We start from the raw sequence: 72,089 nt of genomic DNA, 5'->3' as shown, positions 1-72,089 counted from the left end.
CATGCTCAAAGTCACTAATCATCTGAGAGATGCAAATCAAAACAACAACAACAATGAGGTACCATCTCACACCTGTCAGAATGGCTATCATCAACAAATCAACAACCGACAAGTGCTGGAGAGGATGTGGAGAAAAAGGAACCCTCCTGCACTGCTGGTGGGAATGCAGACTAGTGCAGCCACTATGGAAGACAGTATGGAGTTCCCTCAAAAAGTTAAAAATGGAACTCCCATTTGACCCAGTGATCCCACTTTTAGGAATATATCCCAAGAAACCAGAAACACCAATCAGAAAGGATATATGCATCCCTATGTTCATAGCAGCACAATTTACCATAGCTAGGATTTGGAAACAGCCTAAATGCCCATTAACAGATGAATGGATTAGAAAACTGTGGTACATCTACACAATGGAATACTAAGCTGCTATAAACAGGACAGAACTCCTACCATTTGCCACAGCATGGATGGAACTGGAGAGCATTATGCTAAGTGAAATAAGTCAGTCAATGAAAGAAAAATACCCCATGATCTCACTCATTTATGGATAATAAAGACCATTATAAACTGATGAACAAAAATAGATACAGAGGCAGAGCAGCATTTAACAGACTGACAAACTACAGTAGGAAGGCCGGGGAGGGTTTGGGCGGGGGGCATAAGAGATCAACTGAAGGACTTGTATGCATGCATATAAGCATAACCAATGCTTACATAGTTTTTTTAATGTCATAAAAGCACCCTCCCTCAAAGAAAAAGACTATGCTAGATTGAAGAAAACTAAAAACAAATGCCAATTAAATGCAAGTCATTATCTTTGATTGGAAAAATGCTCACAAGACACTGGCAGGTAGGGGAGGCTGGGGGAAGGTCAAAGGGGGAAAAAAGGAGACATATGTAATACTCTTTGTAAAACTTTAAGCAATAAAACAAAATTTAAAAGAAAGAAAATAAAACTTGTATTTATCTAACAACAACAACACACACATAAACAATGGTACATCTACACAATGGAATACTATGCTGCTGTAAAAAAGAAATAACTCTTACCATTTTCAACAGCATAGAAGGACCTGGAAAACATTAGACTAAGTGAAATCCAGTTAGAGAAGGCTTATTTCTCACATGATCTCACTCATTTGTGAAATATAATGAACAATATAATGAACAATATTTTGATGAACAAAAATAGATCCAGAGACATAGAAACATCGAATAGACCTTCAAACCTCAGAGGGAAAGTAGGGAAGGGTGGGGGAGGGATAAGAGATCAACCAAAGGACTTGTATGGATGTATATAAGCATAACCAATGGACACAGACAATAGGAGGGTGAGGGCATGTACTGGGTGGTGGGAGTGGCCTAGGAGAGGTCAATGGGGGGGAAAAGGAGACATATGTAATACTTTCGACAATAAAGAATTTAAATTTAAATAAACCACAGCAATAAATGATCTTTAATGATAGTTGGGAAGATTTGAAATATACAGGATACTTGATAATTGTAAAGAACCTCATTTATATTTTCTAAATGTAATTACTGTATTGTAGTTATTCAGGAGAATTCCTGATCCTAGAAGATACATAAAAAAAGCATTAATATGACTGCAACTAACTCTCAAACGGGTCAGGGAAAAAAATGTCTATATATAGAGAAAGATAAAGCAAATGACCAAATAAATACATTTGTTTGGTTTAATAAAACAAACAAACAAGGACAACTAGCAAGCGAGAACATTAGGTTTTCCAGCTTGGGCCATTTGGCAGAGTACCCAACATAATATGACACGGGTATCATGAGCAAGTCACTCTCTCCATGGCACATCTAAGAAAAGCCTATAAAAATCTGTTTTCTCTGATTTTTAGTTACCTCAAATTAAGTAAATCGATAGCTAACCACCTCTATGGCTGAACAGCAATATCTTATGCTATATGCTCACAGCCTTCTTTGTTTGATGAAAGAAAAGTAGGGCACAGCTGGAAATTCCTTCTGAGACTAAAAATCAAAATCATGAATCTGCATCCAACTTGTGATTTACTTCCTTGTCTCATTTTCTCAAGGTCTTCCAGTTTCAGCTCCAACATGTAAAAAGCTTGTATGTCATCCCTGCCATCCTTTCCACAGCAAGGAAAGCTGAGCAAACTGAAAATCAACAACTTTCCTTGGACTCAGCAGAGAACTGAAGTTGCAGAACAAATCACCACCCCAAAATCTGGACAGGTGAATACAGAGAATTGCAGCCGGGGTTCTGCTTCCCTAGAGCAGAAGGCCCTGGAGCCACAAACTGGTGGAGGCTGAATGTGCACTAAGGTAAGAGTGAGAACCCCCTGAGGGCTGCACTCTTGGATGGGTGTTAACTTCAGGTACCCACCAGGTTCTCACTGTGAAGAGCCAAAAGAAAAGAGTCACCTCATGGCTCTGGCCAGAGGAGGGAAAGGTAAACACTTTGAAATACACTGGGGAGTATCTTTATAACAATGATCTACTCTCCAGTAGAAAAAGGCTTTATCAGAACCATAACTCACCTAGGCAGAAGGTGGCAATTACCCAACTCTAGCCTTCTTCAGCCTTGTTCTCTCATCTAAGGAGGTGGGGAGGTAAAGCTAAGAAACATATGGAAGGTCAAAGCCCAGGGAGTCAGCCTCCTAAAAGACTGAGACCAATCACAAGTGAATGGTTAAAGTCAGTGGTGTGTGGGCAGGCTAAATAGCAATATCAGATTGCCATACAGATTCCGACCTGAGTTTCCAGCCTGCCTGTCATGCCCTGCACATTTCAGACTCAAGACTGCAACATCAATTCTTTCCTGAATTTCCAGCTTACAGATTTTGGAGTAGCCAGCCCCACAATTTTGTCTGTCAGTCTCTCTCTCTCTCTCTCTCTCTCTCTCTCTCCCTCCCTCCCTCCCTCCCTCCCCCCCTCCCTCACCAATGCATTCTCTCAATTCCAAATAATGATTAAAGTTTTAAAATTTAAAACACACTATCATATTTTATTAAAATAAAATCTATATAAATATAGCAAAATATGTACAGGATCTATATGCAGAGAACTATAAAACTTTGCTAAGAGAAATAAAAAGAAGATCAAAATATGGAAAAGACAGTTTGTGTTTATTAATAGAAAGGCTGGATATTTTTAAGATATCAATTCTTCCCAAGATCTAAAGATTCAAAGCCATATTGATCAAAATCCAGGCAAGCTATTTTATAGATATCAACAAACTCGTCCTAAAGTTTATATGGAAAGGCAAAAGACTCAGGATAACCAACATAGTACTAAAGAAAAACAAAGTTGGAGGGCTCATACTACATGGCTTCAAGACTTTCTATAAAACGACAGTAATCAACACAATATGGTATTGGTGGGGAAAAAGACATAGATGAAAGGAACAGAACAGAGAACCCTGAAATAGACCCATACAATTATAGTCAACTATCCTATGGATCAAAAGCAATTCAATGGAGAAAAGCCAGTCATTTCAACAAATGGTACTAGAACAATAGGATATACAAATGGAAAATAAAAGCTTCTAGACACAACCTTGCACCATTCACAAAAATTAACTCAAAATAGATTGTAGATCTAAATGTAAAATGCAAAACTATAAAACTTCAAGAAGAAAATACAGGAGAAAAATTTAGGTGACCTTGAGTTTGATGATGAGCTTTCAGATGTAACACAGAAAGCACAATCTATGAAAGAAAATAAATTGATAAGTTGGACTTTATTAAAATCAAAACCTCCTGCTCTGTGAAAAACAGTTAAAAGAATGAAAAGACAGTGACAGGTTGTGAGTAAGCATTTGCAAAACACTTGTCTGATAAAGGACATGTATCTAAAATGCAAATACTCTCAAAGCTTAACCAACAATAGAAAAACAAACAACTCAATTTAAAAGTGGGTAAAATATCTCAACATCAAAGAAGTTAAACTGATGAAAAATAACCATATTCTAAGATTCTCAATATTGTTTATCATTAGGGAATTTCAAATGGAAACAACAATGAGATACCACCACACTTATTTAAATGGCTAAAATAAAAACAACCACCAAAAAAAACAACCAACTCCAAAACCCAATGACACCAAATGTTGGCAAAGAACAAAGCAATAAGAACTCTCATTCATTGCTGGTGGAAATAAAACATAGTACTGTCACTTTGGAAAACAGTTTGGCAGGTTTTTATTTTTTTCTTACAAAACTAAACATATTCTTACCATACAATCCAGGAAACATGCTCCTTATTATTTACCCAACTTATTTGAAAACATATATCCACAGGCCTGCAAGTAAACATGTATGGCAACTTTATTAATAATGGACAAAAATGGAAAGCGAGCAAGATGTCATTCAGGGGGTGAATGGATGAACAAACAGTGGCTTGTTCAGAGGGGAATATTCTTCACTGATAAAAGGACATGAACTATCAAGCCATGAAAATATATAGATGAACCTTAAATGCATATTGCTAAATGAAAGAAGCCAGCTTATAAAGGCTACATACTATATGTTTCCAATTATGTAACACTAGTAGCCCATCACATGATACGGCCTGCAGTAGGCCGCCCGGCGCTTCTGCAGGAGCTGGTGGTAACTGCAGTGCGCCATTGGGAGCCGCGCTGCTTCCACGGGGGCTGGGAGGGAGCCGTACTGCTTCTGTGGGAGGCAGGAGGGAGCTGTGCTGCTTCCACAGCTGTAGAGGCTGTGGGCCAGCCCCCCTGGCCCTGTCCGTGGCCACTCCGGCTCCGGGGATCCGGCCTGAGCCGGGGCTTGGTGGCACGCCGGCCCTGTCTCTGTCTCTGTCTCCAGGCCTTACCTGCCCACACAACCTCCTCCTGTCTGGTCGTAACCCATTATGGCATCCTGGCCTAATTTTATACATATATATTAGAGGCCTGTTGCACGAAAAGATTCATGCAATAGGCCTTCCCTTCCCCTGGCTGCCGGTACCGGTTTTCCTCTCGGCACCCAGGACCCAGGCCTTCGCTCCAGGCAGAGCAGCCTTCAAGCCTTCACTGCCCTGCCCAGCCACCCCAGGTCGGGTCGCACATGGGACGCCCGGGTGGGCCGGCCGATCGCTACTGCCCCGCCCGGCCGCCCTGGGTCTGGTCACACACGGGATGCCCGCCGCCCTGGGTCACAGATAGCAGGCCCAGATGGCAGCAGGGCAGGCGGGATGGCGCTGTCTTGCCCTGTCTGCAGTATGCAAATTAGCCGCCATCTTTGTTGGTGGTTAATTTGCATATCACGCTGATTAGCCAATGGGAGGCGTAGCGAAGGTATGGTCAGTTACCATGTTTGTCTATTATTAGATAGGATATGTAACTAGAGTCCCGGTGCATGAAAATCCGTGCACTCTGGGGGAACCCTCAACCCGGCCTGCACTAACTTGCAGTCCAGGACCCCTTGGGGAATGTCCACCTGCCAGCTTAGGCCTGCTCCTCAGGGAATCAGGCCTAAGTTGGCAGTCAGACATCCCTCTGGCAGCCTGGGAACCCTTGGGGGATGTCCAACTGACAGCTTAGTCCAGCTCCCTGCAGTCAGACATCCTTAGCGCTGCTGAGGAGGTGGGAGAGGCTCCCGGTACCACCACTGTGCTCGCAGCTGTCAGCCCAGCTTGTGGCTGAGTGGAGTTCCCCCTATGGGAGCGCACTGACCACCAGGGGAAACTCCTGTGTTGAGCGTCTGCCCCCTGGTGGTCAGTGTGCATCATAGTGACTGGTCATTCCTGCTTGTTCTGCCATTAGGTTCAATTTGCATATTACCCTTTTATTATATAGGATTCTGAAAAAGGCAAAACTATGGAGACAGTAAACAGACCAGTGGTTGCCTGGGTTTCAATCAAGGGGAGGGACAGAGGGTTAAATCAGGGAAGCACAGGGACTCTTTAGAGCAGTGTACCTGTTCTGTACGACACTGTAATGGTGAATACATGACATTAGTTTCAAAAACCCATAAAATTTGACAGCACAAAGAGTGCCTCTTAATGTAAACAAATTAAAAATATATATTAAACGGTCAAGGGATCTCAGGAGAATCACATTGTATCACAAATATATGAAGCTACCTCACTGAGGGGGTCAAATGGAAAGGCGGTGAGCTGTGTAACTTTGGAGTCTGCAAATAGAGTCTGTCAGATTGAAGGCAAAAGGAACTGTACTAAGCACTGTACTCTAGTTGATAAAATTATTTCCTATGGGGTTCAGAGGAACAATTCAGATACTGGAATTAATGATTAAGTAATTGGATGGTGACCATGGGGAGCCAGGTTTCTCACTGTTGGAGTGGGAATTACAGGCAAGCAAGGGGAGAGGCTGGAGTAATCCATGTGGTAACAGATTAAAGCTGAAGACATCAGTATTAATACTCATGCAAATGGCTACATATAGAAACACTTATGGATAGATGTATATAACGGTTTAGAATATATGCATATCTTCATTGTTCTATCAGCTGAGGTGTCCTAGAAGGAGCAATGAACACACCTAGCACCCAGATCTTGGTCTGTAATACCACTCTCCTTAAAAGGAACCAGGACTCCTTGGACAAATGGCTGATTCTAGTATTGGGACAGTAAATATACAAGATGAGCCTAGAGCATCTTGTGCCAAAAAGAAAAGAAATGCTCAAAAAAACAAACAAACAAAACCAATATTATGTCAAAAGCACACAGGAGTCAACTTAAAGGGTCCCATTGGCCAAATCAGAATAATTTGAGCAACAAAATATATAAAGTAGTATTATATAATAACACAAAGTATAAAATAAATGTCAGTGAGTCCATGCTGACATAAATGATTGAATAAATAAATAATTTATGAAGAGGAGACAAATTTCCCTTGCAGAAGACTTTCAAATTGATTATGCAGATATTCCATTTCCAAGGGGGAGAGTATAACCCCCCATGCATTCCAGTAGTACAACAAGGAAAAGGGGGGAGAGAGTAACTGTACAGTGAAAAACCTGACAAACACTACCCTGGTCAGGTGATCAAGGTCAACATCAACAGTGATAACTATGTTGATCATGGGTACCCTTGATGTGATGGGATGAAAAAGGCACTTTATCTCTGTGGTTTTCCTCCTCCAAACTCCTACCCTTATTATGATAAAAATATAAGACAAATCCCATTTGAAGGGCATACTGTGAAATATGTGACCAGTACTGCTCAAAACTGGAAAGGTCATCCAAAGCAAAGAAAACATGAGAAACTCTTTTACCTAACTTACTTGAAAACATATGTCCATAGACCTGCAAATAAACACTTACGGCAACTTTATTAATAATTGATAGGAGCCTAAAGAGATGTGATGCACAAATACAATGTGGTATCCTGGATGGGATCCTGGAATGGTATCAGGTAAAACTGAGAAAATTTAAATAATGTATGGACTTTTAATTAGTAATACTGTATCAATATTATCTCATTAATTATAGCAAATGTGGCATGGGAAAATGCTGGGAGAGTGGCATAGAGGACTGATGGTACAAAGCAAAAACCTACAGTAGATTCACAAAAGATAAATGTACTAATATAAACTATTAAAATAATAGGAGAAAATGAGTGTGGGGTTTATGGGAACTCTCTATGCTACCTTAATTCTATGGTACAGCTAAAGCTGTTCTTAAAAATAAAGTCTATTTTAAAAAATTGTTAAAGCTCTATTGGTTCTGATTCCTTTTATGTAGAACATTTGAATCAGGAAAAAGAACTCAGCTCCTCACTCTTTGACCTAGTTCCATTTTTTCTTTTTTGTCCCAGATGGTTCTTGCTGTGTTGTCTCATCTTGTTCTGCTTCTGCCAGCCCTGATTCAATCACTGGGAAGTTCTAATAACTTGAAAATTCTATCATTGTGCTTACTTCTTTATGGCTTCTGCCATCCTAGAACAACAGAATGAATTTGCTTCCACAAAGTGGTTTTTCAGTCATTCAAAGCCACTTTCCTGAAGCCTTCCTTCCAGAATTAAAATTAGGCTAAATACCCTCCGCCATTCCTCACACAATGCAGTTTCTAAAATACTTCATCACCCTGGACACTTTCCCATGAATATTTATGTGTGCTAAGAAGAGAAACCAGATATATATATATATGCATTTTTCCTATTGTATTCTGATCAGAATTGAGCAGGATATTTTTTCTTGGATTGTATTTGCTTTTATCTACTGCTTAAAAATATATTTATCATGTCACTCTGGTTTTAGATCTCCATTTCAAGAAAGTGAGATAAATAAAATTCAGGCTCCTTTGTACATCCTCCCACTCCTTATTAAAACCATTGCATTGATGAATTTCAAACAATCCATTTAAATTCCATACTTCATCCAGATGCTCTCACTGTTTGAAACCAACAACTGCTTTGACTGTTTTTCTAACTGAACTGACAGGTTATGTCAGCAACATGACTGAATAAGACATCCCTCATTGTGTCCCTCCCTCAAGAACAATAATCTGGCATGCACCCACAGAAAAAAATGCCATTGTAAGATCTGTGGGATCAAGCACCATATGCCCAGGGACCCAGGAGGAGTCTCAGCCACCTGTGCATTGGTTAATAGGCATACAGGCCTGAGTCCGGGCAGCAGACCCTGCAGGGGCCCATGAGACAACTCCACACACTCTCAGGTATGGTTTAGAGACCCTAGAAAGTGCTGCTTAGGGCAAGCACCCACGGACAGGAGAGACTTTGTGGAAATCCAGGTGTCCAGTGAAGTTCCAGCACACCGCTGCAGGAAAAAAGCACAAGTTTGGGCACACTGGAGAGACTAAGAGAAACAGTTTGACTTTTTTCTGCATCACACCTCCCCAAAGGTAGCACAGCTGAGGCAAGAGAGATTTTCTCAGCCTGTGGTTTCCCACTCGGGGAATGTAAGATCAAGTAAGTGAGCACCCAGCCTCCCCAGCAGTGCAGGAGGCTGCCCCATCCAAAATACTGAATGGCCAGCTGCATGACTCAGGAATGGGAAAATGCTGGGAGAGTGGCAGATTGGATTCATGGTAGCCACAAGGCAAAACCTACCATAGATTCACAAAAGATAAAGAGAAGAGAATAACTACAGAAAAGCATACTGCTACAGAAGTAATTAATTCACTAAGAAAAGAAGAGAGGGGAAAAGGAAGCAAGGTAACTACAAAATAGTCGTGAAGCAATAGATGGCATAGGAAGTCCAACCAATGTAAATAAATTAAATTCTCCAATTAAAAGGCACAGAGTAGATGTATGGACTTTTAATTAGTAATACTATATCAATGGCATGGAGGGATTAAAAAATAAATAAATAAAACACCAGGACCCAACTATATGCTGCCTACAAGAGAGTCACTTCAGCTATGTGTTTAAAGGCACACAAGACTCAAAGTTAAGGGATAGAAAAGATATTGCATACAAGTGGAAACCAAAAGAGACTAGAGGTAGCTATATTATATAAAACAAAATAGACCTTAAGCCAAAAACTATTAACAAAAGACAAAGGTAATTCTATAATGACAAAGGGATCAATTCATCATATTTAGGTTATATCAGCAGCATGACTGAATAAGACATCCCTTATTGTGTCCTTCCCTCAACAACAATAATCTGGCATGCACCCACAGAAAAAAGTGCTATTGTAAGATCTGTGGGATCAAGCACCATATGCCCAGGGGCCCAGGAGGAGCCTCAGTCACCTGTGCATATATGCACCCAACCTAAATATACTGAACATACACTAACATATCTAAAGGGTGAAATAGATAATAATATAACAACAGTATGGGGACTTCAATACCCTACTTTCAATGATAGCTACATTAGCTAAACAGAAAATCAATAAGAAAACATTGGACTTATACTATGCTTTACACAGAATGGACCTAAGTGATATATACAGAACATTCCATCCGACAGCAGCAGAACACATATTCTTCTCAAGTGCACATTGAACACTTTCCAGGATAGATCATATGATAAATCACAAAACAAACCTTAGCAAATTTAAGAAGAATCAAATCATACTAAGTATCTTTCTACCACAAGGGTAGAAAACATATATATTCAATGAATATATTCAATGGAATATTATTCAGCCATAAGAAAAAAATAAAATCCTGCCATTTGCATCAACATGTATGGATCTTGAAGGTATTATGTTAAGTGAAATAAGTCAGACATAGAAAGATAGAAACTATATGATCTCGCTTATATGTGGAATTTTGTAAAAGGCAAAATCATAGAAACAGAGAGTAGAATGCTGGTTGCCAAGGGCTAGGGGTTGGCATGTTGCTCAAAGGATACAAGCTTCCAGCTCTAAGATACCTAAATTCTGGAGATCTACTGCACAAATTGAGCACTACAGTTAACACTACCAGACTGTATGCTTGAAAGTTTCTAAAACCGTAGATTAAATGTTCTCACCACACAAAGAAAGGTAATTATGTGGGGTGATGGAGATGTTAACTCTAACTTTACTGTGATAACTATTTTATAACATATAAATGTACCAAGTCAAGATGTTTTATACCTTAAACCTACATAGTATTTTATGTCAATTATATTTCAATAAATATGGAAAATACATTGAAAGTTAATATTTTAATAAACAAATGAACAAACAGATAATTTCCTTGTTGTATAAAGAGCCTTTCACTCACCCAAAGAGGAATATATTTCAATAGTACTTTCCCAACGGAGTTAGCTGAGGTATAAAATATATTAAATTAGCATCATAGCATTTGGTGGCTCAAAGTTAGGTTTTATGCCATGCATAAAACTGAAATAGTAATAAAATAAAATGAAGGTGGAATAACTCCCAGGGGGATATAGAAATTATAGTTCTATAATTTCTCAGATATGAGAACTGGAATTAGTTGCTATCTTTTTGTGTCCTAGAGTAAACCTTTCTGAATATTGCAGAGAAGTTACTTAGGAATACTGGTGTTTAGAAAAATTTCTTGCCTGTATTAATGATCATTCTTTCAAGACTTGTCCATTTGACCCATCCCTGACTATCTCCTGGGGAAGATTGCTCTAGGTATAAGCAGTACAGTGTCAACTAAGATTCTCAGTGAATCTATCTATACATATATCTACTGGGTGACTTTCTCAACAGTTCAACTTTTTTTTCCTTTTCACTCTCAGCATTCATCTTAAGTTTCCCACTTCTGAGCTTGAAGCCTTAGATGACAATATTGTTATACTGCATGCCATTGTACTTATTATTATGTACTGTATAGTTAATATGTACTGTATTGTCAACTATGTCTTATTGATTCTTCTTCACTATCCAAACCCTTCTGTTTGGTTGTTTGATGTTATTCACTATTTCTGTGTATTAGACTCTTCCATTAAAAAAATCTTTATTGTTGAAAGTATTAGATATATCTCCCTTCTTCCCCCATTGACCCCTTCTAGCCTGCTCCCACCCTGCCCCAGGCTAGAATCTTCCATGTATTTGCCTCTACTGATGTCATATAGATAAAATAAAATGTAATTTAGTTATGTGGCAATGACTTTGAGGACTGGAGTGGTATCCATGATTTCCTTCTTATCCCCTTTAACCCCAGGACTTAAGGGAAACTCAATTAAAGGAGCACATATGGTCTTTCTGAGTCTACCAAACAGATACAACCTAAGTGCTGAACTAGGCCAAGTCCACATAACTCCAAAATAATAAGGATGATTCATTCAGATGCATAATCAATCTCATTTGATTACAGTCATGTATGGGAGGGTCCCAAAACCTGCTGTTCTTGAAAGGAATGACCAAACATTGGATCTGGCTCCGTTAATGGCAAATCAATGTCATCATTCACCTCTATGTGTGTGTTGAGGAGAGAAAAATGTGTCTGTTCTTTTATAAAAACAATTGAGGGGAAAATGAAGGTGACTGCTCATGCTGCTGGGAATCTTGCTCGGTTCAGGGATACAGGATTAATTTTGTGCTGTCTGACAACTTATCCATCTCTGTCTAAGCTTGCTGAGCTGAAGCGGCCCAGTTTTTAAGTTGTCTTTCTTAACAGCTTCCAGCCATCCTTCTTTGCAGACCCAGAGGCAGCTCGGATGGTTTAAAGGAACAAATAATTTCTTGGTGAAGTTCTGCTGTTCCTCCCTGAGCTGTAGTGTCTGTGAGAAGCAAGCTCAGTGCCGTATCATTTCCCCTCTTCTGGTTGGAGCGCCTGCTGTGTGACCTTTACTGCCTCCTGTGGCCAAGCTCCAAGGGAGTGTGATTGGCTGCCATCCTGGGAAGGTATTCCCGGCAATGAGGCTTGCAGCCAAACGAATCCCACGCAAATACATGCGAGACTTCAGAAATGTTGATTGCTGCTGAAATTTGTTTTTTTGCCTTGCTCAAAGAAATTGGGGGTGTAAATTGATTTAATATTCTGTGTTAATTCAGATCAATCTGAATTGACAGAGATTGCACTGGAGATCTGTGTGGAGTCTCAGGCCATGTTTAAACTCAGTGGGGAAAAGAGCTCTATTAGAGATGTCTGCAGTAGTAGGAATGGCCCAGGGAGGCACTGTGTCTGAGTGCCACAGAGGTGCCACCATGTGGAAAGGCATCTTTGGGCCAGTGCTTATGGAGCATACTAATCATAGTTCTGTCCCAACTGCACGGAGGACTTCTGAGTGCCCACAGAATGCAACATGCTACCATTAACCAGGTTTCTTTGATGGGATTGACTATCATCCTTCCCTAATCCATACACACAGACATATTTAATAACACAAGTATTTCGAGTAGATGTTCCACACTTGGCAAGTCCTACACTATCTGAAAATGTTCTAAACTGGTGTTTCTCATACCAATCACTAGGGAACAGATTCTGTTTCAGTAGGTGTGGGTTGGGCCTGAGTCCTGCCTTTCTAGCATCTTCCTCAAGGAGGCCCATGCTGCTGATCCAGGAACCACACTGCGTAGCAAACTACTCAGCTCTCAGATGGCTTCACAATTCTCTTTCGCCAAAGACAAAACCTGGCATGGCTGACAAGGTCCTGCATGCACCGGATGCCGCCTAACTCAACAGCCTCATCTTCTCTCCATGTCTTGCCTTGCTCTTTCCCAAGCACGGGCATTGGGCTCCGTTCTGTACGTTCTATTAGACAAGCTGAGCCCATCGCAGGGCCTGAGTGCATGCTGTCCATTCTGTCTGGAATGCTCTTCTCACCCTTATTTACCAGGATCCTTCAGATATCAGCTCAACCATCCCTTCTCTAGGACAACCTTCCTGAACTCCCTTAGCTAGAGTAATTCTCTTTATTGCCCACTCTCATGTAAAGAACATTTTCACCTTCCATTTGGTGACAAATAATTGATGTCTGTCTCTCCTGGTAGAACAGAACCTCCATTAGGGTAAGCATTTTTTCCGTTTTTATCCACCAGTATATTCCCAGCACTTAGCACATGGTTTCTTGTTTTAATGCTTAGACTACCATTTTCTTGGAAATGGCAATCCTCATAGTAGGTTATTCAGGAAAATGAAGGCTCTTATCCTTCAAACGACCCTGTTTGGGCACCATGGTGATGGCAGGAGGTGAGAAGACGTTTGGAGTAGCCACTAAAGGAGAGAAATGTGTCCCCTGGCTGTGAGGAAAGACATGGGTTTGTGTTTCTTCAGAATGGTAGTGATTTATCCATCAACCTTTTAACCTTCAAAGGACTGAGAACACGAGTCTGTTCTGTCTTGCATCAGTTTCTTGTAGGCCTGTGAGAATTCCCTCAACTCACCACCTTGTTGCTGGACTAGAAGTTCTTTCTGGACAGAAATGAGTCTTTCCTTGTGTCTGCCACTGTGAATATTAATTTAATAACAAGGGAGGCTAAATTAAATCTGGGAACATGTACAAAAAATATTTGGACCTGTGGGATTGTATAGCCTGGCCCACTAGTAGCTTGCCCAAGATTGCCAGAAGAAACTTGTGGTAAATTTCCCTGTGGCTATGTGTCACATAAAATGTCATGTTTTCCTTTTTTGCATTGGATGTTGAAAAGCTTAGCATCAAATTCTGTGCAAGTGTATCATGGTTTATGACAAGAATTTGTTAAGCCATCTCAATTTCTTTTCAGATCAAGGCAGGATAAAGATATAAATAACAAATCCTTGGTGACATGAATGTTAGTGATTATGATGTCCTAAGTGCTCAACAGATGTCAACACTAATTCATTTATTTAAAAAAGTAAATTGTATTATCCTCATTTTAATATGAGAAAATAGAGCAATTATATAACTTATCTAACATCATAGACCAGTGATGACGAACCTTTTGAGCTTGGCGTGTCAGCATTTTGAAAAACCCTAACTTAACTCTGGTGCTGTGCCACATATAGAAATTTTTTGATATTTGCAACCATAGTAAAACAAAGACTTATATTTTTGATATTTATTTTATATGTTTAAATGCCATTTAACAAAGAAAAATCAACCAAAAAATGAGTTTGTGTGTCACCTCTGACACGCATGTCATAGGTCCGCCATCACTGTCATAGACCTAAACTCAGGTCTACACTAAGAAACTGAAGCTCAGAGAGGATAAACAACTAATTCAAGTTTACTCAGCTGATCAGTGACTGTATTAGAGTCCTAGGGCTGCTGTAACAAATTACCAACCTTGGTGGCTAAAACAACAGAAATTTATTCTCTCACATTTCTGGACACTGGAAGCCCCTACACAAGGTGTTGGCAGGGCCATGCTCACTCTGGAGGCTCTAGGGATGAGTCCTTCCTTGCCTCTTCCAGCTTCTGCTAGTTCCTTGGTTTGTAGGAGCATCGCTCCAATCTCTGCCTCTGTCCTCACATGGCCTTCTTCCTTCTGTATGTCTCTGTGCACCTCCCTTTTTCTTATAAGAATACCAGTCATTAGTAGTATAATCTAATATGACCTCATCTTAATTTAACTAAATTACATCTGCAAAACCCTAGGTCACATTTAGTGGTTCTGGATAAACATAAATTTGAGAGGCACACTGTTTGACCCATTGCAATGACTGAGCTAGTACTAAAAGTTAGATCTAATTTGAGGCAATATTTTTTTATTCTACACCTAACTAGCTATCTCTGAAATTCCTTTACCTTAGTCATATTTTCCATAATGCCTCTCACAGACAGATCCTCTCTATGGGGAAGATGACTCTGGAAGACTCAAGTTAATCTGTCTCTTAAAAGTGGACAGGTGGTTGATTTGTATGGAAGAATTGCTAAACAGTCAAGTTGGAGAATGTGTAATTAGTGAATTTAGGTTTAAAAAGAATTTTGTCTTGAAAAGCTAAGATTCAGGGAATAGGACTGACGAGATAAGGTTGGGCTTAGTCAACATGAAATTTCTAGACTCGCAGCAACAGCCCCTTCTTCTGTAATCATTCACCTTCTACCCAGCATCCAAGCCCCACTGGCGAGAAGAGTGCTTACTTCGCAAATTACTTCCTCACTTGTAGGGCCAGAGCAATGCTGCCTCTAAATTGCTTGTTTGATGTTAACATTATTCTGAAAATTACATCTCGTCCAACATGATATTTTAATGAGCTTTTGTCTGTTCTAGTTAAGTCATTTGGAGCTGAGCTAACAAAACACAGGAATGGGGAGAGATGGTCCTCAGTGATCCTCACTATTTTTGTAATTTCATGGTTGGAACAGCAGTTCCCTTCACCTCTCTGTTCACCCACACAGTGAGAAGTTGTAAATTATGAGATTACCTCCAGGAATGTTCTTTTCTAGCTGTGATTTCACCACCCACTTTCTTGTGGTGAGGAAGGGGGTGGCTGGGAGGTAGGGTGTCGGTGAAGACTCCTTGCCCAGGGCCTGGATAAATCAGGGGGTCTAGAGGATGGGAAGAACCAGGCTGGGCAGGATGTGCACCAGGAATCTGGGTCAGCTAAAGAAGAGAAGACAACCTGCCATGTCCTGGGCTGGGCTGGGCTGTAAGAGGCAGCCTAGGGAGAAGGAAGAGTATTGCCAGCTGGTAGTTTAAAAGTCAACTAAGAAGGTTTATGTACTTAATCTACTAACTATCTCCTCCCCCACATTCCATCCTTGGTAGAAAAGCTTCCTTTCTCTTGGCCTTGATGACACCCTCAGGTCGTCTTGGTGACCGATTCCTTTCCTTAGTGACCTAATCTTCATTTTGATCCAATTTCTATGGTGGTTTTTGGCCTCTGGATGCTATTTTTTATGGACAATTCTTGGCACCTCCTTTATGAGATTCACCAACCATTTCTGCTTTACTGTGAATGTTAAAGCTCTGAAAAGAGTTCTGATGAGCGGATCTGGAAATTACAAAAGGAAAAGAGATAGTGGACTTTGTCCCCAAATAGGAAACCTTATGGCACAGGGAAGCAAATATTGGTTTCAAAAATATTATTGGGGTCAGAGAGAGCTTCTATTGAGATATAGAGGAAAATAAAAAAAGGAATGAGAAGAAGGAAGAGAAGAAGAGAAAGAGAAAAGGCAGGACAAGAGAAGGAGGGAGGAAGCATAGCACTCCAGAACATCACAAATGCCCTTTAAGTTTATAGGAACACCTGGGCCATCCGAATAACATTGACGGCATCTAAACATGGTAACCAAGAGGTAACTTGGTAACATGGCAAGTTCTTGTAGAGCACACACACTGCAAGAGATAATGAGCATAATGATTTAAACTCTGGGTTCTAGGGTCACAGAGACCTTGGTTTATATCTAGGCTTTTCTCCTTATCCACAAGTATGTAAATTGGGGATGTTTTTAACTTTGCAGAGCTTTGCCTCTTCAATAGAAAACTAGGGATAATCATAACCTTTCTAAGAGGTTTTTGGAGAAGATTAAATGAAAGTCTAGTGCGTGGGAAGAGTGCCCAGTATAGCAGCAGGGGAAGTGCCGAGTCCAGGGTGTTTTCACTATTTGTACAAAGCGGTGAGCAGCAGATATAGAGGGTGTGGGCTAACCCTTAGAAGGACCCAGCATAGGCTCAAAGCACAGGCCTACAGGCTGGTACTGAGTTCCTTGCATGTCCTATTCGCTCCCATTTCTGAAGCCTGCTTCCTTCACCCCAAGGGTTTACAGGTTCTGTTCAGCACCTTCAGTTCCTTCCTCTCGGTCCTTTCAACCTCCACATGCCAGCAATCACCTGTGCATGGGCAGGAAGCTGGCAGGAGAATGAGATTCCTGATGCTCTTGAACTTCTGGCCCAGCTTCAGTGCTCCTGGCAATTGCAGAGTGTCTCTCCCCCTTGACTTGCTGGCTTCTTCTCGGCTTGTCATTCTAGTCTTTTGTAGTCTTGCCTTCTGTCTCCAGTGTTACTTCTCAAAGGCGAAATGCTGCAGTGGGGATTTGAGATGCCAGGCCAAGCGAAGCTGAGGGGATCACGTCTGATTGAGCTCACACTGCGCTTGCAGGTCAGTTACTCAGAGGGTGCCTGAAGTATTAGTTTGAAAAGTGGCAGCCTTTCTCTTTTTCTAAAATGACTTGCATTTCTTAAGCCAGGTCTCAGAGGGCCTGGAAACACTCTTCTTTACAGACCCCATCAGCGATTCATGAGAGCACTTGTCCTAGATTTACTTGGCTCCACAGCTGAAAATGTAGAGGGCAGAAAGCTAACTTTGGAACAGTTAGAGGGTTTAACCCCTGACACCAGAATACATTATCTTTCCTAGCCATGGGCCAATTATATAAAGGACTATATGGAAAAACTTTACTGGAAAAGAATAAAGTATGTCCAAGTCAGATTCAGCCTGCCGAGAGGGGCCTGGTGCAGTGGGCCTGACCTGAGCATGGCTAAAAGGAGGAGCGGGCTCGAGGAAACGGGAATGTCACTGGCTTGGCATTGCAGGACACCTGAGGCCCAGTCTGGCTCTGTCTCAAAACTTTTGACCCCGGGCAAGTAGGTCATTTGACCCCCTTGGGCCTCAGTTTCTTCATCTGTAAAAGAGAGGATGGTGCCTAACAGCCCAAGTCCCAATGGTGACAATATGCTATAATACAAAGACAACAATGCAACTGGCCACAGAAAGAAAGACTGGTAGCTAGACTTTTTAGGGCAGGAGATAGATGTGGGAACAGGTATACATACCCACACACACACACACACAAACACCCCACACCAATAAGTATTCACAGAAATATCTTTTATCAAGCAAAAATGTCTAAGACATACAATGGCAAAAAGACACATGAAAAATGCTCAATGTCACTAATCATCAGAGAGATGCAAATGACAATGAGGTATTACCTCACACCAGCCAGAATGGCTACTATCAATAAATCAACAAAGGACAAGTGCTGGCAAGGATGTGGAGAAAAAGGAACACTAGTACACTGCTGGTGGGAATACAGACTGGTGCAGCCACTATGAGAAATAGTGTGGAGTTTCCTCAAAAAATTAAAAATGGAACTGCCATTTGACCCAGTGATCCTACTTCTAGGGTTATATTCTAAGAACCCAGAAACACCATTCAAAAAGAATATATGCACCCTCATATTCATAACATTACTATTTACAATAGCTAAGATCTGGAAACAGCCCAAATGCCCATCAGTAGATGAGTGAATTAGAAAAACTGTGGTATATTTACACAATGGAATACTATACAGCTGTGAAAAAGAAGGATCTATTACCCTTTGAGACAGCATGGATAGACCTGGAGAGTATTATGCTAAGTGAAATAAACCAGAGAAAGACAAGTATCACATGATGTCACTTATATGTGGGATCTAATGAACAAAATAAACTGACGTAGATCCAGAGACATGGAAGCCTGGAACAGACTGATGAATCTCAGAGGGAGTGGGGGAGAGGAGTGGGAAGAGATTAACCAAAGAACTTATACGCATATATGCATAACCCATGGACACACACAATAAGCAGGGGGAGGGGTCAATGAGGAAGAAGGGGACATCTGTAATACTTTTAACAATAAAGATAAAAAAATATCTCAAAGATTACTGATAGCAACTTAGAGATATCCACTTAAATTAGGACCCCTTCAAGGGCATTCATCATACAGAGGCAGTCTCCCGTCTCCCTGTCTGGTCACTGCGTATAGCCATGAAGCCTGTGTGTTTGAATTGCTGTGTTTTTTCTTCTTGTCTCTCACTTCCCACAATCTCTCACCCAGCTCCTCTCCGACAGCCTGGCTGCCTCTGCTTGCCCTTTCAACAGGCTATGGCAGGGATAAAGGGAATTCCCAGGGAATAGGGCTGTGGGTAGAACCAAAGAATCCAAGAAAGCATATTGAGATGTTTCTATCTCTCTCTCCCTGTCCATTCCTCTTTGAAATCAAAAAATATATATCTAAAAAAAAAGAGAGAGGGAGAGTCAAACTTTTCCCTTTTTCCCCCCCTATCTTCCAAAGCCACTTAGCACTTTCAAAGAGCCATTTCCTTCCTTCCATGTGAAAAAAAATCATCTAATATTATCAATTGGATGAACTTTTTTGATTGCCAACTACATCCCCGCAATTCCGGGCACAATGAACCTATTTCCAGGGACTGGTGAGACCGGTATGCAGTGTGCCCTCGAGCAGTGATGATGGTGTCACACACTGGCATTGGTTTCTCCTCATCCCTCTCACAGGACTTCCACAAAGCCCACGGATGCACTGTCTGCTGAGATTATATTCAGACATGACCAGAGACAGGTTTGAAGATTAAGACAAAGACAAGAGGGTTCATTTTCCCCAGTTTTCCCCACATAGCATTCTTCCTGCCAACACCCGTGTACAGCTTTTTCTCTGCCTGAAAACTTGCCCATGATGATAACTTATCTAGTACAGACTTATACGTTATAACAAATATAGTTTCACTGGAATGGATTACCTCTCAGATCCACTCTGCCCTGAGATACCAGGTTTCTCTTGTCTTAATCCATTATCTGTGTTTACAGAAAAGCTGTATTTCTTCCACCATTATTTATTTTTGAAACCCAAACTCTACATTATCTTTGCTTACCACATTTTTCTTTTTTTTAAAATACAAATTGAGGTGCCAGTATTCACCTCGATAAACTGTTAAAAACAACAACAACAACAACACCAGGCCATCTTTTCTCCCTTGAGGTTTTGCATATCAGAAGCACGGAAGAGTGCCAGGTGAAGTCTGTGCTCATGTCCATGACAGGAAGGACAAGCAGCTGACCTCCTCTCAGTTTGCCTTCAAGAAAACACAATGCATATAATACATTTTCCCTCTTTTCTGGGGAGGACATCATTACTTCAGGAACACTTCACTTTACTCTTCTAGGTTCATGGTCACCCTGCTGGCTAAAATGTAGTGCCAGGGCCACCTGAGCTGCAAAGGAAGCTGGGAAATGCAGTCTTTATCCTAGACCATGGTTGGCAAACTGCAGCTTGCAAGCCACATGTGGCTTTTTGGCCCCTTGAGTGTGGCTCCTCCTAAGCCTTAGGAGTACCCTAATCCTATCTAATAAAAGAGAAACATGGTAATTGGCGTACAACTGCTACCCTTCCCATTAGCTAATCAGCGAGATATGCAAATTAACTGCCAGCCAAGATGGCGGCTGGCAGCCAGGCAGCTTGAAACTTACATGAGGCTTGCTTGCTTCAGTGACGGAGGACTCCAACGTTCCCCGCCTGCCGCTGCAGGCCTCTGAGCTGCAACTCTAAGCAACTATGTAACAAATATAGAAGCTAAACAAAACCCCAGAAACCTGCTTTAGTCGCTGGGCTTCAGCCAGCAGGATCGCAACATTGTAAGCAAAGGCCAGAAACCTACTTTCAGCAGCGGAGGCCTAAGAGCTGGAGCCAAGCCTCAAAGCTAAAGCTGGCCCAGAATAAAAAAGAAAAAAAGGAGCAGTTGGGAGATTCAGTCAACCCCAGCCTGAAAACAGCCCTCAGCCCCTCACCCAGACTGGCCAGGCACCTCAGTGGGGACCCCCACCCTGAAGGGGTGTGACCAGCTGCAAACAGCCATCATCCCCTCACCCAGGCTGGCCAGGCACCCCAGTGGGGACCCCCATCCTGAAGGGGGTGTGACCAGCTGCAAACAGCCATCATCCCCTCACCCAGGCTGGCCAGGCACCCCAGTGGGGACCCCCACCCTGATCCAGGACACCCTTCAGGGCAAACCAGCCGGCCCCCACCTGTGCACCAGGCCTCTACCCTATATAGTAAAAGGGTAATATGCCTCCCGGCACCGGGATCAGCGTGACAGTGGGCAGCGCCCAAACCCGCCGATCACCCTGCGGCTCTGTGTGTGACAGGGGGCGGGGCCACAACCTCCCTATCCACCCTGCTCTGATCATGACAGGGGAAGGCGCCCCAACCTCTTGATCAGCCCTGCTCTGTGCCTGATGGGGGGGAGATCCCCAAACCCCTGATCGGCCCTGCTCTGTGTGTGACAGGGTAGAGCCATAACCTCCCCATCGGCCCTGCCCTGAGTGTGAGAGTGGCGGCGCCCCAACCCTCTGATCGGCCCTGCTCTGTGGGTGATAGAGGGCGGCGCCCCAACCCCCTGATGGGCCCTGCTCTGTGCGTGACAGGGGGCAGCGCTCCAACCCTGATTGGCCCTGCTCTGTGCGTGACAGGGTACAGAGCCCCAACCCCCCTGATGGGCCCTGCTCTGTGAGTGACAGGGGGCAGTGCCCCAAACCCCTGATTGGTCCTGCTCTGTGCGTGACAGGGGGTGGCGCCGCAACCTCCCCATTGACCCTGCCTTGAGTGTGACAGGGGACGGTGCCCCAACCCCCCAATCGGCCCTACCCTGAGCGTGACTGAGGGTGGCATCGCAACCTCCCGATCGCCCTGCTCTGTGCAGGACAGGGGGCGGCGCCCCAACTCCCCAATCAGCCCTGCTCTGAGCCCGACCAGGGGCTGCACCTAGGAATTGGGCCTGCCCTCTGCCACCCGGGAGCAGGCCTAAGCCAGCAGGTCGTTATCTCCCGAAGGGTCCCAGACTGTGAGAGGGCACAGGCCGGGCTGTGGGACCACCCTCCCCCATGAGTGCACAAATTTTTGTGCACCAGGCCTCTAGTTAAGTTAATAACAACGTACCCACCTATATAGTTTAAGTTTAAAAAATTTGGCTCTCAAAAGAAATTTCAATCGTTGTACTGTTGATATTTGGCTCTGTTGACTAATGAGTTTGCTGACCACTATCTAGAAGATCATGAGTTCAGTTAAAAATTTGGGGTTTTATCTCTAAAGAAGAAGAAGAGAATAGGAACTGGAAAATAAACAGCACTCTTGGCCACATTCCCTATTGAAGTGCCTGCAGGAGGGTTACTGCATGAAGTACAGCGACACATTATAAAGAACCTTTTGTTTTGATCTCCACAACTGTCCCAGCCTCAATAAGAGACTCACCGTTATCCTTAACCCAAGTAGCTGAGAGATTAATTCTTGTAGACTTTGGACTCATTCCTATTTAATCAACACTGGTCTACAATGGAATATCTAGTTCACACTTTTTTTGTGTGTTTTTTATTTTATTAACATGCTTTATTTATGCCAGCATATTCAAACAATTCAACATGAGAATGACATAAAAATGATGGAGACATTTTACATTAATGTGTTTTCAAAATCCATCATGTATTTTAAACTTAGAGCACATCTCAGCTCACATTTGCCACATTTTAAGTGTTCGATAGTTATACATGGCAAGGGCCTTCTGCCGGGGTCCAACCCCAGCAGGTCCAGGGGTTCCCAAAGGCATAGACGGAGTCGGCGAAGAAGGAATGACACGGAGATAGCGTTCAGTTGATCAGCAGCCTAGCCAGGATCTCTAGCCCGGATCTCCAGCCAAGTTCTGGTCTGGATCTCCAGAGAGGTTCTGCTGTTTATTGTCTTGTTACATCCGTATTTATCCCAGTTGATTTTAATCCTGTCAATTTCTATTACAAAGGTTAGGGCGTTTCTTATCTCCATTCCAGGGAGTAAAGATTATGTAGATTAAGCATGATTGTTTGTAGTGATTAACTACCCCCGCCTGGCACTTAGTTAAGGAGTTTCATCCCCTCCCTGACTTCAGGGAAAAATTCCTACCTGGGGAAACAACCTTTCTAGGAGAGGCATCCCCTCCCTGACTTCAGGGAAAAATTCCTACCTGGGGAAACAACCTTTCTCGGAGAGGTGACCTTGGTTAAAACACACAGCGCTAAGGGGAGCAAACATGTTAAGAACAGTATGCTATATACGCCAGGTCCCTTGAAACATATGCTGTGCAGATGTTTCTTTCCTGCAGTGACTGTGTCAAGCAGCAAGGATGGACCGGCTTCCGGCAGCCTTCCACATTGGAAAACACAGACACAGAACCTTAAATGGCTCCGAGCCTCTTCCTGAGCTACAAGGGTGCCCTACCCATGAATTTAAAGGGGAAGACCTGCAGCCTCCTGTGTCTAACTCAGGGTAGTGAGAGAGCAGAGGGGCCCACTTCTGTTTCCATCATTCCACCAAAAGCTGCAGTGGCCACTTCTTTCTGGGGTGGGGGTCCTTTTATCAGTCCTTTTTAGGCCTGGAAAGTGTCACAGGATGTCCCACAAGAATTCTTTTCTAGTTCGCACTTTAGAGCCTTGTTATTAAGCTCAGAAAAGTCCTTTTAAAATATTCTGTTTTTAAAAAATTATAAGGCAATCTGAATTAATTATAGATATTTTGAAAAATATGAAGAAAAGAACCCAATCACAATCTATCATCAAAGATAACTTCTATGAACATTTGGAAGCATATTTTTAGTAATGTTTTACTAAACATTATAAAAGTAATACATAGTATATATTCTTCACGTAAAGGACTCAAGCGATGCATAAATATACAGAGAAAACATGCACATGTCCTCCACTTTGACTCATTCATGTATCCACTTATTTCTGTATTTGGAATGCAACACCCCCAAGTTTTAACTATGGTGCTAAACCCTGGGACTGTAGCAGTAATTAAGATAGACATGTACCTGTTCCTGTGGAGCTTACAGTCTGTAGGTGGACACAGGCAATGTATGAGAAGAGCCCACAGGTCAAACAGAGGGCCTACTTCAGGTATGGGCAGTGGTGATGCTTTTGGAAACAACAGAAAGCCAAGGCACTCCAACCAAAACACCCAGAGGCACAGATTCACCCAGTGGTTCCAGTGACATCACCAAGGCACTGGATTCTCTCTCCACTTTCTGGCTTAGCTGCCTCAGCACTGGCTCCATTCACACAGACCCAATACATCTTCCACACCTCTTGGAACCTTAACTTCTCTTAATCCTAGCCATTATTTCAACAACACTGCAAAATATACCCAGGAATTAAATTTTATTGACCTGCTTGGGCCAACTTGGCCCATTCCTACACTAATTGCTCTGGCTGTCATGACTCACTCCAGGAACTGGACACAGGATTCATCCTACCAAAACCATATACAGGGAGTAAAACTGAGGTCCACTCAGGAAGAGGAGCAGGAAGTTATTGGTAGGGTGAGGGTGGACTGGTGACTAATAACCACTGTGACTACAATTTGGCACTTCATGGATTAGAAGGAGGAAGGTTTATGAAGTCAGAGGAAGAGCACTTTAGGAAAGTAAAAAGGTCCTTAATTGATAGAGAGGTTCGCATATTCAAAAAGATCAGGAGGCCAGAATTGCTGAGAGACACACAAAGAGAGACAAAGAGAAAGAAGACATTGTGATGGCCATCTGGTTATATTTCCATGCAAAATAAATTTTTGTTTTCCCTTCACATAATGGGAATATTATTCTACAAATTGTTTTCTGACTGGTCTTTCTCACTGACAAAGAAAAATACCTTGGAAAGACTTTTCTGCCAATGCGTGTGTGTCTGTATATATACTATATTCTTTCTAATGACCATAGTTTATGTATATCAATCACTTAGTTAAGTATTCCTCTAATGATGGGTATTTGCCCCAATATCTTTCATGAATCTTCAAGAAAATATGTCTTTCATTAGAATAAATTCTAAGATAGAGAATTTTTAGAGTAAGGGGTGCATATAATTTAAATTGTTGATAATATTGCCAAGTTGTCCTCCCAAACAAGAATGGATGAGAGTGTCTGTTTCCTTAACAACACAGAATATGATCAATATGTTCAATTATTTCCAATCTAATGGATGAGAAGTGTTGGATAATTGTTGATTTAATTTTCATTTTCCTGGTTACCAGTCAAGTTGAACAACTTTTCCTGTATTTATAGTCTGTTGGCATTTCTTCTTATCCTAACTGCCTATTTCTATTCTTTGTCAATTTTTCATTTTTGGCATTTATAGGTGGTTTTATATATTCTGAATATTAGTCCTGAATATAATTTGTGTGATAATATTCTCTCTCAGTATGCTGCTCTCCCTCCAACATTTTATTATGAAGATTTTCAAACATTCAGCAAGGTAAGAATATTGCTTATTTTAACTTCCCTTATAATGTCTTTCATATATACAGACTTTAAACTTATCTCACACATCTATTAACAATTTCTTAAAATTTTTGGCATTTTTTATCCTATCTACAAGACCTAACTTACTCTAAAGTTATCAAAATGGTACCATCCATTTCATCTTCTATCATGGTCTTGAATACAGATCTTCAGCACATCTCAATTACACTTTGGTGCTGGGGAACGTTTCCCTTTATTAAATCAACTAGTGGCCCGGTGCATGAAATTCATGCACATTAAAAGGGGATTAATTAGAGGAAATATTTTAATATTGCTATTTGCCCCTTCTCTATAATAGAAGTGTCAGAGATGAAAGAAAATTAGCAAAAATGTATATGAAAATCTTCCTCCTGTCAGAGTCTGGGGTGCACCATGAGACCCAGAGTCAAGTCCCCGCCCACCCATGTGTGCCTCAAAATTGCGCGAGACCCAGACCCAGCTGGCCCCCGCCCATTGGGCTGGATCCAGACCCAGCCAGTCCCATCTTTGCCAAGCCCCGCCAAGTGGGGGTGCAGCCTTAGGTCCCCTGGCCCGGTGCTGGGGAAGAGGAGTGTACCTTGAGGTCTCCTGTCAAGCCCCACTGGGCGGGGGGCACAGCCTCAGGTCTTCTGGCCTGGCCCCAAGTGGGGGGCACAGTCTAAGGTCCTCCGACCTGGCACCGAGAGTGGGGCACAGCCTCAGGTCCCTGCTGATTGCTCGTTAAGGCTCGTTGCAGCCATCCTGTGTTACGGAAACCCCCTCACTTCCACTGTGGGCACCGCCATCTTTGTGGTGGAGTGATGGCCAATTTGCATATTCCCTCTTTATTATATAGGATGATGTTGGGACAACAACTCTCCATCTGAGGGAAAAAATAGTCCATTCTTTTTCTACCCATGTGAAATTCCATCTTTCCCATAAAGTAAATTCTTACATAAGCATGAAACCATTTCTGCATCCTCTTTTTTATTCCAACAATCTATTCATTACGCTGTTTTAATAACTCTACCTTTATTATATATTTTGATATATGTTTGGTCAACTACAGCTCTCCGTGTTCTCTTTCAATTGTTTCTTCTTTCTTTTCTCTTAAACAAAACTGTTTCTCTTCCATCAGTTTGACAGCTTCTATGAAATATGCTGCCAGGACTCTGATTTGGAATCCACTGAACTTTAGACGAAGTCAGTGAGTGCTGCCATCTTAACAAGACCAGGTCTTCCCAACTAAGGACACTGTGCTCTTTATCCTTGAGCAAGTCTGGCAGTGCTGGCTCTCTAAGGGGAGTATGCTGGGCCTGTGCCTCAGGTGACTGCCCTTCTCCTGGTCTGCCAGAAATCACCCTCCAACCCACAGAAAGAGACAGCAAAGAGGTGCCCCATTAGATAGAAACTGAGGTGCCAGGACAGCCTCTGTGCAGATCTCCAGAACTCATCTAAGGCAACGGGGCTGCTGGAGATGTCACAATTTATTTTATTTTTTATCCTCATCTGAGAATATATTTTATTGATTTGAGAGAGGAAGAGAGAAATAGAGATAAAGAGAAACATGTGAGAGAAAAACATCGATGGAACCTGCAGCCTAGGTTTGTGCCCTGACTGGGTATTGAACCCGTAGCCTTTTGGTGTACAGACAAGGTTCCAACCAGCTGAGCCACCTGGCCAGGGCAGAGACCTTGCACTTTAATCTCTCCATATCCAGTAACTTGTGAGGGTTGCCGCTACTTCACACGGTCACAAAGGAGAGTGCTACCTTGTTAATGCTGAATTTAATTCATAGTAAAATTCTTGCACTCCCTTCCCCATTTGCTAACTTGCTCTTGGCGGAGTTCTGTTGTCATTCCTCATTCATTCATTCCTGAGGAAGGGGTATGTAGGAATTAGTAAGAACTTGTTCTTTCCCATAATCTGTTCTCCAGCCCCTTCTGAGGTGCTCAGATAATTTCTGTCATCATCCTACTCTCTTCTCAGATTTCATACACCCTTCAGCTTTGGGATATATCTACGTCTACATCTACATCTACATCTACATCTACATCTACATCTACATCTACATCTACATCTACATCTACATCTACACCTGTATCTATGTCTATGTCTATCTGTGTCTATATCTATATATCTCACTTTACTTCTGCACATATCAACTTGTGTGTGTGTATCATACATATTTTAAGGGTTTACATTTCAGAAGGGTGTGGAGAATAATATTACTAAAAAACAGTTTTACAATGTTTTTTTAAGTAAAGCAGTGCCACCTAGTTGGACAACTTCAAAAACCCGAGGCATAACTTCTACCCTATGTGTGGAATAAAGAAGATAAAACAACACAGCCAGAGGGAGAGGAATCCTGGTCTCCTGGCGATGTTCCTATCCAGATTCCTTGGGTGGCTGGACTGAGTCATGTAAGAGTCCATGCAAAGATTCCAGAAAAAGTTCCATAAAAGGGTCAATGAAGTTTAAACAGTCTAACAGTGAGTGTGAATTGTCTCCAGACCATCCCAAGTGTATTTGCTGGAGTAACAAAATCACACAAACCAGGCAAAGGAACCAAACCTCACAGAGGAAGACATGGCTTTAGACTGAAGCCCCTGAAACTGGGTGAGCATCAGGTTCTGCACAGCCTTACACTAAAGCAGCCTATGGATCCAGACAGTACCCGCCATGCTCACCACGAGGAGAAATGGGACCAAGTGCCATGTACTAGTAGCAGGAACAAGGACCCTGGGACAAACGCCTGGGTTCTGATCTGGCCCCGCCCTTTACCAGCTGAGAGACTTGGGGAAAGTTCCTTAAACTCCCAGGTCTCAGTTTCCTCATCTTCAAAATGGAATTAATAACTGCATCTACCTTACAGAGGTTTTGTGAGGCTTAAGTAACATTACACATGTTGAATGCTTCGAACAGTACCTTATTCACAGCAAGGACTCAAGTTAGGTTAGTGGTTATTATCCCATACTTAATGTTAGTCAGTCTTCCATTATTGTCACTTCTGGACAGGTCACGAGATGAGTGGGGCTCACAGAATGCAATGGAGCTGATGCTGACACACTATGCCTGCCAGGGCTATATTTGGGATCCAGGCTGCTGTTAGGATCTCGTTAAATGTTCCTGCACAGTAAACACTGCAAACGGCCCACTCACACACAGCAGGTGGTGACTGGCTCAGAGCAGGATAGCTGATTAAGTCTGAGAATGCACCCTGCAAACATCACATCCACATCAGCTCGCTTGGAGTGGTGGGGGGCCTGAGATGACAGGGAAAGGAGGCTGCTCAATTTTCTAAGGCAGTGGGAGCCTTTGGCTCAGTTGAATTAGGAAATGGCCTATTACTGTGTTGCCAGAATCTTCTACAGGCTGGCCACCTCAGTCAGAGTATCACTGTTCCTAAAATCCCCTTGACACGTTTTCCATTCTAATAGTGAAATGCCAATTTCTCAGCTCTCTCAGGCTGAAGTCCTGCATAATTTTATCATTCTCTAATTGCTCTTCCCATCTGACCCTGTGAAACGGTAGGGATGTTGTCACTGTGCTACTGGATTTGAGCAGTGAGGCAGGATCCCCTGGGTGTATAGTTCATTCCAGTTCATCTGGGGGAGGTGGCTGCCGACTTGGGTGAGTAGCAGCATTCCCTTGGCTGGAACCTGAGAGTCTGAATTACCACAGTGCTGAGATCTTTCCAACTCAAGGGCTGCCTCGATTTCTGGTCACAGGGAAGCATGCAGAGACCGCCACTCAGATCCCAGTCCCGTGTGCCTGTGTCTCCCCAAGTTTGCTTGTGCTTGTGGCTGTACTTGAGTGCCTTTAGCCCCACTGTCTTTCTGTTTTCTCATTTCCTCCTTCACCCTTTTATATCTTTCCCTAATGTCACCTGAGGAATAAGCCTTGTTATCTTTTTTGAGGTCTTACTGTAAACACCACATGGACATAAGCTCAGTGGTGCGGGGAAACATGATTTTTGTCTGCTTTTATCCACTGGTGTATCCTGGCACTTAGAACAGGACCTGGCACACTGCAAGGGATCCAGACACACACACACACACACACACACACACACACACACACACACACACACTTCTGAATTGTGAATGAACAAATGAATGAATGATGCTAAGTTTTTAAATAGATTATCTATCTCACTGAATCCTACAAGAACCCTAAAGATACTATTATCATCTGTGTTATATAAGGAAACCAACACATAGAAAAATTAACCTATCCATGACCATACAGCTGGCAAGTGAACCAACGGCCCTCAAACCAAGCTTTCTGATTCCAGAGCCTAAGCTCTGAGCCGCGTTAACAACCCAAACTACCACATTCTTGACCACTGCCACACTGTCTGTATTCTACTCACATTTGTGCTGACCCTTTGTCGCACAAGATTTATCAGGCTGGATTTTAACTGATTGATCAGGTGGGTAACTTGAATCATAGTGACGTGTTCCCCTGGCTTTTCTGGCTGGAAATGGCCCCTTCCACCTGCTCCCTGGCTGATGCCTGCAAGTCCTCCTGGGCCCCTCACAGGGCTCATGTCTGAACATAGGGCTGTCTGTGCCTCTTACCCCTGCTTCCACCACCACTCAGCATCAGGGGACTCTCCACCTCAGTCTTGTCTACCTGCCCACGAGGAGGGACCAGCCCTTCCTTTTACTGCCTGCAGGAGGGTTACAGGCCAGGCTGCTCTTTGAAACTCTATCAAAGTCTCAAGAATGGTGTGAAAGAAGTTGAATGCAGAGGGAGAGCATTCAACTGCTGGATAGGCAAGCCCCATCCTTGGGCTTTCGCATGCCATGGCCCCTTCTGCATAGCTGTGCAGCCTCCTTTTGGCAGAGTAAACTCCCTTCCATTTACCCTCCCGGAATTCGGGACCCTTCCATGCCTCAGAGTTGGGGTCAGAAGGACCCTGGGAGGTGGAAAGGTTTGCCTGACTCCAATCTGAAACCTGCCTTCTAAGTCACTCTGGCCTTGGATTTGGGCAGTGCATGTTTTCAGTCCCAGCAGGAGGGACTCTTTCAGTAGTCTGACCCTGAGGGCCTACGCAGAAAATCATACAAGTGACTAGCATGGACACATCCCAGAATCTGGATTATTCTGTCTCGAGAAGAACTCAGGTGAGACAAAAACAGTCCAGTAACATAGGGCCCCAAACCTTGGTCAATGCCTTGCTGGACCCCACCCAGTTCAAATCTTCTCACTGTCACAGAAGTTTCTCAGAGCCGCTACAATCCCTGAGGACAGAGCTCCCATCTCCTATGTGCCCTGCCCAGCTCCTAGCACAGCGTCCTCTGCAGATGCTGCCTGTGGAAACTGAAGGGCCCTCCTCTCCTGCCTTGGAGGCATTCTCACCTCTGGAGCCTGAGAAATCAATCTGAACACTTCAACCCCTAAAGAGAAAAAACCCTTTTTCATGTTGCCCTGGGGGTAGGTGCCAGGCATCCCTTGGGATTCAGGACATGAGGTACAGGACTAGATGGGGGAAGACAGAGTTGATGGAGCTCTGGTTTAATGTTCTTTTCCTGGTCTGTGTTGACAAGACAAATAATGACTCTCAGAAAGTATTACCCAAGGATGTGACAGAGACAGATTCAGGTAAACAGCCAGGCTCAGGATGAAACTAAATTGTCTGCCGGTTAGTTCATCTGGGGATACCCAGAGCCCTGCTCTGGTTTGTGCAAAGGGAAGAGGCCAGCGTGGTCAACATCCCTGCACTGCCTGTGATTCTTTGATCCATGTGGCATCTATAGGTTCTAGCTCCCCAAATACAAAGGAGAACAGGAAAGAGGTTTGCCCTTGGCAGGAAAATGGTTTTTAGGAAATTAACTATGGACATGTGGTCAACCTGAGAATCTTCTAGATATATTTGTTCATATGAACCTCCATTGAGGTTGAAGGCCTAACTAACCCCTAGTACCTGAGGATGCAAAGTTATTTCAAAACAAGGTCTTTACAGAGGTAACAAAGTTAAATGAAGTTGTTGGAGTGGACTGTAACGCAATATGACTGGTATCCTCATAAAAAGGGGAAATTTGAGAACAGAGACACACATGGAGGATGATGATGTGAAGAGACAAATGAACCTAGAAGGTATTATACTAAGTTAGATATAGACAAAAGCTATATGATTTCATTCATGTGGAATCTGAAGAACAACCAAATAAAAACAAACTCATAGATACAGAGAACAGACTGATGGTTGCCAGAGGATAGTGGTTTGAAGGGCTGGGTGAAAGTACAAACTGGTAGTTGCACAGAATAGTCACAGAAATATAAATTACAACATAGAGAATCTATACTAATAATAGAGGAATATGCAAATTCTCCAGGACACCATCACAGTAACAGTAACAACCGAACAGCAGACTGCATGGGGCAACAAGGCTGGCAGGGGGGTGAGGAATGACCAAACGACTGAACAGTAGTCTGCATGGGGCAACCAGGCCAGCGGGGGGGCATGTGCAGTAAGGGGCAACCAGGCTGGCAAGAGGGGCAGTTAGGGGTAACCAAGCCAGCAGAGGAGGAAGTTGGGGGTGACCAGGCTGGCAGGGGGGGACAGTTTGGGGAGACCAGGCCAGCAGGGGAGGGCAACTGGGGGTGATCAGGCCAGCAGGCAGAGGTGGTTTGGGGTGATCAAGCTGGTGGGGGTGGGGGGCATTTAGGGGCAATTAGGCAGGCAGGCAGGTGAGCAGTTAGGAGCTAGGGGTCCAGGATTGTGAGAGAAATGTCCAACTGCCCATTTAACCGGAAGTAAGACATCCCCCGAGGGGTCCCAGATTGGAGAGGGTGCAGGCTGGGCTGAGGGGACTCCCCCCCCCCCCCCCGTCCCCCCTGCCCCCGTGCAAAAATTTCATGCACCAGGCCTCTAATATAGTCAATAATATTGTAATAACTATACATGGGGCCAGGTGGGCACCTGAAATATCATTCTGTAAAGTACATGATTGTCTAATCACTATGCTGTTCATATGAAACTAATACAGAATAACAGTAAATGTAAACTATAATTAAAAAATAAAAAACTATGGAATGAATAATTAAAATCAAAGTACAAGGCACACTAAACTTTGGGTGGTGAGCATATAATGCAATGTACAGGTGATGTATTATAATATTGTATACTTGAAATCTGTATCATCTTCTTAACCAATGCCACTCCAGTAAATGAATTAAAAATCGGTACACAAATTAAAAGTATAAATAAAAGAGAATTGCACCCACAAACAAACAGTCTAACTCATAGCAATTCTAGTCACAGGATCCTAGAAGCTATGTTAGTACTCTTCCTTCTTGGGTGGACCCTAAAGGGGAGGGGGAAGGGGAAAGTTCCTCTAAGTTGAGAATGTTCCTCTAAGACTTCATGCCCCTTCCTCTCCCCTATGGCCAGGTAGGTCCTAAAACCTGACTCTCTGCCAATAACAAGTAAATCCCCCAAAATACTAAAAAACAAAGATCCAAAAGCATGGGATACTGAAGAGGACCCAAATCAGGCAGATTCTGGAGGGGAGCTGACACTCAGAATAAAGAAAGGGCATTTTGTGAGGGCAAGGGTTCTGTGGGGTTTTAGACTGAAATCTGCATTCTGTGGAGTGGCTAAAACTCCGACAGAAACCTCATCATCTTCTGGTCTGCAAAACCAGAGGGCTGAGTTTAGGGCAAAGACAGCTGCTGGGAAGTGAAGAGGAACTCAGAAAGAAGAGAGCCCCAATTTCTGGCATAAACTCTGTCCAAGAGTCTGGCTGAGCCCCAAACCACATGCACACAGAACAGACGTCAAGAATGCAGTAAGCTGCTGCCCAAGACACAAAGCTTGCAGTTTGAGTCCAACCAAGTGTATTGTCTAACCGGCAAAAAGCAAAAAGAAAAGCACCGTTTTAAAAATATAACATAATCCAGAGTCTCCTCAATGTGACATCCACAAAATCCAAGGAAACATACACAGAACCAGCAGTTTCTGACCTCAAATGCGTACTTACCTCCTGCCCCAGGAGAGTAGGCTGAGCAGCAGTCCTTAAAGGGAGGGGTCCCGGGGCCATTTCAGCCCCCGCGAGTTAAGCTGTTTTGATCACGATGCGAGGATGCTACTTGCCTCTGTCTTTCAAATTCTTTGACAAGTGAACGGTGTTTTCCAGAAGCTACCTGTGATGTAAAGACAGACAGACAGTAAACGTAGGAGGGCCAGCTATCTTCTGTGAGTCCAGGCATTAAAGAGGCTTGTGAACATGGCAAACAATGCCACTTTTCTTACTATTTTTTTCCCCTAATTTTGAAAATCTAGTTGTGTTTCATAAAATTATGGACTCATTACTGTTATTTTAAATAAACTGATAAAACGTTTTTTAAATCTCTTAGTTTTAACTTCAATGCGGTAAATACAGGTAAGTATTTGGAGCCCAGATAGGGGCTCTGAGCCCAGCGTCTGAGAACTGCTGGCATGAGGAGGCTGTTCTCAAACTCTGGCCGCGTCAGAACCACCTGGAGAGCCTGTTAGACCACGTTGCTAGGCCCCACCCCCTGAGTTTCTGATTCAGTAGGTCTATTGTGGGGCCTGAAAAATGTTTATTCTCACAAGTCCTCAGCTCATCCTTCTTGGGGCCACTCTGGTGCAGGGGATGCTGTGGTGGGCAGACCAGACCCTCCTGCAGGTGTTTATTTCCCATCCCAGCTGCCAGGAGTGCGGCCTGCTCGATGGGTCACAGCAGAGTCCCCCCTCAGGTGCTGCCCTCGGTAGAGGGAGCTGCCTATCCACACGGCCCCTCCTCTCCAGGGAAAGCCCACGGCCCCCGACTGGCCCTTTGCCACCGTGCAGGACAACCACGAGGACCCCTCCCGGTGTTGGGGCTCCTGTAGAATCCGCTGGGCTCTCACTGCATCTCCATCGCAGTTGCAGTTCAACTTCTCCCTCGGCCCAGTCCTGCTGCCTTCCCTGCCTTACGGGGGTGGTTTCTAATAAACACATCTGCATTTCAGAGTCGCTCTGACCCCCAGAAACCCAAACCATGATGAATGGAAGAAAGGTCCCACCTGCTTTGTGGCCTGGGGAGTCTGCAGCCTCTCTGACGGCAGCGTGGCAGCTCTTCCCACGTCCAGACTTCCTGTGCTTTCCTGTGTCGACAAGTTGGAGGCCCAGCCTCTAGTCCCAGGTGTGGATGCTCCTGACAAGCATTCCCACTGGTGTGGCCGTCCTGGAGGAGTGGCCAAGGCAATCATAATCACAGTTGGGTGGAACCAGTCCATAGATGCTAATTATTATTTTGAGGAATTTTCTAAGCTTGTTGTGAAAGACATCTCTATTAAAATTAAATTATATGAATTTATAATTAAATAAATTACATTGAAAACATTACTTTCTAATTTTTTTGCTGCACTTGATTATTATCTATGCTCTTGAGGTGAGTTACATCTATTGTGTCTGTAAGGTGTGACATTATGTATATATTTCTACCTACAGATACAATAGGTGTCAATTACCTTAAGAGCTGAGATAATGATAACATGTAGTACAATTATTAGAAATAAAAGAAAAGCAAGGTAGCCAGGAGATAAAAGAGTTGCTAAGCTCCAGGAGGTGTGTAAGGGCTGGGATACAGCCAATTAGAGGTTGAGTTGTTAAAGTTCATCTCAGCTCAGGTGCTGCCCATTTCATCTCTCTCACCTGGGAGACCATCCGAGACCCTTCCATTCCGCTTAACTCTTTGCTAATGGCAACTCTAAGCCTTCACCACTAGTTTGTTTGGAACTAGTATTTCTTATTTTTCCACCTGGTCCTACCTAGTCATATCTTAAAATTCCAAGCCTGTGTTGGGCATTGGACTAGGAAAGAAGATACAGTGGGGCCTTGACTTACGAGTTTAATTCGTTCCGAGACCGAGCTCGTTAAGGAGCTCGTTAACTCAAATTACTCTGTCAACTCAATGCAAAAAATCAGCTGAAAGACAGCTGGTATCTCAAAAAACTTGTTAGTTGGGACACTCATAAGTCAAGGCCCCACTGTATGTCCCTACCTTTGAGTAATTCGAATCTAACAGAGATATGTGCACAAGTCACAAAATGTAGTGAGGTGCACACCTAAGTAAAAACAGAATCTCATAAATGTCTATTTAACAGAACTGGAAGCATCAAGTGACCGATGATTTATAGAGAAAAGTTCACAGAAGAGAGGACACGTAGGCAATGTTATTCCAGAGAAGCAGGGATCTGCCAGGGAGACAAAAGGTGCTAATTGGAAAGAGCATTATGTGCAAAGGCACAGAGTAATTCAGGAGAGAGCCTTTGACTTTTGGTCCTGGGGACAGTTCAGGCTGCCTGTGCTCATCTCTGGTGCCTGAAGACGTGTTTGATAAGCATTAGACCTGCAGGCATCAGAGAGATGCCAGGTGGCTCCTGTGGGAACCAGCCCTGAGAAAGGCCATACTCACAGACGAGGGTAGTTCCCCAGGCCAGCTTAACACTGCTTCCACACTCATGCGCTCCCACAGGTTTGTGTGATGATTCAAGGGCTTTATGATTCACCTCGTACTGGAAGGGCATCTGTGGCACAGTGCCCTGAAAATCTTCCGGAAGCCAGCACTTGTCTTATTCCTTGTTTGGGATGGTTTAGATCGGCCGTGGGCAAACTACGGCCCGCGGGCCGGATCCAGCCCATTTGAAGTGAATAAAACTAAAAAAAAAAAAGACCGTACCCTTTTATGTAATGATGTTTACTTTGAATTTATATTAGTTCACACAAACACTCCATCCATGCTTTTGTTCCGGCCCTCCGGTCCAGTTTAAGAACCCATTGTGGCCCTCGAGTCAAAAAGTTTGCCCACCCCTGGTTTAGATAGACCTGGTGGGTAGGTGGTGCTGAGAGGGCATCGGGTGACCTGCAACCTTTGCTGTCTGACTCTGGCATCAAGTCCAGAGTTGGTCCACTGAACCTCAGCTTAAAATAATTGGTTTGGGTGCATTAAAATCCTGGCAAAAGTCCTAGAAGCTCCAGAAGCCTGTGCTAAAGTTGTCCAGCTTCCCGTACAGCTAAAGAGGACGTTGCTGTGGCACTGAACTCAGGACACAACACAGGCTCCCCTCCTCCCAGACCTCTCTGTAGCCATAGCTTCCAGCTGTTTCTCTGGGATCAAGAGGCTTCGATGAGTAGCCGGGAGCAATGGGGAGAGAGAACACTGTAGCCAAGTGGGAACACTCTGTTCAAACTGCCACATCAATGGGAAAGACTGACAGGCTCCAAGCTGGCAAGGCTTAAGACTTCAGATATATCACCTCATAATAAACGTGTGTGCGTTCCTGGCTCCCTGGTAAAATTGCCGGCTCCTTGAGGGCACAGATCGGGTCTGATTAATCTCTGGGTCCCAAGTATTGGTCGGCTGGGTGGATGGATGGATAGATGACCAATCATGTCCTACATGAAAATAAAATGTTAGTAATTTAAACATATTAATTATGTGGAATCTAATGGACAAAATAAACTAACAAAAGAGAAACAGACTCAGAGAACAGACTGACAGCTGTCAGAGGGGAGAGGGATTGCAGGGCTTGGGGAAAACAGTGAAGGGATTAAGCCAAAACCCTCATAGACGCAAACAACGGTGTGGTGATTACCAGAGAGAAAGGGGAGGTGGAAGAGGGTAAATGGGAGATAAATGGTGATGGAAGGAGACTTGACTTGGAGTGGTGAACACACAGTAAAATACACAGATAATGTATTATAGAATTGTACACCCGAATCTTATATAATTTTGTTAACCAATGTCACCCCAATAAATTCAATAAGAAAATAAAAAGTATATACATTTATTTAACATTTAACTATGTGCATGGCACATTTCTGTGTTTTTAATGGCTTAGTCTTCCGAGCACTCCTATGAGACATGAATTAATAGTATCCCTATTTTACAAATAAGGAAACTCTTCCTTAGGAAAGATCAGTCACGTTCTCAAGACCACACAGCCAATGAGAGGAAGAGCCAAGACTCGGATCCATTCTGCCTGACTGCAGAGTCTTAATTCTCCAACACAACCGAGGGCAGTAAGTAGCCTAGTGCCACAGATGTTGAGGGGAGGTGGAGAGTGAAGGAGGCTCGGGCAGTGAGAGACACTTGCTGGGGGACGTGGAATCACAACAGACATCTAAACGATGGTCACCATCTGGAGAACCACAAAGGGGATGTAAGAATGCTCCAGAAGGGAGTGCAGGGTGCCAGTCAGAGAGAAGGTGACAAAGGACAGGGTTGGAGGAACTGTTTGGGGCCAATACAACTCCAATCCAACCTTCCTTGTTTGCTTTTCCCCAGGACAAAGATGCCAGTCCTGTACTTTACTTCCTCCATCAGTGAGTCAGGGCCTGTGTGGCTTAGCCCAGGGAGTGAGTAAAGTAGAAATGGCCACACTGATGCCAGGCTGGTATGGGAGTTATTTCCATATGAGGTAGATGACTGCTGACCACTCCCTATGGTTTAGCCAGCCTTGCTTGAGGTCTCCATGGGGGCTACCACTGCATTGTGAAAGGCAAAGAAAATAGGCTCAATTAGAGACAGATTTGCAAGTAAGCAGAAAGCCACTTAGGACTCCTGCCAAGAAGAAATGCAGTATCTGTGTTCAATTAGAAAGCGTGATAGAAGAGGATACTTGGAGCAGGTTATAGGGCAAAGGAAGGCCATTCCATTATGCCTGAAAATGGGGCGAAGCGTGCTCCCCATTTCAGATCATGAGATCAGAGTGATCTGGGCGACTCTTTGAAGGGTGGAGAGAATCAATAGATATAATTGGGGGAGGCGGCTACATGCCAGGCCATATGCCAGGCACTCCTTCCGTGTCATTCAATTAAATTCTTAGAACACGCCTATGAGAACACAGAGCTTCAGAGAGGTTAGTTGATTTACTTAAAATCATCCAGCTCTTCAGTTGTTGAGCCATATCCAAAAGCCACTCTGTAAGGCTCCAAGTATAGGGTGGGGTAAAAGCTTAATTATCGTATTATTTACCATACAAACAACTGTAAACCCATTTTGCCCCACCCTGTACTTTGCACAAGTCCCCTGTGCAAAATTATTCCACATATACTCCTCCTGCACGTAGAGTATGATGCCATGGGGCTAGTAGTTGGGACGCCCGGTTTTCACTGGAGTAGATCATACTCTTTACTTTTTTCCTTTGAACCACCAAGTTCTCAAATATTCCTCTCACTGGGATGAATTCTATGGAACAATTAAAGAGACCTTTTTGTAGCAATGAGTGGTAAAAATAAGAGTTCTCCCCTGCATGTCTCTAATTTACAAAACATGGATATCATCAATTTCTAATGCAGTAGATAGTTACACGTAATTATTTTTCACATCATTTCCCACTAATGTGTTTAAGGGAGGGAATTATTGGAGATGTGACTGAAGCACTGGAACTGCCATTGGGAGACAGATGGTTGTCTCAACCCCAGAGCTCCAATTCATTAATAGGAAAACGGAGTCAGCCCAGGTGGGAGAGCGGGTGTGTGTGCAGGCATCGGACACAGAGGCTGCAGGGTATGTGGACACAGGGCCAGGATAAAGAGTTTCAAGGCTTGTTAAATAGCGTACATTGCGAAGAAACAAGCTCCATAGACCTCTGGGGGAATAATGCTCCCTTTAGTGACCTTCTACATTTCAAGATGTGAGGATCATTCAGACTCATTACCATCCGAAAGAATACGGGAAGTTGGTAGAAACTTGGCAATTGTCTTTCACCAATTTTAATTCCTATCATTGGGAGCAGAAACAGAAGTGGTAGGAGAAGGAATAAATGCCCGAGCTCAGGCCTCTCTCCTTCCTAACTCACTCCTGCTCTCTCATCTCCGCTTCCCTGCAGCAAGACAAACCTGCTCTCAAGGATCCTTGCTTCCCTCTCTAACTGTCTTCTGCTTTCTTCTGTCCAGTGCTCTGAGCAGGTTTCCCTTCTCGCCCATTAGAAACCTCCTCCATTCACTGAAATCCCTTCTCTTTTATGAAACTTAGGCGGCTTTGGTCCAAATTCTAGCCTCAGATATCCTCTTCCCAGATAAGGGAATGAAGTATGCATAAACAAACATCATTATCTTAAATGTGAATTACAAAATTATGAATAATGATAGCTTAGAGCCTCCAGAAATTTTCTAGAATGTGTATATGGCATGTTGCCAGATTAGTGAAGCTCATGGAAAGCCCCTCTATCCAAATGTAAAAAATAAGTTTATTGATGTCTATTACATACCTGGCATAGCTTGCATTTAGAAATAAAAGGATCAATGAGCTATATCCCTTTCCTTTAGGACCTCTCTGTACAGAGGTACTGATGGGATAAAAAAGAGAGAGAGAGAAATAGCATGATGTGGACCTGAAATCATCCACGGGGTTATGAACAGAGGAGTGACTGTATTCAGAGATCTGGAGAAGACATCAAGAAGAGGAAACTCACTAGTTGGGTTTTGAAGAACGGGCAGGAATTTGGTAGATTGAATAAAATGGTGAAGAACTTCCCAGGCAGAGGAAGCAGTGGTACAAGCTATGGAGATGTTAAAAAGCAGCTCAGGGTGGCTGGAGCACAGCAGTGGGAGAGGGTGTAGAAAGAGCAGCATACAGGAGGCTGGGAAAGTGGTGGAAGCTTGATCTGGAAGGTAGTCTAGGCATACAAAGGCTTTCATCTTACAGATGGCAGATGGTGGGGAACCACAGGAGGACTTTTAGGAGTGACGGGATCCCACGCTTTAATGCAAAGTTCACCCACACTGCAGTGTGCGGACTAGGAGGGTGTGGTTAATGAAGATGTGGCAACGGAGAAAGGAAAATCAATCAGGAAACTATGGCCAAGGTTCAGGCAAGAAAGGAGCTCAGATCTCAGCAGGGGAGGGATGTCCCTGCATCCTCAAAGAGCTCAGACACTCTGCTTTCAGCTGACATTCACAGCACATCCACAGTGTCCAAGGAACAAAATGTGAAAATGTCCAGAGATTATTTCCGATCTCGTCTGATACACCCAACTCTACTGAACTCTGAAAGGAAATTTTGCATTTGGCCCTATTTCCCCATGTACATTTCATCGTTGTCTGCAACCATGAGAACTACACTAAGAAATAATTGTGATGGTTTTCACTTAAAACAGTTTAATGTCTTCTCGTGACTCCCTTTTCATCTGGAAACAAGGCGGTTTGTTTCTGTGGATAAATCACCTGAATAGAGAACCGCAGGGTCTCACTGAAAGACAGCTCTGCACACCAAACACCCGCTTCATATTCCTTCAGTAGAAGGTCTCTCTCTCCCAGGGAAACCATCTCAAAAATTGTCAGCCTCCTTGGAGAGCTGTTTGTTTCTGAAGCAGACTACGGGCCAGCAGTGCCCTCTCCTGGCAGTTTGAAGTTCCAGGTTGACATTCCCTTTTCGAGCCCAGAAGAGGTTTTTCCTATAGAAAGAAGCCATTTTTAGTATCAGTTCCCTCTATATGGAAATCTAAATTAATAAATTACTTGGGGCCAAGAACTGTGGGTGAAATAGGGATCAATGAGAAGGCTATTTTCCCACAGGCAGGGTAAAGGAGACAAAGTATGAAACGAAACAAACGAAAACAAAAAGCCTAAATGTTTGGTCTGAAGCTGGGTCCAAGGGTCTGCTTTGCCTCTTCCCTACCTACCACGTGATCCGGGACAGGCCAGTTCCTCTCCACTCAACTCACAGGCCCCTGGGAGCACTGGATGCAATACAATGCACCTGAAAGCAGCAGCATGTAGTAAATGCTCAATATATGTCATATAAAAACCTGGCATTCCCCAAAGAAGTGTAACTGATGGAACTTTCCTGGAAAAACAGAATCTGCTAGAAAATATTAAGAACTTAAACAAAGTTTATGTACCTTTTCACCCAATAACCACACTTTTAGAATTTATACAAAGGAAAAATAATTTAAATGCAGAAAAAGTTGAAGGTATAAAGATGTTCATTATGGTGCCATGTATAATATAAGTAAGAAATAATCTAAAAGACCAAAAACTAAGGAAATGGTCAGATGAACTTACTATATCCATACCATGTTTTTATGCTACCATTTACAATTTTAAAGTTAGATTAAAATGCTTGTGATGCAAAAACACAACAACAGGTTATAGCCCTAGCCAGTTTGGCTCAGTGGATAGAGCACCAGCCTGTGGACGAAAGGGTCCTGGGTTCAATTTCAGTCAAGGGCGCATACCTCTGTTGCAGGCTCCTCCCCAGCCTGGGCCCTGGTCAGGGCTCATGCAGAAGGCAACCAATCGATATGTCTATACATTGTGTCAAGTATAATATCAAAGATGTAAATACAAACATTTTTTAAACTTGGAAATAAAAAATTTATAATATCAGATATTGGTAAGGATATGGGGGAAATGAGTACTCTCATATACTGCTGACAGAAATGAACATTTGGAAAGCCAATCTGACAGCCTTTTATATACATCTGTTAAAACAAAAAGTTCACAAATGATGTGAACAAAACTTGCATGTGAACACAGGAAATGCACGTAAGGATGTCTATCGACGCATATTTATTAATGGTGAAAAAACCTGGAAACAGCTTCATGTCCACCCCTAGGGGAATGGTTAAGTGAACTATGATGTGTGTCATTCTGGACAGATCAGGTGATGCTGTAGGAGCAAACAACACCCAAATCCTGACACCCCAGGAAAACAAAAAAGGCTTATTTCTCACTCACACTCAAGCTAATCACACTTTGACTGTGGCCTGAGCTCTGTGTCATCCTGAGACCCAAGCAGAACTGTGCTGTCCCTATGGTAGCCCTGAGCCCACGTGGCCACGGAGCCCTGCAATGTGGCTGGTCAGAACTGACATGCACGATAAGATTTCAAAGGTCTAGTATTAAAAAAGTAGAACACCTCAGTAATTTTTAATCTTGATTGCACGTTGAAATGGAAATTTACATATATTGGGTATATAACAGAGAGTACCAAAATTAATTTTACCTGTTTTTTTAATTTAAAAAAAATGTGGCTTCTAGAAATGTTAAATTACAGAGCGGCTTATGTTTTTATTGTGCTGGTCTAAGCATCCCGAGTCGGGTCATGAGATGGTGGAGCCATCTTTCTCCCAGAAGGGACTCACATGACTTCGATTGCTATGTCCTTGCCTGAAGGAAATTACACTGGCACACCTGAATCTGAAAGAGTGGGGCCTACGATCCGGCCACGTCCCCAGGAAAGAGCAAGAAGCAGGGTGTTGGGAAAGCCTTCCTGTGGACCACACTGTGGAACGCCTTGCAGCTGTAATGTGTTAGGTCTCCACGAGCTGACGGAGAAGGAGTCCAAGATATAGTGTTGAGAGAAAAACCAAGTTGCCTTACGATACATACTGTATTGTCCCATTTATAAAACAGGTACCCATGGAGGCAGAACAGAATTGTGCATTTATGAGGCCATATATTATGCAGGTAAACACTCAGGAAAATGTCTGGGAAGATCTGCACCAAACTTACACCCGTGGTCATATTTGAAAGGGGTATCGTCTTCTTAATGATTGAATATTAGGCTACAGGAACACACTTCTGTTTGGCTATTACCCTCCAGGTCGACTCTTCACCTGTGCCCACCTGTGCTTGGGAGGCTGGCTGGGCCAGTGGGCCACGGTGCTCTCTGGTTTCCAGAGGCCACTGACAGGGAAGGAGGAGAGAGAGGACGAAGTGTGTAATCCCTTCCCAGGATGTCCCATCACCCCTTTTCCTGTCAGGGGTCCCCACAAAGCTCTGTAGCTCCCCCTTTGTCTTGGGTCTGATCATTGTTTTCCTCTCTCCTTAGGCTGTGGGTGGTACCAGCACCTGCTGTTACTAGACTCCACCCCCTGCCCCTGCTGCTCTATCCTCTCCTGTGGTTTCCTTACACCCTGCCCACTGCCTCATAAACGCTAACTTTACTAAACTCTCTTCAAGTTACTCAATGTAAATGTATCACCTGGTTTTTGCTGGACCTATGAGAAATACAATGTGATACGCATAAAATTTAAAATAAACAAAGGTCACAGCAGAAAAAAGCCTTGACAGAATTAGGATCAAAATGTCCCTTTGTCATACCTTCTTTGGCAGTAGGGTTATTTGTGAATTATTTCCTGTGACCTTACACTTCTTTGTAGTTACTTCATGACAAATGTTATCTTTATAACTTATTTCAAAAGTGAAAGTCTAAAATAAACAGAACCAGTAAACAAAAAAGGTTACATTAAAATCAAATTGCTTCAGAAGTTGCTGACCTTTGTTGTCTGAAACCGGCCAACAGGCAGTTGATCCTTTCTTATCTGGCAGAGAGCAGGCTGCCCCTTTGTAATAATCTGGAGAACCCCTACGCGCAGGTACTGGATGCTCCAGACAGGCTAAGAAGCACTATCTCGTTTCTGCTGCGAGAGGCCTGGTGACCCACCGCTAACAGCTCCCAGTTTAGTCTCGCAAGGAGGCCGGCAGCTTCCCAGCTGGAGGGCTGATGCACACAGCACCTCTGTGGGTCTCTTGGGGCCCATTTCCCAGGGCTCCGGCACTGCTGGGTGTGGCACACTGTGCAGCGACACGCCTGCCACGCCCCGTCACCGAGAGGTTCCCCAGGACGCCACTTTCAGACTCCCCAAGCTCCAGGACCCCAAGAGTCCCCGAGATGGCCTCTCTGGGGCAGCGCACTCACCCACCCTGGAAACATTGTTTAATTTCTCCATTCACTGACAGCGCTGAGGACACCGCAAATGTCTTCCGGACTCCACAGGAGCCTTCCCCTGCAGTAAGACCAAGAGAGGGGGCAAGTCTGGGGCAGGAATGGCTCCCTTCTTTAATTCAGTGTGTGCACGTGCTCCTGAGTTCTAAGACGGGCAGCACACTTGGCCTGCAGAGGCAGGAGAAAAGACTATCACACAAGGAGGGCTGAGGATCGGAATTAATTAATCTTTCTCCAAAGAAGTCTTCCTTAGGACAGTGGTTCTCAATCACGGGCAGTTTTGCCCCTCAGGGGGCATATGGCAGTGTCTGGAGGAGCCCTGTCATAGGGCAGTGCATGGACGCCCTGTCCAGTCTCCTTAGGAGTGGCCGCTGCCGAGGACAGAGCCTGGCTGGTGCACTCAGCCACTCCCCTGGGACGGGGGTGGGACCGCTTAGGGCTAGACTATTGGATAAAAGCCAGTCTTTCCTCCTTAGCTCAAGGAAGCCCGTTTCATGTGCAGCATTATTTGTGTGACGTTCTCATCAGCAGACGACCTGATTGGCCCAGACTGCAGATGGATTAGATTAGAACTTTCCTGTTGCCTTAGCTGTAACTGCTTCCAAACTAAACAAAGCCCTCTGGTCCAGGAGACCTTGGAATCTCATCAGAGCTCATCTTCCAATAACAGCAACCAGTCCACCCAAATCAGGGTCTGAGGAGAAGCACAGCCTGCTGGGAGGGTTGCATCTGGTGTCTGAGTTCAAGTCCAGGCTCAACCACCATGGAGCTGAGAGGAAAGCCTTTAAACTCTCTCCTTCTGTGTAAATCAGAAATAACAGCAGTCTTGGTGGTAGTGGCTCCCCGCCCAGTGCCTCATCCATGGGAAGAGGAAACTCCAGTAGTGAGAGTGGTATCAATAATTCCTCAGCCACAGACGTCATTGGGAGATGATTTTCTCATTTGTATCCTGCAGGGCTGTTCCCCCAGACTGGTGGTTGGCAAACCGAGGCTTGAGACCCACATGCTGCTCTTTGGCCCCTTGAGTGTGGCTCTTCCACAAAATACCACGTGCGGTATTTTAAATATGAGGGAAGCTTTTCTCAACAGGTTTCAGGAATTCAGAAACAGCAAGTGGACGTTAGCCTTTGTTAAAAAAATACCTCTCAATGCTACTGTAACAGAATTAAGTTTTTCTCCCTTTAATATTGACATTGGCAACTTTGAAATGCAATTGCTGGATTTAAAAAACAAAAAACTGTGGAGCTCGAAATTTGAACGTCTTTGTGCTGATACAGAAATATTGGAGAAAAACAAATGTGAACTTAGTTCACAGCACAAGTGGTCTGCTTTGAATGACCTGGAGAAGGAAGATAGGTTGATTTTTAACACCTGGAATAGTTTCCTGACCTATATAATCAACTGAAAAAACTAGTGTTTGCTGTTCTTTCCTTATTCAGGTCTACATATTTATGCAAACAATCATTTTCAAGCATGAACCTTATCAACAGTAAATTGAGAAGTCGTCTTATTGATGAGAACCTGGAATCGTGCCTAAAATTAAAAACAACAACATACAAACCTGACTTACCCAAACTTTCCAAGGAGATGCAAGGCCATTGTACACATTACTGTTTGTCAGTCATTGTCATGATTTAATTTTATGGATATTGTAAGGTAAATTGTAAGGAATTTAATTTTATCAATAAATAATATCGTTATTAAGTATGATATCAAGTTTTATTCAACATACCTATAGTTTAACTAAGACTTAAAACTTTAAGTAAAGTTTATTAAGTTAATTTTAGGGAACGTCGTGGAGTGAAGGAAGATGTAGTGTCGAGGATTGAGAAAGGTATGTTGAGATGGTTTGGACATATAGAGAGGATGAACGAAAGGAGATAGTGGAAACACGTATACAAGATGAGTGTGGATGGGAGAGTTGGAAGGGGTCGACCTCAGCAAACATACCTCAATCAGATTGAGGACATTTTTAGCAAAGGCCAGCTTAGGAGTACCCTAATTAAGTTAATAACAATGTACCTACCTATATAGTTTAAGTTTAAAAAATTTGGCTCTCAAAAGACATTTCAATCGTTGTACTGTTGATATTTGGCTCTGTTGACTAATGAGTTTGCCGACCACTGCCCCAGACTATGTTTTATGCTTGTGCAATTGTGTTTGTTTTCCCAGGACTGTTATTTAAGTAAAAAATGTTACTTATTTTTTTCTTTTCTTTTTTTCAGTTTTATATATATATATATATATATATATATATATTTTTTTTTTTCTTTGTTGATTAAGGTTTTACATATGTGTCCTTATGCCCCCATTCCTCCCCCAACCTCCTGCTCATACCCTCACCCCCCTGGTGTCTGTGTCCATTGGTTAGGCTTACCCTCCCCTATCTTCCCTCTGAGATTTGACGGTCTGATCTATGTTTCTCTGTCTCTGGATCTGTTTCTGTTCATCAGTTTATTTTGTTCATTGTATGCCACAAATGAGTGAGATCGTGTGATATTTATCTTTCTCTGACTGGCTTATTTCACTTAGCATATGCTCTCCAGGTCCATCTATGCTGTTGCAAATGGTAGAAGTTCCTTCTTTTTTAGCGCAGCGTAGTATTCCATTGTGTAGACGTACCACAGTTTTTTAATCCACTCATCTGCTAATGGGCACTTAGGCTGTTTTTTATTGTGGTAAATATAACATAAAATTTATTGTTTTAAAACATTTTTAAAAGATAATGACTCAGTGGCATTAAGTACATTCACAATGTTGTGCAACCATCACAATGTTTCCAGAATTTTTTCTCCATCCCAAACAGAAATTCTGTATCCATTAAAGAACAGCTTCTCATTCCCCACTCCCCCAGCCTCTGGTAATTGCTATTCTACTTCTGTCTCAATGTGTGTAACTTTGCTAGATACCTCAAGTAAGTGGAATGATAGCATACTTATATTTTTGTGCCTGATTTACTCAGCATACTGTTTTCAAGGTGCATCCGTGTTGTAGCATCTCAGTGTAACTGAATTCTAGCACCTTCTTTGTGCCAGATGCTGAGGGCAAAGCCGTGAGCTGGGCCTTGCCTCGTGGAGCTTGCTTTTCCTTGATGTGGCCTCACCCCTTGATGTGGCCTCACCCCTTGATGTGGACTCACACCTGTGGTCCTTCACAGAGGAGGCCAATTTGGGACTCAAGTCCTATCCTGACTCAAATCCAGCTTCTTTCCACTCAGCCATGCCACCTTCTAAGTGCCCGACATTTTACTTGGTATTTTCTACATATTCTCTTTCCATCCATTTGGGCTTTAAAGTTGAACAGACAGGGGTGTGGTTTTAATTTCTAGCTCTGCCACCTACCTGCTCATCTATAATAATAAAAGCATAATATGCTAATTAGGCCAGACCTCTTCCGGATGTCATTCTGGATGTCCTTCCTGATAAAGCCGGGCCTCAAGGGAAGCCAGCCCAGGTCCCGGGTGCCTGCCAGTGGCCAGAGGAGGGAAGCCCAGGTCCTGGGTGCCTGAGGGAAGCTGGTGCCGGCAACCGGGGGAAGGAAGGCCTACTCTTGTATGAATTTTCGTGCATCAGGCCTCTAGTCTTCAAATAATACATGAAACGGATTTAGCACAATGTCTGACATATAGTAAACATACATAAACATTAGCCACGTTTTTATTCAGTCATCAAATGCCGATCATCTGGATGTGACCACGAAGCGTCCATCAGGCAGGAACCATACGGCCTGGTGCTTGGCAGTCAGTGTTTGCTGAAAGGAGAGCACAGCCAAGGCCTCAGAGATAGGTAGGCACTCCAGAGACTGAACTCTCTCCACAGCTGCTGGGGAGGCAGACAGGCCCACAAAGAATGGCCACAAAATGTGACACTAGTGACTCTCCTTTGACCAGGGGTCAAAGATGCTGTGTTGGCACTTAGAAGGGAGGGGATTTCACAGGACTTGACTTTGGTCCCTGCTCTGACTTTGATGGGCAGGCTTTTACCTCATTGACCCTGAGCTGCTAGTAACTTCTGCTATGGTAAGATCAGAAAGAAGAAATTTCCTCACCTGTAAACTGGGATATACAATTTCTACCTTTACCATTCCAACTATGTTTTACTCTAACTCTATCAAGCTTGAGGGCCACCCCAGAGATCTGAAGACAAAGGATTCAAAGGTGCTTAAAAAGAGGAATGCCGAAGGCACATTGATTTATTGGATAAGCATGTAATGATCACCTACTGTGTGTCAGGCACTGTGCCAGGAATGCAGGGGCTAGTGAAGTATTGCCCCTGCCCTCAGGCCTCCCTGCTTAGCAGTTTTCATTTTAAATAGAAGACAGACAGCAGAGGTCACGGTGTGGCTTCAGCATCTTTCCCCAAAACGGCCTTGCAGAAAGATCATTAAATTCTAAAGAACCAACTACCCAGAGAAGTTGGGATGTTCTGTGAGGGAACTGAACTTTCCTTGCCCTTTCATGAAAATGGTTTTAATTCCACAGAAAATATAATGACGATGTAATGGGTGACAATTAAGAGCATTAAGATCTGTCACTTGGAGAGTGAGAGTGCCCTGGAAGCATCAGGTATGAGAATTCAGAGAATTCACTTTGCAGAGAGAGCTTCAAGGAAGAGCAGGAAGTTGGCCTGGCAGGGCAGCCTGCTGCTGAAGGACAGGTGCCCGCACACTGGACCCAAGGGGACATGTTCTACAGGCTTGTCGGGCAGGGAATACCAAGTCCATCCTCTCGGTCTCTAAAACCTAACTTTATTCACAGTGCAATAGGCCACACTAAATTAACAAGATCATTGAACGGAGGAGATAGCCAATGGAAAGAGAAAATGAGTTTGGTGGCAGGGAGATGTGCTTTCTGATCTGACCCTATAATTAGTAGGTGTCCTTAAGCAAGTAATGTTTTTATGCCTATAAATGGGGCTACCAGCAACTCCCAATCTCGCAGGGTTATGAAAAGGATGTCCTGGTGCTTGATAAAGGTACCAACCCTGTAAGCAGTTTATAATATATAGATAATTATATATAGTTATACATGTAATTATATAGTTTTATACATATGTAGTACATATAGAGACAGAGAAAGAGGCAGTGTGTGTGTGTGTGTGTGTGTGTGTGTGTGTGTGTGTGTGTGTGTGTCTAAGGGATTGGCTCAGAGGATTATGGAGACTTGGCAAGTCCAAAACCTGCAGGGTAGGTCAGCAGGCTGTAAATCCAGGGAAGAGTTGTAGTTGGGGTCCAAAAGCCATCTGCTGGCAGCATTCCCTCTCTTCCTGGGAAGGTCAGTCTTTTTCTATTAAGGCTTTCTACTGATTGAGTGAGGCCCATCCACATCAGTTTATTCATACTTTGTGTGAATGCTAACATATTTGGGTTTAATTTAGTATCTGTCTATGTTTTTTTCTATTTATCCCATATATTCTACAATATTTCTTCCTCTTTTGTGCTATTCTTTATCATCCTAAGTGTTAAAATGTAACAGTATTTTATAGTATAAATTGGCTTTTTTTGTTTGTTTACGAAACCTCACCCGAGGATATTTTTTCCATTGATTTTTAGAGAGATTGGCAGGGAGGGGGAGAGACAGAGAGAGAGAGAGAGTAACATCAATGTGAAAGAGACATCAATTCGTTGCCTCCCACACCCACCCCTGACCAGGGTTGAGGATCAAGCCTGCAACCGAAGTACGTGCTCTTGACCGGAATCAAATACAGGAACCTTTAGTCCAGTGGTTCTCAACCCTCTGGCTCTTTAAATACAGTTCCTCATGTTGTGACCCAACCATAAAATTATTTTCATTGCTACTTCATAACTTTAATGTTGCTACTGTAATGAATTGTAATGTAAATATCTGATATGCAGGATGGTCTTAGGCGACCCCTGTGAAAGGGTTGTTCAACCGCCCCAGGTTGAGAACCGCTGCCTTAGTCCACAGGCCGGTGCTCTATACACTGAGCAACACTGGCCAGGGATGGATCGCTAACACTTTGTTTTCTGTGGCTATAAAATCTATGACCAGCACTGAGAAGACATTTTTAGGTTCAACAAGTTCTGAACACTTTGAGACACTAGAGGGCAGAAAAACCACACTCATAAAAGGATGCACAGGCTGTTGAGGCTCATTACAGTGAGAAAAAGGCTCTTGCTAAAGTGCATGCTTTCCTCCTGCCTCGGTGATTCTGCCCTGGCTGCCAGGCACAGCTTTCCCTCATCACTTTTATCTCTGACATAGGTCAATTTTACAACCATCTTCCTGCTCTTAATCCTCACTCTTAGTTGACATACAATATTATATTAGTTTCCAGTGTACAATATAGTAATTCAAAATTTATACAACTTACAAAGTGACCACCAAGTCTAGTAACCATCTGTCACCATACAAAGTTACTAGGATGTTATTAACTATACTAGAGGCCCGGTGCATGAAAATTTGTGCACTCATGGGGGTGGGGGAGTCCCTCAGCTTGGCCTGCACCCTCTCGCAGTCTGGGAGCCCCAGGGGAGCAGGCCTAAGCCATTAGTCAGACATCCTTAGCACTGTTATGGAGGTGGGAGAGGCTCTGGCCACTGCTGCTGGGCTGTCCAGCAATCAGGGCTGATCAGGGCCTTCTAGCTGCCAGCCAGGGCCTTCCTTCATTCCACACCACCCCCTGGTGGTCAGCGTACATCATAGTGAGTGGTCAAACTCCCGAGGGGACAATTTGCATATTAGCCTTTTATTATGTAGGATTCCCTATGCTGTACATTGCATCCTCATGGCTTATCTATATATATATAAAAGCCTAAGCAACTGTTTGATCATTCGACTGGTAGCTATGATGTGCACTGACCACCAGGGGGCAGATGCTCAAGGCAAAGGCATGGAAACATGGAACATGATGAGTCTCAGAGGGAAGAGGGGAAGGAGGAGGGTGGGAAGAGATTAACCAAAGATCTTATATGCATACTAGAGGTGGGGTCCCTCAGCCTGATCTGCAGGGATCGAGCCAAAACCAGCAGTCCAAAATCCCCTTGAGGGGTCCTGTATTGTGAGAGGGGGCAGGCCATGCTGAGGGACCCCACTGGTGCATGAATCTGTGCACCTGGCCTCTAGTTTATTTTATAACTGAAAATTTGTATTTCTTAGTCCCCTTACCCTTTTTGTCTATCCACTCACCCCCACCCCTCTAGCAATCATCAGTTTGTTCTCTGTATCTATTAGTCTGTTTCTATTTAGTTTTGTTTTCTTTTTAGATTCCACATATAAGTAAAATTATTTAGTCTTTGTCTTTCTCTGATTTATTTCACTTAACATAATGCCCTCTAAGTCCATCCATGTTGTTGCAAATAGCAAGGTTTTGTTTTTTATGGCTGAGTAATACTCCACCACACAGGGTGTGGCAAAAGTAGGTTTCAGTGATATGTGAAATACGGTTTATTCTTGTATTATTATTTATTAATCATTGTATTACTTCCTATAGGAACAACTGTAAACCTACTTTTGTCCCATCACACCCACACCGTCCCCCTACCCCCCACACATACATACACATACCACATTTTCTTTATCCTTCACCTATCAATGGACAGCTAGGTTACTTCCATATATTGGCTGCAAAAATAATGTTGCAATGAACATAAAGGTGCATATATCTTTTGGAATTAGTGTTTTCATTTATTCTGGATAAATACTTAGAAGTGAAATTGCTGGGTCATCTGGTAGTTCTATTTTTTATTTTTTTGAGGAACCTCCATACTATTTTCTACAGTGGCTGCACCAATTTGTAATCCCATGAATAGTGCATCAAGATTCTTTCTTTTCTCTTCATCCTCACCAACACTTTTGTTATTTGTTGTCTTTTTTTATAACAGCCATTCTAACAAGTGTGAGGTGATATAGTGTTGTAATTTTTACTTGCACTTCCCTAATGACTAGTGATGTTGAGTATTTTTCATGTCTCTGTTGGCCATCTGCATATCTTCTTTGGAGAAATGTATTCAAATTCTCTGCCCATTTTTTCTTAGACTTTTTAATTGACTTCTAGAGACAGAGGAAGAAGGATATATATATATTGAGAGAGAGAGAGAGAGAGAGAGAGAGAGAGAGAGAGAGAGAGAGAGAGAGAGAAGAGAGAGAGGTGAGAGCAAAACATTGATTGGCTGCCTCCTGTGTGCCCCTTTCCAGAGATCAATCCCACAACCTGTCCTGACTAGGGAATCAAACCAACATCCTCCCAGTATATGGGATGAACCCAACCAACTGAGCAACACCAGCCAGGGCTCTGCCCATTGTTAAATTGTGTTTTGTTTTTTTTAGAAATATTGAGTTGTATGAATTCTTTATATATTTTTTAATATTTACCCCTTATCAGATACAGCATTTGCAAGTATCTTCTCCCATTCAGTAGGTTACCTATTTTTTTATTAGAAATAAATTGAAGGATATACTCTTCTCATGATTAAAAAAATTAATATCATTAAAATGTCCCAAAGTAATCTATAGATTTAAAGCAATAACTATCAAAACATCAATGGCATTTTTCACAGAACTAGTACAGATCATCCTAAAATTTGTATGGAACCAAAAAAGACCCTGAGTAGCCAACGAAATCTTGAGAAAGAAGAACAGAGTTGGAGGGAACCCACTCCCTGATTTCACACTATATTACAAAGCTATAGTAATCAAAACAATATGGCACTGGCACAAAAACAGACACATAGACACATGGAACAGAACAGAGAGCCCAGAAATAAACCCACACTTATACGGTCAACCTATATGATATAGGAGGCAAGAGTGTACAATAGCAGTCTCTTCAATAAATGGTGCTGAGAAAACTGGATAGACATATGCAAGAAAATGAAACTGGACCACTTTCTTACATTATATAGAAAAATAAACTCAACATGGATAAAGACATGTAAGACCTGAAACCATAAAAGTCCTAGAAGAAAACATAGGCAATACAGTCTTAACATCAGCCTTAGCAATATCTTTTTTGACATGTCTCTTCAGACAAGAACAACAAAAGCAAAAATAAACAAATGGGACCATTCAAACTAAAAACTAGAGCACAGCACAGGAAACTGCAGTGACTGTTTCCACGAATGAAGTTTAGGACTCCTCATTTGGAAATAGAACGTAATATTTGAAATTGGACTGTTCTGAGAAATCTGACATAGGGTTGTTAGAGCTAATAGCCTTCCGATCGCAGTCCCTTCTGGTTCAGCTCATGTACTGTATCAGAGTGGAATAAGTAAACTCACAGATTGAGCACCAAATACTTGTTTGTAAGTGATGGCGAGAGGGCACAGAATAAAGGCATTTTGGGGATGTTGACCCCTGGCACCCTGGTGGTCCCAGAGCTGCGGAGCTGAGTCTGGGAACCTCAGTGTGAATGTGCAGCAAAAAATCAGAAACCAGAGGAAGGAGGATTGAGAGCTTGTAACAATGAAGGGCTTCTCCTTGTCTGTTAAGAAACAGAGAGTGCAGCAGCAGACGTCAAATACAGCAGCAGTAATTTTGATTTAAAATCAAGAGAAAAGGTCCCTGACCCTGAGGTATAAGCTGTCCTGGACAGAAGCTTATACTATTAATCAACAGGATGCAAGGGTGGGAAGGGCCCTTCAACTGTGTAGGCCCAACCTACTCAGTATGTAGATGGGCAGGTTGGAGCTTAGTGAGGGGTTATCCTGAATGAAAGCTCACAGCAAGCCTATGACAAAGGCCATCCTTACTGCAAGTGTTGGTCCAAGATGCTAATTCCTTAAAGTCCAGATTTAGGGAATAAGTAATTTGCGGGCGACCAGCTGGTATCCTGTTGTGCTTCTCAGAACACGCTGAAATGGCCCACGCTAACTGGATGGTGCAAGTTCTAGCTGATCGTAAATGGAGACGCTAAAATCATCATGCTGCAGAACGTACTTCCAGACAAGGTCTTTGCTCAGTAGGTCGGTCCCTTTCTTGTGCATTACAACGCTTCCATCATTCAAAAGGTTTGATGGCCACTGAGAGAGGCTGTAGGCTTTTTTTGTGACCAAATCTCCCTCCCACCCTTTGCTTTGATAAGGGATGACAGCTACCTTACTCAACCTGATATTCCCACCTTCCGTCTTATCAAAGAGTCTGCTTTTGCCCTCTCCTATAAGTGGAAAGATGAGCTTTTTAATTAGTCCAGGTCACTTAAGAGGAAAATGGAAGGGGGCTAATGTATATCTTATACTCGTTATGAACCAGTTAATGGGGGGAAATGGAGGACCTATATAATACTTTCAACAACAAATATTAAAATAATAATAATGAATTCTAAAAGTGATACTTTGAGCATAAGGCTTTATTCAATTCTCAAAAAAATCCTGGTTAGAGAGAAACTATAATGTCATCCTATTTTTCAGATGCAGAAACTGAGCTGCAAAGCCCAAATCCAAAATCTGGTAGGTTTGATTTTAAAATTCATTCTTGTTCAAATAAAATGAGAACCTTGATTAGGAAGTTAGTACTGGAATACGGGACACCCAGAGCAGGGCAGAGACAACCAGAGAAGGAGGGGCTCTCAGACAGGAAGAGGATCCCCCAGGCTGGCTCAAGGCTGAGCCCTGTGATGTAGACTTAGATGGACAGGGCTGTGGTTATGAAGCGGAGGCCTGCCGATTTAACAATGCTGGATGCTAATGCTTCAGGATGCTTCATACTTCATGAAGCACTTTTATGTGTCTTATTTGTTTCTCACTGCAATTCTGCGAAACGGGAGGAAATGGTGTTGTAAACGTGTGGCTGTGTTTGAATAGATGGTTAAACAGTTTGATAATTTTTCAGAAGGAAGGAAATAACAGGGCCGTGATACAGTCTCCCATGTCCAAGATACAAAAGCTGGGGTTTATAAGCATGAATTTCACTGTCGTGACAGCAGAAGGCAGTGTTGATATGACAGGTTCTTTGACTGCCAGCCTCAGAGAAGAAAAAGTCCTTTGGGCAATGCCCAAATGAGCCTCTATCTTGCCTTGTGTTTGCAACGAATACACTGCATGAAGGCTGTGTATCGCACACATGTCATTCTCATTTATTTGTCCACACATTCACCCACCTTCAAATGGGCATTGAGCACCTGCTAATTGCCTGCTGTTGTGCTAATGTTTAAGTAAAATGGTGGGCAAAACAGATTCTGTCCCTTCTTCATGGAGCTGGGACTTCATGTGTTGTGCCAATCGATAGGTATGTCCTGATCGCTAATTGTGGTTGGAGTTTTCATTTCTGGGTCACTAATGATCAAGTACCTTTTCCTGTGGGCAGCCATTAAAATGCTTGTGTGGGGAGGGAAATGAAAAGATTTGCATTTCTGTAAGGTCTCTCTGCTTCAGGACAGGGAATGAACTGAAGGGAACCTGCTAGGAAGCTGGTTCAGCAGGCCCAGCCAAAGATGGCAGCTCAGTGTCGGGGCAGAGATGAGAGTAATGGGCTCTAAGAGAAACTTAGGAGATAACATTGCAAGCAATGTTTCCAAATTCCCTGGAATTCCTGGGAAGTCTCTAAAATTTCTGCAATCATGAGTTTTACTTAAAATACTCCCAACATTTTTATATTAATTAATCATTATTAAGGTTATCTGGAAATTTATTTGATGTGTATGAATAAATAAGGTTAAGAAATGTAAAGTCTAATGTCTTTATAAAGGACTGTAACTTATAGCAATAGTCAAATATTATAAAAATGCCAGCAAACATTACAAGATAGTATCCCAATACTGTAGCATCCTAGCAAATTTAATGACAACACACAGAACCACGTCAGACCTGCCAATTTAAGGAATTAGTTTGCAAAATTTATATCTTGAAACATTACTGATAGGATTTGTGCAAAGCCTACTATGTGTATAAGTTTCAAAATATACATTTTATTTGCAATAATGACTATTCGCAGTAGATAGGGCTAGTGACACTCACTTACAAACATGGCAACATGTTTAAAAGGGTTTTGAGAAATGCCCTCCTTAACCTTGTACTACTCCCCATTTCAGCTTCTCCTGCTCTTGCTTTGAAATTGAAGTCAGTGGATCTCTTCCCACCAGTAATGCCTCTAAATTCCTCAAGTTTTCATTCTCAAAAGAGATTTATAATACTATTTCCCATTTTTCTGACTTTTTGATTAGTTCTTCTCAGAACTGGGGATTCAGAAAATTGAAAATTACCTGAAAAGCACTGTTCAGAATTCCAGTATGTGCCGGACTTGTTGTAGACTGGCATGTTGGCACAGTCTGGCTGAGAGGTAGCTGATGAATTTCCTGTCATTTTTATCAGCGTTTTCTCCAAATTGATTAGTCTTCCTAAGACAGGTTATCAAGGAGCAGGTCACAAACAAAAACAATCAGATAAGTAACCAACTCCATCCTACTCTCCTAAGTGAGAAATAAATCTTCAAACATTGCTCTTGCTCCTTTGAATAAAGACCAGAGTAAACACCTTTGGAAAGACCAGAGAACAGACTGAAATTCAAGACTTTCTGAAATCCAGCACTTCCCCTAACCCCCTGCCCCCACCAGACCACAAACTCCGGATTGGAATGGAGACAAGATGGGTCAGCTGGAAATTTGATTCAATTCCTAGAGGGTGACTTTTTTGTAGGCTTATTACAAAATATTTTTTGATTTAAACCCTGAAACAAAATATTTCATTCACTCATGAGCTATTCCTGAATATTAGGAGGTTGACCCACTTGTAAAACACGTTTAAGTATTTCATACTGAACTATAACTATGCATGATTTAAAATATAAGATCAGGACAAAAACAATGCAGAAATGAATTGATTGAGATTAAAAAAAAAAGAAAAAAAATGGGATTTTTTTGGGTTTCTCTTTCTGTGAGTTCATTATTGGTGTATAAAAAAGCCATAGATTTCTGGGTGTTAATTTTGTATTCTGCTACATTGCCAAATTCATTTGTTAAATCTAGTAGTTTTTTGATGAAGTCTTTAGGGTTTTCTATGTACAATATCATGTCATCTGCGAATAACGACAGTTTTTCTTCTTCTTTTCCAATTTAGATGCCTTTTATTTCTTCTTCGTATCTGATCGCTAGCACTCTCAGTAATGTATTGAACAGGAGTGGTGAAAGTGGGCATCCCTGTCTTGTTCCTGTCCTTAGAGGAAACGGTTTTAGTTTTTGCCCATTCAGTATGATGTTGGCTGTAGGTTTGTCATATAAGGCTTTCATTATGTTGAGGTATAATCTCTCTATTCCCACTTTGCTGAGAGTTTTTATCAATAAAGGGTACTGGATTTAGTCAAATGCTTTTTCTGCATCAATTGATATAATTATGTGGTTTTTTTATCTCTCAATTTGTTTATGTGATGTATTATAGAAAGAGAAACTAACAAAATAAAAATCCCATGTACCATTGCACCAAAAAAGATTACGATACCTAGAAATAAACTTAACTAAGGAGGTAAAAGACCTGTACTCAGAAAACTATAGGACATTTAAAAAAGAGATAGAGGAAGACATAAACAGATGGAAGAATATACCATGTTCATGGACTGGTAGAATCAACATCATTAAAATGTCCATGCTACCCAAAGCAATCATAGATTAAATGCAATCCCCATTAAAATGCCAACGGCATATTTCACAGACCTAGAACAAATACTCCAAAAATTCATATGGAATAATAATTTAAAAAAGGACCCCAAATAGCCACAGCAATCTTGAGAAAGAAGAACAAAGTTGGAGGGAATACAATACCAGATATCAAGCTATATTACAAAGCCACTGTTCTCAAAACTGCCTGGTACTGGCATAAGAACAGACATACAGACCCATGGAACAGAATAGAGAACCCAGAAATTGACCCAAGCCATTATGCTCAATTAATATTTGACAAAGGAGGCAAAAATATACAATGGAGTCAAGACAGTCTGCTCAATTAATATTTGACAAAGGAGGCAAGAATATACAATGGGTCAAGACAGTCTCTTCAATAAATGGTGTTGGAAAATTGGTCAGATACATGCAAAAAAAAAAAAGAAAAGAAAAGAAAAGAAAAAGAAAGAAACTAGACCACCAACTTACACCATAGATAAAAATAAATTCAAAATGGATAAAGGACTTAAATGTAAGATAGGAAACCATAAAAATCTTAGAAGAGTCCATAGGCAGCAAACTATCAGACATATGTTGTACCAATATCTTTACCCATACAGCCCCTAGGGCAGCCGTGGGCAAACTACGGCCTGTCTATCTGGCCCGCGGAGCCGAAAGAGCAGAGGGTTCTCTTGCTCTCCCCTCTGCTCCTTCACCAGCATCAGTGTTAACATGGCAGCATCGGGAAACACGGCCGTAGCTCCTTCTTCTGAGTCCAGTTTAAGAACCCACTGTGGTCCTCGAGTCAAAAAGTTTGCGCACCCCTGCCCTAGGGCAATGGAAACTAAGGAGAAAATAAACAAATGGGACTACATCAAAATAAATGCTTCTGCACAGCAAAAAAAAAAAAAAAAACACAACCAACAAGAAAACCCACTGCATGGGAGAACATACTTGCCAATGTTATATCTGATAAGAGCCTGATCTCCAAAACTTATAGGAAATTCATACATCTTAACAAAAGGAAGATAAACAATCCAATCAAAAAATGGGCAAAGGATTTAAATAAACACTTTTCTAAAGTGAACATACAGAAAGCCATGAGACATATGAAAACATGCTCAAAGTCACTAATCATCTGAGAAATACAAATCAAACGACAATGAGATACCATCTCACAACTGTCAGAATGGCTATCATCAACAAATCAACAAACGACAAGTGCTGGCAAGGATGTGGAGAAAAAAGGAACGCTCATGCACTCCTGGTGGGAATGCAGACTGGTGTAGCCACTGTGGAAAACAGTATGGAGTTTCCTCAAAAAGTTAAAAATGGAACTCACATTTGACCCAGTAATCCCACTTCTAGGAATATATCCCAAGAAACTAGAAACACCAATCAGAAAGGATATATGCACCCCTATGTTCATAGGAGCACAATTTACAATAGCTTTGGATTGTAAGATTTGGAAACAGCCTAAGTACCCATCAACAGATGAGTGGGTTAAAAAGCAGTGGTACATCTACACAATGGAATACTATGCTGCTGTAAAAAAGAAATAACTCTTACCATTCGCAACAACATGGATGGACGTGGAGAGCATTATGCTAAGCGAAATAATCCAGTCAGAGAAAAATAAATATCACATGATCTCACTCATTTGTGGTATATAATGAACAACATAAACTGATGAACAAAAATAGATCCAGAGACAGAGAAGCATTGAAGAGACCATCAAACTTAAGAGGAAAGGCACGGGGGGGGGGGTAGAGATCAACCAAAGGATTTGTGTGTATGCATATAAGCATAACCAATGGACACAGACACTAGGGAGGTGAGGGCACATGCTGGGGGATGGAGGTGGCCAGAGAGAGGTCAATGGAGGGTGGGGAGACATATGTAATACTATATGCAATACTTTAAACAATAAAGAATTTTAAAAAATAATAATCATCACCTGATTATCTCAAGTGGTAATAAACAAAGTCTCTAACCAAATAATCTCAATCATTTTCCTTTTATTCTGCATCCAAAAATTTCCACCCCAGATGCATTCAAGATTCAGAGCAGAGATGAAAGCAGAGATTGGATATTCTACCTATTGGCTTATATCAGTGGCCACTGGCAAAGTTTCTAATAGCAGGGGTTTCTCTAGGTGCTTTTCCAGGATTGTGACATGCACACTTATCTAGGAATGTGTGGTGACTGGCAGTGCTGAAATTTATACCTGAGCTGGAAAGACTCGGCTATTTTTCCATTCATTCATTAGGTCCTTATTAAGTTCCCTCTGGGCACTTGGCACGGTCCCTTTGTTTTGGTGCATTCGTCATAGCTTTCCCCGTGGGGAAATATGTTCCAGACTGAGTGGGGAGAAGGAAACTGGTAGGAAAATGAATGCTGCAGAGATCAGAGGAATAAGGTGCTAGAAAAATCTTAAAGACCCAACAGCTATTTATAGATCTTGAAATAAATGGCCTTCCTTTGATTGGAAGAGGCACTTCTAAAAGAACTTTTTAAAAAATAGGACAAGAAAATGGTGATGAAGTGGGAAAAAATTATCTAAGACCTGTCTGGTACAAGTTTTTCTTAGGAAAAAAATCAGAATTACATTATCGCATGTACCAAAAAATAGTCATTTGAAGAAGTGGTAGTTCTTCCAAAAGGTTTTTTTTGGGGGGATGTGCCCGGGGGCGGGGGGGGGGGGGCGGGACTAGAGAAAAATCAGGGAACTGATTGAAAATTGGAGAAGAAATCTTTGGCTGTCTGCTGTTTTTTTTAGAGTTGAAGTTTATTTTGCAAAGGCATTGGTGGCTAAAGAAATTGGATAGCATGTCATTGTATTATTAAAAGACATTATATGCTGGGAAGACCAGGAAATACATGGACAATTTTATGCATTTTTTAAAGTATAAATGAATCATTTAACTCCAGTTTACGCTCAATTTGAGAAAATCAGTGCAAGTAAATAAGGATACAGAGTATCAGAGATGGGCAGTGAGAAGGATGTGGAGTGAGGTCTGAGCTGACTGCATGGATGTGGGTATAGAGCAGATTATGAAAATCTGCCAATAATTTAGGAAATTCAAAGTCAAAGGAGTATTTTAGAGCAGTGCCTGCCTATTAAATCACTAGAAGAGTTAATGATGTTTATTTTTAATCTCTGAAGTGTGGTTCTCATCAATTCTTATTTAATTGGTCTGGGATGTGGCCTGAAATTAAGATTTTTAAAAGCTTTCCAGATAATTCTGATATCCAGCCAAGAGAGAGAACCACTGCTCTGAGAGTCTGGTCAGGACAGTGAATTAGCAGTATGTCTGTCCCTCCGCAATCTCAGGTTAACTGAGGACTTGTCCTGGGCCAGACAAGACAGACTTGCAGCGGACTGTGATACCTCCCACCGGCCGGCTCCTCTTCTGCTTCCTGTAGGGGTAATGCTGTGTCTCTGCCCCGGTTCCTGAGTGGTTCCCCATCATCAGGCAATCGAATGCTTACATGATCTGAGCAGCTGGGGTTGCAACTCCACAGTTATACGCATAGTTTTTCTTTTCCTTTTCTTTTCATGCTTTGTTTTGCTTTGTATTTACCTTGATTCAAAATACTGAGAATCTCACACCAACATAAAACAAATGAAACTCTGACTTTTGCTTCCCAATCCACATAGCTAGCTTTGTGTAAGGTCATGTTTCAAACACTGAAAGCTTTCTGGAAAACCATTTATATGCTCCTGTCAGATGCGGCCCTGTGACCCGCCAATGCCCCCAACTGCTGTGCTTAGGCAGCCTGAAGCTGTATTGTGGCGGTTGCGCGCAATGAATTTCAACAGGGCTTTAAACAGAGCTCCTAATCAATTACCCACTTTCCTGATTCTGCATTGCTCAGTTAATGAGGATACAATGTCTGGGGTCAGTAGAAAGTGTGTTTGCAAACCAGGCAACTCCTTGCACATACCGTGTATCTGCACTTGGACTGCGTGCACATTAAGAGCGGAGGCTCCACCTGACCTGAGGCGGACACAGAGAAGCTGCCCCACGGGAAGGGTGGCTCCCATTCTTTCTCTGTGAAGTTAAATCTCTTGCCAGCACCTGCAATTAGAGGTTGGCCAGGCCTCAGCGGAGAAGGGAAGCGCCTAGGACAAGGGGTGGAGTCTTCTGAGTCCCCACATTAGCCACCCCCTGGCAACTGCTTCTTCCTCCTCCCTCTTCTTCCTCCTGCCAGCTGTCACTGCGTCCTGTCGGGCTGTGTGTGTGGCAGAGGTAGGGGGGAGGCCACATGCCCTCAGAGGGGCAGGCAGAACAAGTGTGTCTGTTTTTGATCCTGAGACAGTGAAACCAGATCCCCATAGATGCACATTCAGATGTTTGTAGTTTGGACAAAATGAGTAAGTCTGGGTGCCCTGGGCATGCTCTCGGTTGGCAGTGTCTCCCTGGGCACTGGCCATTAGAAATCTTACAGCCTGCCACTCTGGGGCTAGGCTGGCCTGATGGGCTAGCCTGATGCACGAGACTAATGCTGCTCCCTGTCTGGGGTCTTTAAAGGCTCAGTGGTGTGGAGCCCACCTTTGCCCTCTCCGTGGGAGCCAGGCCTCAGGCAGAGAATCAGGATCAATGTCAGCGACTGCTGCAGCTCAACAGGCACAGGCATCGTCAGCCCAGGTCACCCCCAAATGCAAGATGACACCTAGTGAAGGAAGCAAATCCCTTCTGACATGAACTTGGGCTGGTTTTGAGCAAATTATTAATTAGCTACCTAGAGCAGTGGCTCTCAGTTTCCACGTCACTAGGGAATTTGTTAAAAATGCAATTTCCCAGACCCGACTCCAGACCTATTAAAGCAGAATTTTTGTGGATGGAGCCTTCCAGGTGATTCTGAGAGCCACTGCTTTTGGGTACTGTATCAAAGTCTGAACAGAGAAGAGGAAATCAGACTGACTGGCCTGGGATCCCTTGAGCAAACGACCTAAACTAGGACTCCTTGTCTGGATCACAAACAACCCCCTGCGAGTGCTCTACAGTGAGCTGTTTCAGCCCAAGTGTGCTCTCCCAACCTCAGTATTCAAAACCAAAGGCATAGCTCTGAAATCAGTTACTCCCACAATCCATGTCAGTCAAGGTTCTTCAGGAAGCTGATGGTACTGATCTAGGAAATGAGCCAGTGCCTTCACACCATGCTCCCTGGCTTCAGTGGTTTCTTGGTTTTGCCCTCTCCCTACAATGACTATTTTCTTGGTGTCCAGAGGTTTTAGAGGTGCTTTCTTTTGACCCTGCATAATTTTTCCCTATCTAAGTAGCTCTGAGGCTAGTGGCCAAAGCTCACATGGACCCAAATCTGAACTTGGATTAGCATCAAGGCCCAACCCAGCACTTTATTTCACTTTTATTCTAGCTATTACAGATAACAATTACCAAAGAATTGTATTTACCATGCTTCTTATTATTTTTCATTTCCTTACATATCCAGTGGTTCAACTCCCCAGGAATTTGATCCATCTCTAGATTCCACTTTTAACTTTTACATTTAGTAACTGAGTACAGCACAGCTGCTCTTCCATACCACAGGCCACCAGTGGCCACCTCGGCATCAAAGGTTCTTCATTCCTTGCCCTTTCATCTTTTCTCTTCCCAAACACGTTTCTGTGAGACATGGCTGTCTAGAAAATCCCACTTCTAACACCAACTAAAAGAGATTTGGGACTCAATTCCAATAGTGGGGGTGGGGTGTCCCTCCATACCACCAAGCAATTCTACACCACCATCTGGGTAGCCTACAATTCAACTCAATTCTGACACTATCCACCTAAAGAAAGCATGGATACATGGAACAGACTGACAGATATCAGAGGAGGGGGGGAGGCAGGAACAGATTAACCAAAGAACTTGCATAGCCCATGGACATTGACAATAGTACGGTGAAGGCCTGAGGTGGGATGGAGGCTGAGGGGAGGGGCGAATGGGAAAATGGGGGACAACTGTAATACTGTCACCACAGCATGAGGAACTGTATTAAAGGGTCGTGGCATTAGGAAGGTTGAGAACCACTGCATATAGGTTCTCTTAGCAACCAGTCCCTAACCTCAAGTCCATTCCGAAAGTCACCTCATAAACCCCACACGAGACACCTTTATTTCTCTCATTACTCATGAAATTCCAAGAGGTTTAGGAGCTCTATACCAAGAATAGTGGAGTAGCAACAAATATATATGTCTTATTACACATCACAATATCACACTTTACCTGTGATCACATGCTGTCTTATGTGGTTTCATTGCTCCTTTGTGGATATGTATTTACCTTCTGGTGATATTATTTTTATGGAGTACACTGTATCCCTGACAGCCCTAGTAAGAGGGGTAGGAATATGGTGTCTACAGTGTTTAAAGAAATTATGGAAAAGTAAATAAATAGCCAGCTCAGAAGTGCAGTGAGCCTACACAACCACTGGGGGGTGGTGGAGGACTAGCCTGTGATCTTGGCTGGGGCCTCTGGACAGAAACCCAGGTGAGTAGTCAGGTACCACTGGCCCCCTCACAGCACAGCCAGGGAGGATGACCCAGGGAGAGACTCTCCCAAGGTTGGGAGGACTAAAAACTAGGAGAGGAAATGACCCAGAGACAGGCCCCTTCTAGTCTTCCCACACGTGTAGGTATATCCACTATCACTCCGTAAGTGCCTGGAACTTCTTCTGGGGAGCCCAGAAATGCGGGGGGAGGTTTTACCAAATGAGCACATCCCCTTTGTGCCACACACAGCACTGATGTAGTGGGGTCCTCTCCTTCAGGGCAGCTGCTTTAACCTGGGCCAGGACCCAGCCAGCATCATGGGGAAGAGACCACACTGCCTCAGGCCTCAGGAAGCCGAGAAAAATACCCCGGAACAGGGGTACCCATGGTCTCAATCAAGTTTTGCTCTCAGAGCTGCTGCTAAAAACAAAAGCTAGCACCAATAGTTCCCAGAAAATATGCCCGACTGGCACTCTCCCTGCTGGTGTTCCCAGCATAGCTGTCCTCCCTGCTGGCCCCTGCTCCCTCCTCTGAGCTGACAAACTGACTCCTCCCACTGGTGAGGTGGGAAAGTGGCCCCACGGGGCCCACCCACACACAGCCTCAGACAACCTTCTGGGGGAAGAGAGAGAACAGGGCTCAGGGGGTGGGTGGAGGTTGCGCCACAGAAAGTGTCTCAGTATCTCTGAGTAGTTCTATTTCCTTTAGGCCTTGACCTTGGCAGGAGAGCTCCTTCCTGAGTGTTCAGAGTGAGAGCTGAGAGGTCAGGACTCCTCTGTGGAGAAGCACGATTGCAGGTGCAGGCCCAAGCAGGGTGGTGGGGCACCAGACACGGGGACTGGCCCTGCCGGCTGGACCCCGTGAGGCTTTTCTCAGGTGCCTGTGAGGGCGCCTGGGAACTGCCTCTGCATGCCAGATGTGCTGCTGCTGTCCGCCCCTGCAGCCTGGAGAAGGAGCTTTGCCAGTGGCTCTTGGCAGATGATGCGGGTCTTCCCTGTCCTGGTGGGAATTCACTGCACCTCGCCTTCTCCCTCTGCTGGCCACGTGGAAGGGAAGCCAGCCCAGCCTGCCTGTCTACCTCTTCTCTCCCTGTGGGCCTGGCCCATGTGAATATTGTAGAATATTGTAGACCATGTTAAGTGGTGCAAATGTTTTGGTTGTTTTTTTTAGCTAAGAAGCCACTGGAAAGCTTTAAGCAGTGAAGGCAGCGATGTGCCCTGGAGTTCACCGTGGATGTGGTGAGAAGAATGACAGGAAGCAGACAGCCACTGGTGGGACAGCTCAGGAAAGATGCCAGTGGCTGGGACCAGGGTGGTGTCAGTGGTTACATGTGAAGTAAAGGCTGGGAAGAAGCTGATGTCCGTGTGGCCCCAGCCCTCTGTGATTTGCCCTTACCAGGCTGGACACCAAAGACGGCCCCACTGCTGGCTCCTGGGCAGAGGCAGGATACTCTCTGAGTTCATCTTGTGCAGATGCGAGTTTGAGCTGAGCCCCCCGCAATCTTCCCCGCGTGTCCGATGACAAGCATGGGCTATGCTGTTTCTTGCTCTCCCACCCCACTCCTCACACATGCACCCCTAAATGTGTTCAACACTGTTGCGGGCTGGGGTCTCCGAGTGCAGATGCTGACACAGACTGTGAGGTACCAGATGTTTATTAGAGAAGAGCACGTGTGAAAGGAAAGGGAGGAAGCAGCACTGGACAGAGGGAGCAGCTGAATTACGACGTAGGCCTCACAAAGCTTCAGGCAACCTGGTGGGGAGCTCGGAGCCAGCATCCTAGGTTGGGCAGAAAGGTGGAGCCTCACCCCACTGAATAGACCTGCCCTGGAAGGGTGTCACCCAGGTGAGGTGAGGCAGACGCTGAAGGCGCTGACAGCAGGAGGCATCTGTTGCCAGCATTCCCTAAGTCCATCCTTGAAGGGACCTGAGTGGCATCTCTGTGTCTGCCATGGAGAGTACCCAATAGTTGTGGGTTGTTCAGGCAAGGCCCACAGTCCCTCCCTCTCAGGAGGGGTTTCTGCAACAGGTTGGCTCTCTCCAGGCCAGTGGTTGGCAAACTGCAGCTCGCGAGCCACATACGGCTCTTTGGCCCCTTGAGTGTGGCTCTTCCACAAAATACCGACTTCTGTGCATGGGCCACGAAGTTTCAATCGCACTGTACATGCATGCCCGCACGTGGTATTTTGTGGAAGAGCCACACTCAAGGGGCCAAAGAGCCGCATATGGCTCGCAAGCCACAGTTTGCCGACCACTGCTCTAGGCCTCCCAGCCAACTGGCCTGATTGGGCTCCTGAACAAGCCACTGGCTGTGTATCAGAGCATCTCTTCAAACTCTAGGAAGTGCTTATGGATGGAGCTAGATAACCTGAAATTCTTGTAGAGGGCTATTTCAGTGCATTTCAGCAGCTGATGAGTCGTGGAAAGATACAGGTTTTGTGGTCAGACAGTTTTCCAAGCCTGTGTCTGCCACGTGTCAGCTCTATGAACCCAGGTGAGTGAGCAAACCTTCTGGAAGTACTTTCTCTCTTTTGTAAAATACCTGGAATGATGTTCAAAAGATAGGCAACTTGAGATTAAGGGCTGTGTCTTAGTAGTCCTGTCCTCCCATTTGTCAGGTATTTGAGGTCTTGTCATATGCAGGCCACAGCAGCTGTAAGCTCGGGGGGGGGGGGGGGAGGGGGTGGGGGTGGTGGTGGTGAGGGGATGGGGTTGGGGGGGCTATAATTCACACGTGCACAGGTGTGAATAGGAGTTGCCCCAACTCTAGTACTTCTCACATGACCTGAAGTTTATTTGTCTGACTGCCACTTCAGCCACCGTGGGCACTGCCAGGTTCAAGGCCGAGAACTTATGCCCAACCTCAGGGCCCACCATGTTAGCTGCCATAATTGGAACCTGCCGTAACATACTGAGGTGTCAGCAGCACCCCAAGAATTAGCTCACCACATACTCTGCAAATAAGGCCCAACCTTAACCTGGCCTCAGCCCATCTTTCTGGAACCTCATTGGTATGGCAGACAGCATGCTGCCTTGTCTGGATTATTGGTTTCTTGATGAGGGAAGCATTTGCTACTGCTGCTGGTTCACTGGTGGTTTAACTTCAGCCTGGTGAGCCCTCCTGAGCTCCTTCCTGTCAGTTCTCTCCCACTCACAGATATCTGCTTTTTCTTTAGGTCGTGAGAACAAAGACTTTAGTGCCACAGAGGAATACACAGCCTTTGGTAATACTGCAAAGAATCTAGGTTTATTCATTTCAGGAAATTTCCCTCTACTTTTTCCAAGCAGAGACCTTTTCTTTGTTGTTGTTGTTCCATAAAGTCTGGTGTGCTGGGATAAGCACCTGCTATGGATCTAGCAAGACCTGAGTTCAATTCCTGGGTGGTACTGAGCAAGTCTGCCCAACTTCTGAGAGCTTCCATCCTCTTATCTGTGATGCTGATTTTGCAGGTCGGTTGAGGGTTTAGGAAAGTAATTGCTTGAGACAGGGCATCTGCTCACTAGCACAGCTTTTATTTCCTTTGCCAAGGTGAGGGGACAATGGGTGAGCAGTGCTGGTGTCTGTCTTAGAGAACGCCATGTGACTTGCACTGGATGTGAGAGATGGAAAGTCCCGGCATCTGTGGCACATCATGACTGAGGAGGTGAGCAGGGGCCTGGAAGGGTGCATCTGTACCCTGGTCCTGAGAGGACTGTCACAGGCAGTAGGAGCCTCTGACCAGTGACAGAAGACAGAGGGTTGTGCTTCTCTCTAGCACTGTAATTCACATGTACACTATCCTCTCTCCAGCAGGACCAGGAATGTGGCCCAGACATACCCTCTGTTTTCTACATGCAGGGGAGGATAGCTATATACCCCAAACACTGAGAAACAAACTCTCAGATTTCTCCAGGTAGTGAGAAGGCAGGAAGTTGGGCCTCATAAACTTATAAGCTCAACTGGAAGCTCCTTAAGAGCAGGAACCATGACTATCTGGTGACTGTTGAATTCTTAGCACCTAGCACAATGCCTGGCACAAAAGACATAGGCAATATCTGTTGAATGTAGGCATTGTGTATAGATTTTTATTCATCCATCCATCCATCCATCCATCCATCCATCCATCCATCCATACATCCATTCATCCAGCAACCATCTGCTGAGTGCATCCTCTGTCTTCAGAGACAAATAAAGCCAGTCTCTGGCAGCTCACAGCCTAATCAAGGGGGACAGGCACTTTAACAGACAATCCTGTGTTGTGGGGAGGGGATGGTGTTCTGCTAGAAGGAAACTGAGGGAGCTGTGGGAGCACAGGGGACACACTCCACCTGTGAGGTGGGGAGGGAGGCCAGGAGAGCTTTTTCAGAGGAGGGGACATCTAGGCCATAATCCAAAAGGAGAGTAGGCAAAGAGAATACTAGTAAGAACTTGGGGTCAACTGACTTATCAATCCAAGTAGTGCTTCCATCAGATTTGACTCTTAATGACCTTTGCCTATTTTCCATAATTTAAATCTATCCTCCATAGACAAAGATTAGGCACCATTGAGGAGATATCAAAAGAATGTTCCATAACCTTGGGAATTAATTTTGAAGTTGGAATTAGCCAAACATTTTAACAAAAGAAGCATTTTTAGGATAAGAATCAAGTCTACCAAAGAGACTACTTTGAAGAATAACCCTCATTTTGTCATTTGATTTTTTAAAATACTCACCCAAGGACATTTTTTTCCCATCAATTTTTAGAGAGAGTGGAAGGGAGGGAGGTGAAGAGAAGGAGAGAGAGAGAGAGGGGTGGGGGGAGAAACGTGAGAGACATACTGATTGGGTTGCCTCCCCCATATGCCCCAATTGGGGAAGGGAATGAACCTGCAACCCAGGTGGGTGCCCTTGACCAGGAATCAAACCAGCAACCTTAGGTGCTCAGGCCCATGCTCTACCTCTGAGCCGCATCAGCCAGGGCTGTCATGTGATTTTTAATTCTGTGCATTAAGTTTCCAGGTTCTTGGTCTATACACCTACCAGTGATACTCTGGAATAACAGGCTGGGATATATGTGGCTTCTAAAAGGCTCCTCGGTGTCTTCCATACCTTCTTGGTCAAAAGCAGCCATTGCTGGTGAGCCAGGCTTTGATACACTGCTATTTGAGACCTGTGTCTCTTGGCCATATCTAGAGGACTCAGTCAAACAATGGGGTGAGGGTGGGGGACAATTTAACAAATGTCAGAAATGCCAGAGAAAGCTATTGTTGGCAGTTGCCTGTTTGGGGCTATATCAAGAACATCCAGACAATCTTCCTGTTGGTTACCATAACACTTTCAGATTAAGATGTTGTCTCAAAGAACAACCTAGAATAAATGGATAAATGTCTAGAAATATACAACCTTCCAAGACTGAATCATGAAGAAATATAAAATGTGAAGAGATCAGTTAGCAGTAAGGAGATTAAACCAGTAATAAAAACCTCCCAACAAACAAAAGCTCAGTACCAGACAGATTCACTGGTGATTTTACCAAACACTCAAAAAGAGTTAATATCGTTTCCGAGGAGAACCAAGATGGCGGCATAGGTTAACGCCCGAGTTTGCTGCTTTGAACAACTACTTCAAAAGTAAAACTAAAAGACGGAAGGGACATCACCCAGAACCACAGGAACGCTGGCTGAGTGGAAGTCCTACAACTAGGAGGAAAGAGAAACGCATACGGACACTCAGAGGAGGCACAGTGCTGAAGTCAAATTCTGAGGTGCGGAGTGCGCGGAGCCGGCTGGCGGCGGAGGGCGCGGTTGTTGTTTTCAATCGGGAGGGAGTCGCAGACTCTGAGCTCCAGATACAGGCAAGTCTTTAGGGACCCAGACTCAAACGGGAGAAGCGGGACTGTCTGGCTTCGGTCAGAGCGAGTGCAGCTTTCTCTCCCAGCTTTGCAGCGGGTGCTGGGACTCAGAGAGGCAGAGCCCCTGGGGACAGGACTGAGAGCCACCATAACTGCTCTCTCCAGCCCATGCTGTTGATCCTGTGCGACCCGCCCTACCCAAGCCCTGCACAGAGGCATTTACTGGATAGCCTCAGGCAAAGGCTAAATTAGCACCTCCCTAGAGGACAGAAGTTCTCTCACTGCTGACACAGCTGATTCTCATAGCCACTTGGCCTGGAGGTCAAACCCTCCTTGGGATTAGCTACAACAATCAAGGTTTAACTATAAGACTGCGAACAAAGACCACTAGGGGGTGCACCAAGGAAGCATAACAAAATGCGGAGACAAAGAAACAGGACAAAATTGTCAAAGGAAGAAATAGAGTTCAGAACCACACTTTTAAGGTCTCTCAAGAATTGTTTAGAAGCCGCCGATAAACTTAATGAGATCTACAAGAAAACTAATGAGACCCTCGATGCTATATTGGGGAACCAACTAGAAATTAAGCATACACGGACTGAAATAACGAATATTATACAGACTCCCGACAGCAGACCAGAGGAGCGCAAGAATCAAGTCAATGATTTGAAATGCGAGGAAGCAAAAAACACCCAACCGGAAAAGCAAAATGAAAAAAGAATCCAAAAATGCGAGGATAGTGTAAGGAGCCTCTGGGACAGCTTCAAGCGTACCAACATCAGAATTATAGGGGTGCCAGAAGATGAGAGAGAGCAAGATATTGAAAACCTATTTGAAGAAATAATGACAGAAAACTTCCCCCACCTGGTGAAAGAAATGGACTTACAGGTCCAAGAAGCGCGGAGAACCCCAAACAAAAGGAATCCAAAGAGGACCACACCAAGACACATCATAATTAAAATGCCAAGAGCAAAAGACAAAGAGAGAATCTTAAAAGCAGCAAGAGAAAGAAACCGAGTTACCTACAAGGGAATACCCATACGACTGTCAGCTGATTTCTCAACAGAAACTTTGCAGGCCAGAAGGGAATGACAAGAAATATTCAAAGTGATGAATACCAAGAACCTACAACCAAGATTACTTTATCCAGCAAAGCTATCATTCAAAATTGAAGGTCAGATAAAGAGCTTCACAGATAAGGAAAAGCTAAAGGAGTTCATCACCACCAAACCAGGATTATATGAAATGCTGAAAGGTATCCTTTAAGAAGAGGAAGAGGAAGAAAAAGGTAAAGATACAAATTATGAACAACAAATATGCATCTATCAACAAGTGAATCTAAGAATCAAGTGAATAAATAATCTGATGAACAGAATGAACTGGTGATTATAATAGAATCAGGGACATAGAAAGGGAATGGACTGACTATTCTTGGGGGGGAAAGGGGTGTGGGAGATGCAGGAAGAGACTGGACAAAAATTGTGCACCTATGGATGAGGACAGTGGGTGGGGAGTGAGGGCGGAGGGTGGAGCGGGAACTGGGAGGAGGGGAGTTATGGGGGGGGGAAAAAGAGGAACAAATGTAATAATCTGAACAATAAAGATTTAATTAAAAAAAAAAGAGTTAATATCAATCCTTCTCAAATTGTTCCAAAAAAATAAAAGAGGATGAAACACCTCCAAACTCATTTTATGAGGCCAGTGTTACCCTGATACCAAAACCAGACAAGGAAACCATAAGCAAAAATAATTACAGGCCAATATCTCTCATGAACATAGATGTAAAAATCCTAAAGGAAATATTAGCAAACCAAATTCAACAATACATTACAAGAATCATACACCATGATCAAATAGGATTTATTCCACAGATGCAAAGATGGTTCAACATCCATAATTCAGTCAATAGAATACACCACATTAATAAAATGAAGGATAAAAAATCATCAGCAAAATGAAAAGATAACCTACTGAAGAGCCGAAAATATCTGCAAATTATATAGCTGATAAGGGGTTAATATCCAAAATATATAAAGAACTCATATAACCCAATAACAAAGAAAAGCTATCCTATAAAAATTGGGCAATGAATCTGAACAGACATTTTTCCAAAGAAGACATAGAGATGGCTAACAGGTACATGAAAAGATAGTGAACATCAATAATTATCAGGGAAATGTACATCGAAACCATAATGAGATATCACTTCACATCTGTTAGGATGGCTATTCTGAAAAAGATA

This window comes from Myotis daubentonii, chromosome 5, assembly GCF_963259705.1.
Source record: "Myotis daubentonii chromosome 5, mMyoDau2.1, whole genome shotgun sequence".
Taxonomy (NCBI): Eukaryota; Metazoa; Chordata; class Mammalia; order Chiroptera; family Vespertilionidae; genus Myotis; species Myotis daubentonii.
The sequence above is the reverse complement of the archived record's forward strand: the minus strand, read 5'-3'. Positions refer to the sequence as shown.